The sequence below is a fragment of the Callorhinchus milii genome, unplaced genomic scaffold, assembly GCF_018977255.1.
Source record: "Callorhinchus milii isolate IMCB2004 unplaced genomic scaffold, IMCB_Cmil_1.0 Scaffold25, whole genome shotgun sequence".
Classification (NCBI taxonomy): Eukaryota; Metazoa; Chordata; class Chondrichthyes; order Chimaeriformes; family Callorhinchidae; genus Callorhinchus; species Callorhinchus milii.
In genome coordinates, this window is record NW_024704766.1 from 746,943 (window position 1) to 799,782 (window position 52,840).

A 52,840-nucleotide genomic window follows, 5' to 3' on the forward strand; every position below is an offset into this window, starting at 1 on the left:
GAAGGGTGCAAGTGATTTGGGAAATTGGATCAGGAGATTACAAGATAACAAGATTACAAGTTCTGGTGATGTCATCGCTCCATTCAAGTGCACTTAAAACAAACTAATTCTGATTTAAATTCATCCTGTCGCTCTTCAGAATTTGCACATCCCACCAGGGGAGCGAGTTTTAACTCGAACGGGACTTGGCTGGAGGGGGGAAAAGTCTCACTTGCTTTTATACTCTACTTAGGTGGAGGCTTGTAGTGTGGTTAGAGCACTCGCCTCGCAAGCGAGAGAACCTGGGTTTGATTCCTGGGCCGGGCGAAACCTTAGGCAAGTTTCCTTAGTCCCCAGGCCTCTGGTTACCAGCAGTAAGTCGGAACTTGGTTGTTAGTCGATTGGCAGATCGCTTTCCAGCGGTAATAATCATTCCAAAAAAAAAATTTGTTCACTCAAACCATGACTGTTTGTGTGACATTGCTGTACATAATTGGCTGCCAAGTTTGGCCCACAAAATAATAATAAAATACACAGTCACTCCACTTTACAGTATATTCTGTGAAGCGCTTTGAGACGTCTCAATGACATGACAAGGCTCTATATCAAATGCGAGCCCCACCATCAGCTTTTAGGATAGCCCTAAAACCTCTGGAGAAGAACGGAGGCCTAATGCTGAGCAGGTGAACAGAAAACAAGACATGAGTGAAATAACGTGTTATTTTATTATCAATCTCCCCTCCCCCCCACCCCCACCTATACACACACACAGCGCCAGCCCCCAGCTCCCATTAAATTAAAGTCCGTATTTACACACAGCTGCGTCCCTACACGACAGACAAGCTGTAGATTGCATTATGGCGTTTGTTCCGTTCTGTTCCCCACAGAGAAGCTGTGGTTATGTCCTGAGGTTCCAAGTGCATAGACTGAAATCTGGAAGAGTTTGTTTTGTTTTCTCTTCTTTCTTTCTCTCTCTCCATCTCCGTTTGTCCTGATCTCCACTCTCTCTCTCTCTCTCTCTCTCTCTATCTCAGGAAGGAGAGGATTCCTGCTCCTGGGCCAGTCTGGCTTCTTTTTCCTCCGCCTCGATCTCTTCCGTCGAGGGGATGGAGTTCTTTTTCGGCCTCCCTTTGGGCTTTGTTGGCGCTTCTTGTCCTCCTTTCAGCACCTGTGTTTACAAGCAATTCAGTTATATTACAGTGTACAGTTTGGGACACGACATGTCAAGTGACTGCCAGGATGGTGGAAGGTGAAATAGATGGACCTTAGTCTGCTTTCTCCAGCTAATTCTAATGTCCTTATGTTCTCATTTCATTCAGAGATTGGGCAATTAGGAGGAGGAGACCACTGGCATATTAGTTACACCACTCGCCTAATTTACAGCACAGGAGAAGACCCATTCAGCCCTCACCCCCCACCCACCCCCTGCATCCGTGTAGATTACTCCTTATTAGAGATTTGTCTAGCTTCCTCGTGAAGGTCAATTTCCGCACAGTGACGTCCCACAAAAAGCCGTGAAGTGAGGGACCAATTCTGTTTGGGGAGCGCGGGATGGATTCTCGGCCAGGATACCGGGAAAGAGAGAGCGAGAGAGGGAGAGAGAAACTCCCTTCTCTTTACAACTCGTGCTGTGGGATCTTTAACGTGCACCTGAACAGATCTTCAGACCTTTCTCACTGCAGTGCAGGGCAGGGTCAGGCTGATGGCTGGCAGGAGCTGTCACGGAGAAAACACAACTCACCATTTTCTTCCACTTCATCCGACGGTTCTGATACCACGTCTTCACCTGCAGCTGAGTGAGTCCCAGCGACTGGGCCAGGTCTAACCTGAGGGTAACCAGAACACAGTCATCAGAGGGCGCTGAGAGGGGCACAGATTAACAGGCAGCGGAGAGGGAGTTATTACAGAGACTAGAGAGCGAGTTATTAAGAGAGTGAGGCATCAGAGAGAGTGAGTTATTTCACGCGCAAAAAAAAATACACAGTCAATTCACTGCACAGTGTATCCTGTGAAGTGCTTTTAAACGTCTCGAAGATGCGATAAGGCGCTGTGTCAAATGCAAAGATTATTATTGTTATTGTATTTACGTTAGAGAGAAGAGAGTGAGTTATTAGAGGGAAGAGAGAGTGAGTTATTAGAGGGAAGAGAGAGTGAGTTATTAGAGGGAAGAGAGGGTGAGTTATTAGAGAGAAGAAAGAGTGAGTTATTAGAAGGAAGAGAGAGTAATTTATTAGAGGGAAGAGTGAGTGAGTTATTAGAGGGAAAAGAGAATGAGGTATTAGAGAAGAAAGAGTGAGTTATTAGAGAAGAGAGAGTGAGTGAGTTATTAGAAGAAAGAGTGAGTTCTTAGAGGAAACAGAGAGTGAGTTATTAGAGGGAAGAGACAGTGAGTTATTAGAGAGAGGACAGAGAGTGAGTTACTTAGATTGAGGAGAGGATGTAGGCAGAGGACTAGAGCTGGGGCAGGTGATGATGGTGGGGAGGAAGCTGTGAAGGAACGTGATGGTACGGTCGGGGTTCTCGTGGCTGTCGTATGTGTCGCTTTGCAAGGCTGACAAGGGTTGTATTGCAGGTGGGAAGGGAACCGATACAAACAGCCCCTGAACCTGTAGAAATTGGGCGCAAAAATCCAACAAAGCTGTCGGACTGGATTCCCTTCATTCAATCTAACGTGTCGCTCACTTGCCTGTGGAAAGCTAATGGCTTGAATGCTCCCATTGTATTACAATACCATTAGCTAAAGCCGCAAAAATGTTCTTAGCTGTTTATGTGACGGATTTGAATTACATCTCCTGTCTGTTGTATCACTTAAGCCATTATCACCAAGGAAACGACAGCAACAAATACACAGCTGATGCCACTTTCCTGAGTTCCAATCACTCAATCAGGGCTCGACACAGTTGCACACAGGTTCAGACGCAGCACACAATCAACCGCAACTCCTATGTTAGGGTAAAATATCAATGAGATGCACAAAAAAGATTTCTGTGATTTAATCGATTGAACACAAGGCCCGATGCCAACAGAATTCAGATCAGCCATGATCTTGCAGAATGGCGGAACGGGCTCGAGGGGCTAAGTATTTAAAAAAAAACACATCCATCCGTGGAGTTGGAGCGGGAGAGGATTTGGGTGTAATTACTCATCTGTCACCCAAGGGTTTTAAAGTATATGTGAGGAAGTTGTCAATGAAAATAACATATAACCGTAATATTAATTCTTGCGTTTGATATAGCGCCTTATCACTTCGCTTCACGTCTCAAAGCGCTTCACAGAGTGTATTGTAAAGTGAATTTACTGGGCAAAACGCAGCAGCTAATTGCGCACAGCAGCGTCCCACAAACAGTCGTGGATTGAGTGACCACGTTTCTTTTGGGTGGGGGAGGGTTTACAAAAACAGCTAAATACCAGCTTGTGACCGGGTCGGGATCAGGGTTGAAGAGAAGTCATAAGGAGACGCTTCTAACCTTGTCCGCAGCTCGGGCAAGGCCAAGCTTGGAATACCGGGGGCTTTCCCAGGAGGTTGGTCCAGTTACAGACCTTGACTGTCAGGAACAGCTCCCTCCCTCCCTAAGGATGTGCACGGAGTGAGATTACAATAGGATTCTCGCATCATTAAACTCACACCATCAAGCAGCACAGGAATGTACAGGACCAGAATAGACCATTGTGGTCCTTGTGGACAGGGTCTAAGTGCAGGAGAAACCCTACACGTCTCCAGCTCTCATACCCTTCAATCCATCTCTTCCTGAATTAGCTACAATTAATTCCCTCGTGGATTTGTGGACACAATCTGTCTCCACCGCAGGCCATCCTAGATTGTTCTTTAGACCCGGGGCCTGGGCAGGAATCATTATAGCACAGAAACAGGCCATTTGTCCCAATCAATCCCCTTGCTAGTGTTTATACTCTACAAGAACCACCATCCCTCCTCATCCCCTCTCATCCCTTCTATGAATATACGAACATAGGGACAGGAGTTGGCCATTCAGCCCCCTAGAGCCTGTTCTGCCATTCTATTAGAACATGGCTGATCTGTACCTCAACTCCAATTACCCGCAAAGTCACTGATACTATGGGTCGGGCTGTGATTGTTGAAACCCACTTACCATAGATGTTGTAAAAATACAGTAATTAGGAAAATGGCCTGATTTCTTGCCACCTGAACTGTGCCAAGCACAGAAACACAGTGCGTTTCTCATCAACCACACGGTGATGGACACCTCACAGCTTCCTCATCTACAGCCTGTTATTACACGTCACACCCGCAGGCAACGAATCAATGCCCAATATACGTAAGAGTGAGAGAGACAGAGAGAGAGAGAGAAAGGGGGAGGGGGGGAGGGAAGAGGGAGAAACGGGGAAAAATGCGATATGTGATGTGATAGCATCTCAGGTATGCTTAAACCTCTATCCTGACACATGTTTAGGATTGAACCCACTGACTGGGATTGAACCCCCCCCCTCCCACCCCCACCCCACACTTAGGCCTATCTCGCCGTCTATTGTCAATACTCTTTGCAAAATAAAGTCAGTTAGAAATGATATTGAATGTATCAAGCATGTGTGTGTGCGCATGTGTCACTCATTCATTCACTCGCTCGCTCGCTCGTTCACACACTTACTCACTCATTGACCCACCCACTCGCTCGCTCGCTACCTGACTGAGTGACTAATTGACCAACCCTCTGGCAGGACGGACCGCTCACTCACCTGTCTGGGGTGGAGAGATACTTCTGTTTCTGGAACTTTTTCTCCAGCCCCATGAGCTGTAACTCGGTGAAAATAGTGCGGCTCCGGCGGGGTTTCTTTAGCCGGGGGAGGGCCTGGTCGCTCTCCGACTCACTGCTGTCCAGGCCTGGGGTCTGTGTCCTCCCAGAGCTCGACGAGGGCGACAGGAGCTGAGGCAGACGGCCGATGGCCATTGGACACAGCTGGGTCACTCCAGCCGTCTGACGTCCGAGCAGGGAGAACATGGGATAGGACCTGAGAGACGCCGGGCCTGCGGACACGAGGGGAGATAAGATCATGAGAATCGTTGGACAAAAGAAGACCCAGATCCATCCGGTTCGCCTTCCATTTGGCTCGAGCTCCTGTCTGTGCCCTGTTCAGGTGGACGTTAAAGATCCCGGGCCCTATTCCAAAAGAGAAGGGCGTTTCCCTCTCTCCCTCTCTCTCCCTCCCTCCTGGTGTCCTGGCCAACAATCCCCCCAAATAAGATTGGTCACTCACTCCATGGCTGTTTGTGGACGTCGCTGTGTGCCATTCGCTGCTGCCTTGCGCTCAGAAAATACACAGTCACTGCACTTTACACTACATCCTGTGAAGCGCTTTGGACATCGACATTGTGAAAGGTGCTATATCAAGTGCAAGGATTATTATTAATATTATTATTCTAAGAGCATAGAATTGTTAGACTGGGGGGAGCCCAGAGTGTGTGTTGGGGTAACTGCTGGAGTCTAACCAGCTAACACCACATAGCGTTGCCATTGATATCACTGTCTGACAAGCTCCTCGTCCAGCTCGGCTCACCCGGCCCATTAGGGCTTTGCCTTGCAGGGTTAACAAGAGCAGAGTGAGATTACTCCCCGTCCCCAGTGACAGCTCTGCCCTTCCAGGTCCTGTCGATGAGGCTCTGCTGTGCTGTCATCAGTACACAGCCAATGATACCCCTCCCGACCTGGGCTGAATTATATAAAACTGACACTTAAACGTTCCTGGAAATGGTGGGAATCTGGAGCTGTTTTAATTGGTTTCCAGCAGAAACGAAGGAAATCACTGTCTCTATCACACCCGGCTCTGCCACAAGCAAAACTACTCACAGTCACCAGTTTCTTTACTTGGTCTCTGCTGGTGATTGAAGGCCACAACAAGATAGCTGGACACACACACACATACACACACACAAGGTACACAACAACGACGACAAATGACACTTACGTAGTGTCTTTCACGTCAGGAGGACATCCCAAGGCGCTGGACAGTCAAGGATTTGGACCCGAGCTGGAGGTTGGGATCAGGAGGGGTGGAGGGCGGGGAAGGTGGGGGTAGGAGAGTGACCGAAGGGGCAGTCGAAGAGCAGGGTCTTGAAGGATACACACGCACCACCACACACGTTATACATTACACACTAGACAAACACACACACTACACTAGACACATGAACTACACACACAACACATGAGACATGCACTATACACACACAAACACTGCACACACACACACACACACATACACTGCACGATAATAATAATAATCCTTGCAATTGATGCGTTGCCTTATCACGTCTTCGAGACATCTCAAAGCGCTTCACAGGATACACTGTAAAGCGCAGTGACTGCGTATTTTGTTGGCAAAAACGTGGCAGCCAATTGCTCACAGCAATGTCTCACACACAGTCATTGATTGAGTGAACAAATTATTATTATTATTTTTTCAGGGATTGTTACCCCCGGAAAGCGATCCGCCAATCGACTAACAACCAGATTCCTACCTACTGCTGGTTAAACAGAAGCGTGCGGAGTAAGGAAACTTGCCTAAAGCTTTGCCCTTCCCGGGAATCAAACCCGGGTCCTCTCGCTTGTGAGGCGAGGGCTCTAACCATTACACAACGGCACTAGAGCTCACTCACAGCACAGCACAGCCTGACTGACGCTCCTGCCCAGCCCTGGGATGTGCTGTGTCGCGAGAGGGGTCCTGTCTGACTGGATGTTAAAGATCCCGCAAACCTCTCCAATAACCTGATCAACACCATCCTCACCCACCCACCCACCCGCACACCCACCCACCCACCCACCCGCACACCCACCCACCCACATGCACACCCACCCACCCACACGCACACCCACCCACCCACCCACACGCACACCCACCCGCCCGCCCAGTTTGTGCAGAAATTATAAATCCGGCCGCTGTGTTCACCTACAAAACACACAGTCACTACACTACGTAAATCTTTAAGTAGACGGCCAGCGCTCCGAGACCTTCCAAGGATGCAATGATTATTACTGTTAATCTTATTTATTTAAATATAACATTAATACAACTAACAGTAAGTAGGAACCCGTCGGCTCGTCGATTGGTTCCCCCCCTTTTCCGGGGGTAATACTCCCCACAAAAAAAAATGTGGTCACTGTTTGCGGGCGACGCTGCTGCGCGCAACTGCCTGTCCCGCTTCGCCCACAAAACACACCGTCAATTCACTTTACAGTGTATCCCGTGAAGCGCTTTGAGACGCCTCGAAGAGCTGTGTCCAATGCGAGGATTGTTATTGTCATTATTACATCCGGGATGGGGTTGGGGGGGTGGACAACAGGAGGGGGGGAAAGGGGGTCAGAGGGACGGGGGGGGGGCACAGTGCGGATAACAGGACACCGATGGCAGCTGAGGCAGGAGATGAAACTGACCCATTGAGAAGCTCAGAAAGAAAGTTGCGAATGCGAATGCGAATGCGGGGTTAGTTTGCGGTGAGGGAGGGCTTACCCTGGAGGTGCACCGCCTGGGGTCTGACCAGGAAGGTCGGGCACACGGAATGATGGAGGGAAAGTTTCTGGAAGTAGCTGCAACTTTCCTTGTTGTTCGCCAAAATCTCATCGATCATAAAGGTTTTGTAGCGCCGACTCCCCGTCTTCTGTAGCCCCGGGGAGGAGCCCCTCAGCTCGGCCTGAGCCTGCATAGCCCCCCGGGGGGCTCAGGGCGCTCCTCACCGCTCCCCCTCACCCCTCAGCTCTCTGCGGGTCTCTGGGGCTCCAACTGACACACACTAACATTAACACTCACACTCACACTCTATCACACACTCACACACACACTATCACACACTCACACACACTATCACACACTCACACACTCACACACTCACACACTCACACACACTCTATCACACACTATCACACACTATCACACACTCACACACACTATCACACACTCACACACACTATCACACACTCACACACACTCTATCACACACTCACACTAACACACATACACTAACACACACACTCTATCACACACTCACACACACTCTATCACACACTCTATCACACACTCTCACACACTCTATCACACACTCACACACACTCTATCACACACTCTTCACACACTAACACACTCGCACACTAACACACTCACACACACACTCTAACACACACACACTCTATCACACTAACACACTAAAACACACTCTAACACACACTCTAACACACACACTCTCCAACACTCAACACACAGACACTGACACTCTCTAACACTGACAGACACACACAGACACCCAAACTCTTAACACTCACACACACTGACACTAACCCTCTCTAACACTAACAAATACACACCACACTAACACACACACTAACACACACTCTCCAACTAACACACACCAACACACACACACTATATAACACCAACACACTCTTCAACACACTTACACACTTACACAGACACACACACACTGACACAGAGATGATCCCACACAAAACCACAACGTCTGTCCCAAACTCCCTCCAGGAACGAGCAGAGGTGAGGCGTGTCTGCAGTGTCTGCATTTATATATAAAGGCAATAGATTAAAAAAAATGTTTTTGGCAAAGCCCTTTTTTGGGAGACATTCCGCCTGTCAATCACTCTGAATTGCCACTCACTTGGGATATGTTACTCCCCCTCTCTCTCTCTCTCTCTCTCAGTGAAACTGTTCCAACTTGTCATCCCATCTCATCTCATCTCATCCTCTCAAAATAGCATTAAAAACCCACACATTGTACTTCATTTTAATTAAAAATAAAATTATTTTAATTAAAAAATAAAAACCGGGAAGAAAAAAAAAGGAGAGGGATGGGTGGGTGGGGTGGGGGAGGAAAAAGCACCAATTAATAACGAAAATACCACACGTCACCCCACCCTACCTTAAGGAACAAATGTCAGTGACAGTGGGAACCCACAACAGGAGCTAAAAAATTTGGAAACTTTTTAATAACTTTTCGGACTGTGACTAAACTTTTCGGATGTGAACCGGGAGGGATCTGGGGGGAGAGAGGCTCTGGTTTGCACTGTAGAATTTGGATCAATTGCTCCCCAATATAGTGGGGAATAAATATATACAACAAGATCACATTTGTATAGCGCCTTTCACGTTGGGAGGATGTCCCAAGGCGCTGATAAATATATAGAGAGGTCCTTAAAAGTCATCTCCCCCTGATTTCAGTTTCATCTTAAAGATCTGGCTATCCTCCAACACCTTGGCTGCTATTCACACTCACTCACGCAGTCTCTCACACTCACTCACTCACTCACTCACTCACGTACATACCTTCACTCCTCTCGCACTCACTCTCACAGACTCTCACACTCGCTCACAATCACACGTTGACACTCCTTCACACATTCACACACATTCATTTACACTCATTCACACTCACACACTCACCCGCTTTCTCTCACTCATTCACACACACTCTCACACACACTCAGTGTGAACAGTGTGATTGCATTGAGTGCGAGAGACATAGTGCTGGAATGTAATTGCACTGTGACTAATTACAAGCTGTAAAACAGGAAACCTTTGTCTATTTAGTACAGTAGCAACTCAAATGTTTCTGACTTGTTTAAGGTGATAATTAATCTGACTCAGGGACAGTCTGCAAGAAAGTTTATGACGACATGACAACACTGATTAAAAAAACGGAGTCTGATCGGCAGCTGTGTGAGTAACTGTAATAATAATAATAATCCTGGCATTTGATACCCCTTATCACGTCTTCGAGACGTCTCAAAGCACTTCACAGAATATACTGTAAAGTGAATTTACTGTGTATTTTGTGGGTAAAAGATTATTTTTAATAAACGAGTTTATAAACATTCAGCAATGATTTGCATTGCCTCAAACACCTCACAGAGAAACAGAGAGTTTCTCTCTCTCTCTCTCTCCCTCCCGGTGTCCTGGCCGACAATCCCCCAGATAAAATTGGTCTCTCACTTCACGGCTGTTTGTGGGAAGTTGCTGTGTGCAAATTGGCTGCCGTGTTTCACCTACACATGGACACTGATCTCAGGCATAAGTCAGACAATAACAGGACATTACAAAGAGAATGTTTTTAAATATTCTTTAATATTGAACATAGACACCTAGTACAGAGGTGGAGTGTCAATCAAACCCACAAGTTCAAGTCCAAACCCCCAACTCAAAAACAATAGCAGCAACAACTTTTGTTCCTACAGCGATCTTTAGGCAGAACAGCAGCTCAGAGCACTGCACAGTGATATGCAGAAGAAATAAGACTTAAGGAGAGACTGAAAGACAGATAAAGAGGGGACGAGGTATGGAGGGAGAGAGGCAGGGAGCTCCAGAGGCTTAGGGCGCAGTGACCACAGCCATGGCCACTGATGGGGAGATATCTTGAAACAATCCAACAAATAGAGACTGATCATAAAATGCTGAAATACAGAGAACCTTTTTTTTAAAACCAGAATTCGAAGCCCCGAGTACGTTTATTTCCCCCTTCCCTCCTTAATAATGATATAATAATCCCTCCAAAAATAATAATAATGCACGATTGTTTGTGGGGACGCTGCTTGTGGTCAATTGGCTGCCCTGTTCCACCCACAAAATACAGAATGAATTCACTTTACAGTGTATCCTGTGAAGTGATTTGAGACATGATAAGGCGCTATAATGCGAGGATTATTATTATTATTATTACTATTAACTTGGGTACCTGGAAGTTTCAGTTTGTAAGCTCAATAGTGTACCATGAAAGTCTCAGTTACCATTAAACCAACAAACATTAGATTAGATCATGGCTGATCTGTACCTCAACTTCAAATAAACAACAAATAGGAAATGAAGCATAGGGGGTTGGGATGGGGGTGGGGGTGGGGGCTGCGGAGGGTGAAGAGAGTAATAGTTAACGATAAGGTACATCCTCCTATTATTACTGAAACACTTTGACATATTAATTCTTCAAATGTTAAATAATTCACTGGGGGGTAAGGAAGCCTTCAACTCGGCTCCTGTTAACTCTGCAAACCGAAGCCCTAATGGATGGGGTGGTCCTCGCTGGACAAGCTGTGGGCAAGCTTACCACACAGTGATATCAGTGACAAGATGCACACGTTTAGCTGGTTAGGCTCCAGCAGTAACCCCAACGCACACTCTGGGCTCCCCCCCAATCCTCGGCTCTTGCCAACCTGCGCCTAATACTCTCCAGAATTAGGTAAGCAGGATTCTTCCCTCCAGGGTGAGAGAGAGAGAGTGCGCAGTACATTTACTTCCCGATAACAAGCAAAGCTCCCACTTGTGAGGGTCGCATTTGGTTCTCTCGGAGGCTTTAACTTTTATTCCACATAGGTTATGCCTCTGAAAGACGTTCCCAGATAGTTCCGGGCTTGCGAGCAATGTAACAGTGGGATTTAAAGGACAGTTCAGCGGAAAACTACTGCAATAACGCCACCTCCTGGCAAAGTGGATGTACATGTACAATAATGTATACAGTATTTACACAGCGCCTTACACCTTAAGTCTTAAATGGATAAATAATTCTTATCGCATCATTTTAAAGCGCTTCACAGAGTTTTTCTGGCAAGTGGAGTGACTGTATATTTTGTAGGTGAAGCACAGCTGCCGAGTTGCACACAGCAAAGTGACACAAACAGCCACGGAGTGAGTGAACAATCTTAACCGGGTGATTGTTGGCCAGGACGCTGGGAGGGAGAGAGAGAGAGAAACTCCCTTTCTCTTTTCGAATAGTGTTATGGGGTCTTTAACATCCACCTGAACAGGCACAGACAGGACCTTAGTGTAATGTCTTGGGCGTCAGCCTGGACTGTGAGCTTTAAGACCCCAACACGGGGCTCGAACCCACAACCTTCTGATTCCGAGGTGAGGGCGATACCGTCTGAGCCACGCTGACGCACTGACATTTATACCCCCCTTTAAAGGGAAATCTATATTACTTATTATACACGTATAGATTATACTCTCAAATACAAGATATATGTTAAAGTAACATGAAATGTTTCACAATATTACTATTAATATATAATAATATATATATATATAAACTGTTCCTCACAGTAAATCTTTATAGCACTAGCTGTTCATTAATCCATTCCTCAGTCACTCTCACACTCCCCGCAGCAGCAGATCAACTCGTGTCTGTTTAAACACTCACACACACTCTGACTCTTACATACACACTCACTCGCACACTCTCTCTCTCATTTACACACACACAAACACTCTCCCTCACACACACACACAAATACCCAGAATTACACCGACACTCACACATACTCACCAACTCCTACACCCAGACACATTCACTCAAGTAATTTCACCCCCACACACAGAGACATCTTCTCACACTCACCACTCTCACTTTCGAACACATTCACTCACATTTTCTCCCCTCAACACACAACATACTCACTTGCTCTCTCTCTCTCTCTCACAGACTCTCTCTCTAACAGTCTGTCTCTCACACAGACTCTCTCTCACACACACACTTTTTCTCACTCTCTCACACACACACACAGTCTACCCCTGATCTAAGCTTTAATTCCACACTCACTCCATCATTGTTAATAATAATCCTTGCATTTGAGACAGCGCTTTTCACGTCTTTTCGACGTCTCAAAACGCTTCACAGAATAGACTGTAAAGTGAATTGACTGTATATTTGTGGGCGAAACGCGGCAGCCAATTGCGCACAGCAATGTCCCACACAAACAGCCGTGAATTGAAAATGACCGATTTATTATTGTTTTTGGTTTTGGAGGGATTATTATTAAGCTCTGTGTGGAGTAAGGAAACTTGCCCAAGGTTTCGCCCTCTGCCTGGAATTGAACTCAGGTCTCTCTCTTGCAAAGCGAGTGCTCTAACCACTGAGCTACAGGACTCCACAAATGCATTTCTAGGTCCACTCCTCTCCTCTCCCCCCACCGCTGTGGCCACACAGCACTCCCAGCCTCCACGTGGCACAAACCCACAAGGTCCCCCAGACCTGCACGGTCTTGGAACTCTCGCAACAACTAACAAACGAGCCGACAACATTAAAACTTCCAGCCCCGGTGAGACTGATCCATCCCTGGATCTGCCGAGGATCTGAGTGAAGAATGACCTTGACCTGTTCACCGTTCTGTCTCTCACATGTTCCAGGTGTCAAGAATGATTATGTTTGCCTCACAGTGGCAGATCTCACATACACCTTCCTCCCCGATCACACCCTCACTCTCTCTCTCTCTCACACACACACACACAAACACACCCACACAAACACACAGACGTCCTTTCACACTCACACATACTTATTCTCAGTGGTTTCACCATCCTGATCCCCTTGCCCGTTACCCCCCATTCCAGCTCTAAATTCCCCTCTGTGCAAATAAATACTTCCTGGTGTCTGTCCTGAAGTTGCCCCTCGCTCTCCCTCTCCCCAGGGGAGCAACCGAAAGGGAAGGATTATTCCCATTGACATATCCACCTCAGCTTCACTCTTCCAAATGGTTAATCACTGCGGGAGTGGTGGGGGCAATGGAGGGTAAATTAACCCCTAAAAGTGAGCGAGGGGGCGGCACAGGAAACCGGCTTTGTGGGGAAACTGCTGTGTGCAATTGACTACTGCGTCTGGCCCACAAAAAACACAGTCACTACACTTTTCAGTATATTGTGTGAAGCGCTTTGAGACGTCTCAACAACGTGATAAGGCGCTGTATCAAATGCAAGGATTATTATTATTATTGGGATGTGGAAAACCCAGTCAAGTGAGGACCCAGAGGCAGAATCTATTATAAATAAATCCATTGTGTGTTTCGAGAGGGAAGGACACAGGTATATGAAGGATAGAAGCTTGGAGGATGTTTGGGGATAGGGCAGGGAAGTGGGATTGGATGGACAGCTTGCTCTGACAGCCTTGTGGACTCGATGGGCCTCTCGATGGGCCTCTTGATGGCCTCTTTCTTGCGGGGGGCATTAGACCGGTGTCTTGACACATATGGAAACCCATCACCAAAGGGAAAAGGGTGAAAGAGTTCTCTTGGGATGAATGGCCTCCTTCTACGACGTAATGTCTACGACTCTAACAGTGATGGACCTGGCTCCTAACTTTACTGCATGTAAAATGTATGTGCCAGGTATACCATGGGGTGGGGGCCGGAAATCTATCGGATCCTTTCGATACAGGTGCAAGGCAACATTGGATGTGATAGCTATTAACCACGTTAAGACGGGATTCCACACCCCGGCTGGCCTCCATCATCATCATCCACTGGGCAAAATTCAGCATGAAAATTCACATCCCATGTTTCATTTTCGCCCCTTGCACCACCGTCAGGGCCTAGGGGGAGGCAGATTTGTCGTTGACGTCCTTGCCTTTGTACTTTGGCTCAGACCTAGAGAGAGAGAGAGAGAGACAGAGAGAGAGAGAGAGAGGTGGGGAGGGTGGGGTTAATCATTGGGTTCAGAGCATGTGGTGTTTAGAAGCCCTCATTTGCAAACAGACGGCATCTCAATACGCTTCATAGGGAATTGTTACCAAGTGGAGTGGGACTGTATGTTTTGTGGGTGAATGTGGCAGCCAATTTACGCACAGCGACGTCCCACAAACAGCCGTGAAGTGAGCGCGCGAATATTATTTGGGGAATTGTCGGTCAGGACACTGGGGAGAGAGAAATCTTTAACGTCCCCCTGACCAGGCCGGGCAAATGTCTGACAGTAACATCTGTGTACGTACCAGACTCTTCGCCTCCGCTCCACTTCAAACCTGAGCGAGAAAATTGAAAATCAAAACCGTTTCAGAGGAGCCTCTGTCTTTACCGCCTGTCGCTCGCTCACTCACTGAGAAACATATTATAACCCTTCAGCTTCTCTGCCCCCAGCCTCTGGAAACACTCCATCCCTGAATACCTCCACCTTGCCCCCGCCCTCCCTCCCTCGCCTCCTTCAAGGCACATCCCAAGACCTTCCTCTTTGAACATTGCCTTGGTCACCCTCCTACCCCCAGACCCTCCATGCCCATCACCCCTCCTGATCCCAACCCCAGCTTGAGAGCAAACCCTTCACTGTCCAGCGCTTTGGGATGTCCTCCGGAACGTGAAAGGTGCTGCGCGTGATTGCCTGAGTGTGTGAGTGTGCGAGTGTTTGATTGCCTGAGTGTGCGAGTGTGTGATTGCCTGAGTGTGCGAGCGTGTGATTGCCTGAGTGTGCGAGTGTGTGATTGCCTGAGTGTGCGAGTGTGTGATTGCCTGAGTGTGCGAGTGTGTGATTGCCTGAGTGTGCGCGTGTGCGAGTGTGTGATTGCCTGAGTGTGTGATTGCCTGAGTGTGCGCGTGTGCGAGTGTGTGATTGCCTGAGTGTGTGAGTGTGAGAGCGTGTGAGGTGTATTACAGCAGACACTCACCGCTGCTGAAGCCGGAGGTTCTCTGTGACAGAATGAATCATAGCACAAATCCTGTGACAAACACAGCTCAGTGAGATCAGTGTAAAACACGCCCATCCATCTCTTCCTCCCCGTCCCCCCCTCTCTAACCACCTCCCCCCCCTTCTCTCTCTTTCTCACACGCACACACTCTCTGAACGGTAATTCTCTTTTATACCAATTGAATGCCCTGTGATTTGGAAAGCTCGTCATGAGGCAACTCTGTTAGACTGAGCAATAAACAGCCCACCATCATTACACACATACACACTACCCCCTACCTCTCCCCTCACCCACCCACCCACACACAGAACACATATTAAACCCTCACAGACGCATCACGCCCACAAAATACACAGTCATGCCGCGTTACAGTATAATAACAATCCTTGCATTTGATATAGCGCCTTATCATGTCATTGAGATGTCTCAAAGCGCTTCACGGGATCTATCGTAGTGTAGTGACTGTATAGTTTGTGGGTGAAACGGGGCAGCCAACTGCACATGGCAGTGACCCACAAACAATCGTGGATTGAGTGAATCAAACCCAGGTCCTCTCGCTTGTGAGGCGAGTGCGCTAACCACTACGCTACCGCTACGAGACTCCACAGTATGTTTTGTGAAGCACTTCAAGATGTCTCAAACAAAGTGATCAGAAAATATAACAAATGTGCTTATTATTACACATACTCAGAAAAACATATACACCACTTCACACATGACTTCACACTTGCTTACACACACCCACAGCTTATCTACTCACATCAAAATTCTCGGTAGAAACTCTGCAAACCATATATAGTTGAAACTGAAAAAGGGAAGAGGCAACAGGTCTTGTTGAGTCCTGTAAAAAAATTGTTAATAATTCGATAGGCAGCGGTAAGAGTATAGTGTTTATTTTACAAAACAAACAGTAAAGCTCACTATCTTTAATTAACTTTATGGCATACAACAACACAATAATAATACGACAAAAATATACGAAACAAACCAGACACTGTTCCGTACTCCAGACCAAACAGTAGACCTGGGCTCACACCTTGACATACACTGGAGAGATCAGCCCCTGGAAATACCCCTCAGAGACAACTGACTCTCGTAATACCAACACTGAACAGGGATTGGCGTCTCGTAAACCCTCGGACCCAACCAGTCATACACAACAATATTCCATCGACAATAGTAACACCAAATCACAGAGAGTGGCTACGGTAAACCAGCTATTAGCCCAGCACCTCACTCGACATCTGGTTTTCCCCAGACCAACCGCTACTGCTGTTATTACTTCTCTGCCTCTTTCACTTTCACACTGGAAGTAAATTCCCTCACCCCCCCCAGTACATAGACATAGATACAGTAGAATCGATATGGATTCCACTGGGGACGTGCGCTGACCTTCTGCACAACTCCAACTCTTTCAAAGTTACATCACACAGAGCCTAATAATAATCCCTCCAAAACCAAAAACAATAATAAATTGGTCATTTTCAATCCATGACTGTTTGTGGGACATTGCTGTGCGCAATTGGCTGCCGCGTTCGCCCACAAATATACAGTCAATTCACTTTACAGTGTGTTCTGTGAAGCGCTTTGGGACGTCCTCCCGACGTGAAAAGCGCTATATCAAATGCAAGGATTATTATTATTATTATTATTATCTTTCTCTTATTTGTTTCTGACACCACCTCCCCTTGTCGCAGAGAGTTTTGTGGGCAGCAACAACAACAACTTACATTTACATAGCGCCCCCTCACACAGGAGAGAGTCCCAGAGCGCTGAAGGCTCGATTGCACACAGCAACCTCCACCAACAGCCATGAAGCGAACGATTAATCTTATACGGGAGGATTGTTGGCCAGGACACCGGGAGAGAGAGAGAGAAACTCCTTTCTCCACAGGATGTTTAACTTCCTCCTGAACGGGAACAGACGGACTCTCGGTTTAGGGTCTTATCCGAAGGACTTCGTCTCTGACAATGCGATGCTCTTGCCCCCCCAGCGCTGCACTGGAGTGTCAGTTTAGACTTAATCCCTGACGTGGGGCTTGAACTCCACAACCTTCTGACTCAGAGGTGAGAGCGTTGCCAACTGATTAACTATTTGGAGTTGAGGTACAGATCAGCCATGATCTCATAGAATGGTGGAACACGCTCGAGTGGCTGTGAATGGCCTATTCCTGCTCCTATGTTCCTGTGTTTCTGTGACCCTATGACTGAGCTAGGCTGCCTTACACAGAATCAGATTTGTTCTAAAGGAAGCGCTCTAGAGTAACGTGAAATATGTCATCCCGACCTGCGGGAACTTAGCTCCAATTTCCTATAAAGAAACACCGCAAATTAGCGTTCGAGTTTCAGTGTAGCCGAAACGCCAAGGTTTAATGTCAGGTTACCTTGATGGAGGCTGCTCTTCATCACAGGAGCTGTCCTACAAAATAAAATTAATATAAATAATAAATAATCATAATATTCCTTGCCTGTCACGCTGCGCCTGTAACTGCAAAACATCTCAACGCACTTCACAGGGAATTGTTGCCAAATTTAATGACTGTCAACACGGCAGTCAATTTACGCAAGGCGATGGCCCACAAACAGCTGTGAAGTGTTTAAGGGAATATTATTTGGGGGATTGGCGGCCAGGACGATGGGGGAGAGAGAGGAACTCCCTGCTCTCTCTCTATCTCAAAATCTTTAATGTCCACCTGACCAGGCAGACATCTGGTATTAACATCTAATCTGATTGATGGCACCTCTCATGATGGAATGCTTCCCCCCCAGATCCGACTCTGAAGACTCAGCGCTGATCTTGAGCTTGAAGCTCAAACCTTCTGAGTGAACAGAAACCTCAGCCTTACCTCCAGCATTTCGATCTTCTCCTCCTCCAACTCTCTCACACTGTTCTCATTGTCCTGAGAGCAAGGAGCACAGAAGAGAGGTCAACATCCCAAACCTACAGTTTCTGTTCCCCAACCACCACCCAACCAATCAATCAATCAATTGATCAATCAATCAACCAACCACCCGACCACACAACCACCCAACCAACCAACGAGCCCACCCTTCCAACCAACCACCCATCTACCCATCCAATGAACCAACCAACCACCCAAAAACCCCAAAAACCAACGAACTAACCAGCCAACCAACCAACCAACCAATTAACCAATTAACCAACCAAATGGCTTGTTACTGTGATCGCCATGGGGTATCCCAATTCCTGCGGCTCTGCTTCCTGCTCCGGGATCACGGGAATCTCCATCGCTCTCCCCTGGGAAAAGGAGTCACACAGAGAATCACAAACACAAACACATAGTCACAAAAAAAAATAATAATATGGTCAGTGCTGTGCTTAATTGGATGCCGCGTTTTGCCCATGAAATACAGTCAATTCACTTTACAGTATGAAGCGCTTTGAGACGTCTCAAAGGTGTGATAAGGCGGTTTATCAAATGCAAGGATTATTATTATTGCTGCGCATCATATAACTGTGTGTTTGCAGGCGAAAGCAACTATTTTCACATATCGATGTGCCGCACACTCTAAGAGAAGCGCACAGCTTGGCTTCCTGTGTGGTTTCTGACCCTTTGATGCGTGAAGGTACAAGTGCAATTAAAGTGCAAAATAGGAATTGAATTCACCAGTTTCCACATCTCGAGAAAGTTATAACGTCGTCAGTGAAACTGAGGGAGGGGTAGAGAGGCAGGCAAACCAGATGGATTGTAACCTGACCGTCCACCGTTTCAGTAAAAACACGCCCAGATTTTCACGTCTCTCCGCATAACTCTAACCTCTAATGCCCTCTCCATAGCTGTCGTATCCTGACACTCATGGGAATGTGCCTGAAATTGGAGGAAACTATATGTATCCGCAGGCTAAACAATGTCCTGTCAAAATTTAACACTACTTACGCTTGAGCCGTTTTCGAATAACATTCAGAAACCGCTAGACTCCAAAACAATTTCTGGATGATGCAATTTGCCATCAACATTTACTGCAGAAGCTGCTGACTGTTCACCCAAGTAACTGCAAACTTACCACGGCAGCGGGAATCATTGCAATCCTTTGCAATCCACATGACATTCACACACAGCGGCTTTGAGTTCTGGAACGTGTTTTACACCGCTCACCAGGCATCTGAGCTGGTGGGGGGTGATGGGGTGTGGGGGTGGGGGGGGCGCGGGGGGGCGCGGGAGAAAGATGATCGAAAGAGCAGTCACAGAGATACGTCGGCTGATCAACATCTGTATTAGGATTGATACTGACCCTGCAGGCTTCTTTCTCATTGCTCAGGAATGTCCCACAAAGAGCGAGGGTGACCACTTTTATCTCGGGGATTGTCAACCAGGATAATAATAATAATAATAATAACTCTTGCATTTGATACAGTACCTTATTATGCCATTGAGACGTCTCAAAGTGCTTAATAATAATAATAATCATAATAATCCTTGCATTTGATATAGCGCTTTTTACATCCTCTAGACATCTCAAAGCGCTTCACAGAATATACGGTAAAGTGGAGTGACTCTATATTTTGTAGGGGAAATACCGCAGCCAACTGCGCACAGCAGGGTCCCACAATCAGTCGTAAAGTGAGTGTCTATGTCAAATGCAAGGATTATTATTAATATTATTATTAACATTTCATCCGGGGACTGTCCAGGACATGGGGGATGTGTAGTCAGCGTAGCTGAACCCGAAAGGTTGTTGTGATCTTAGACAAAATGGTCTCACACACGAGAATTTCAAGCCTCGGATCAACACTGAACTCCCCAAATGGCTTCGCTTGGTTTTTGTCGCTCTCAATATTTCTACGTGATGACTGATGAGTCAACTCTACAGAAATTTCTTCCTGCCCCGCTCTCTGGTAACTGTTTTGGCCAAAGATCAACTATTGCTTCACGCCTAACCACATGCAAAGCACAATCATTGAAAGAAAGAGAGCTGCAGTGTAAACCGCTCTGATCTAGTTGGTGTGATAATGGTCACACCTACTCACTCAGGGAGATCAAAAGCACGGTTGAAGAAGAGGGTCTTGAAGGTGGTGAGGGAGGGGGTGAGGCAGAGGAACTGCGGGGTGGAGTTCCAGAGGGTTGGGGCAGAGTGGCAGAAGGCCCACCCGCCAATAGTGGGGCGAGAGAGGTGAGGGATGTGAAGCAGCCCGGAGCCCGCTGAGTGGAGGGAGCGAGCAGGATGGTAGGGGATTAGGAGGTGGCAGAGATCGGGGGGAGCGAGGCCATGGAGGGCTTTGAATGTGAGGACCAGGATCTTGAACTGTATCCTCTGTGTGATGGGAAGTCAGTGGAGTTGGGCGAGGATGGGGGTGATAGGGTCTCGGAGCCTTGTGCTTGAGAGGACATGGGCTGCAGACTTCTGGATGATCTGCAGCCTATGGAGGGAGGAGTTGGGGAGGCCGACAAGGAGGGAGTTTGTATAGTCGAGCCGCGATGTATGTAAGTGTGTATGAGGGTTTCAGCGGTCTGCAGTGTGAGACAATTTGTGGTTTGTTGGCCAGGACACCAAGAGAGAGAAACTCCCTAAATCCGGTGGCATCTCACAATCGTAAATGCTCCCCTCCATCCCTCCCCAGTATCTGGCCCCAAGCAATGTTTGTGCGTGGGCTGTGGGGTGGGAAGAGGCGACAGAGTGGGACTCGGAGAGAGGTGAAATTTGAAATATTTAACAATGGCATTCCTTACTCCGTCTGGGTAATGGAAGAGACTTCCTCCACCCCCATTATCTCCACCCATCTCCATCTGGAGCGCAGTAATTCTAACATAACAAATACCATTACGAAATCATGCAGTTTAGACTTGCCTCATTCACAAGAAACACACAGTCCCTACACTTTTACAGTGAGGTGTTTGATGATACCTCGAGGACCAGAAAGTTCGTAAACGAGTTGAGAGCAACTGGCCCTGAATTGTCAATGTGTTTTGTGATTATTTCTTCCCACCATTGTTCAACGCTTATCTGATTCTGTTTAATGAGCAATAAAGTTGTGGGATCCTGTGGTGTAGTGGTTGACTCGCAAGCGCGAGGGCCTGGTTTCTCGGGTGGGGCAAAACCGTAATTTCCTTTCTCCGCATTTCCGTTCTCCACACGCTTCTGTTTATGTAACAATAAGTAGGCACGTGGTTGTTAGTTACTTTTCCAGTTCTAATAACCCCTTAAATAATAATAATAATAATAATTTGTTTCACCCGCAAGATACACAGTCACTACACTTTACGGTATATCCTGTGAAGCACTTTGAGACGTGGTAAGCGGCTATATCAAATGCAAGGGTTATTATTACAATTAAAACAACCGATCGTACATTAAAAATCACTAACTTTATTTTAACCAGTGAGAGCGATAGTGAGAGAAAAGGAAGGAAGGGCAGGACAGGAAAACGAGAGGGTCCTGCGGGGCTGTTGTGATTGAATGAATGTTTGTGGAGTGAGTGGACGGCCGCTGAGGTGGTGGGAGGAGAGGGAGGAAAGGAAACAGGAGGAGAATGATGGGGGAGACAAACAGACAGACAGACAGACAGACAGACAGACAGACAGACAGACAGACAGACAGACAGACAGACAGAGAGACAGACAGACAGACAGACAGACAGACAGACAGACAGACAGACAGACAGACAGACAGACAGACCAACCGACAGACCGACAGACCGACAGACAGACAGACAGACAGACAGACAGAGAGGGGAGAAAGAGAGAGAGAGAAAGAGAGGAAGGATGAGCACTGCTATGTGATTAACGTAAACAGGTAAAGACCTTAAAGTTCGCTCAGAGGTTTGTCGGTACACACAGAATCTTCAGCGAACACAGAGACGTGCACGTCTGCATCTCAAACAAAGGAAACACACTAAAAAAAATAGTTGTCGATTGCGTTACCCACTTCTGTTGTAGCTAATTCTCTCTGGCGCTGTCTCGCTCTCGCTCTCTCTTGCTCGCTCTGTTGGTCTCGCTGTCTCTCTCAGAAAATATAAACCTTCGGTGGGAGGAACTACGAAAACGTCTTCAATTGCGTCACAGAGGGTGGGGCGAAGAGCTCAAAAACTTAACCCTTAACCTCTTTCAATCCAGAAGTGAATCCATCTTATAAGATCATGGAATCAGGAAGGGTGGAGGGCAATGAGGGTGGGGACAGGAGGGTGACTGAAGAAGAGGGCCTTGAAGGAGGTAAGGGAGGTTGTGAGGCAAAGGGACTGTGGAATGGAGCTCCAAAGAGTGGGGGCAGAGAGTCTGAAGGTCCGACCACCGATAGTGGGGCAGGCAGGGCACGGGACATGGAGCAGTCCGGAGTCTGCTGAGCAGAGAGCGCAGACAACATAGGACACTGTGGGAAAAACCCACTTGCGGTCAAAACAGGCCATGCCCCTTAAATCCAGCCCGAGTAAGATAGGAAGTGGGTTCAACCGCCAAGTTGTGGCACGTCCCTTTGAGCAGAAGCTGCCTTTAACAATGTGTAATGCAAGCTGGAAAGGAAGGAACTCGAGCAGAAATATCTAAACTAAACCAGACACGGTGAAGTTTCCCCACCCAACCTCAAATTTCTTTGAGGTTAGAACACTTTGCGTACTTGTCTGCACAAAGAATGCACACGCCAACCACCTCGCCCCACCAAATACAATTGTACACTGCTCTGGGACGTATCGAAAGTGTCAATCTGCATGGAGTCCTGTTAGAGCACTCGCCTCGCAGGCGAGAGATCGTGGGTTCGATTTCCGAGCAGGGCAAAATGTTAGGCAAGTTTCCTTACTCCACACGCCTCTGTTTATTTAGCAGGAAATAGGAACCTGATTGTTGGTCGCTTTTCCGGGGGAGAAATAAACCCTTCAAAATAATAATAATAATTTGCTCACTCAATCCACGACTGTTTGTGGGACACTGCTGTGCGCAATTGGCTGCCGCGTTCAGACGTCTCAAAGCGCTTCACAGGATATACTGTAAGTGGAGTGACTGTGTGTTTCGTGGGCGAAATGCGGCAGCGGTGGGGGAGCGAGCACCAACACAGACACGATGGGGAGAGAGCAGGGAATGGGATTAGAGTAGAGAACTCCAGGAGGGGAGAGAGAGGGAGAACCAGGACCTATTTGTTGACCAAAGTGTGAAAGCCGCAATCAGTTAAGTCCTCATAAATGGGGAAGTCTGTTCGGGTCACGTGCAGAGAAAGAAGAAATAGAGTCTTGATGTGCATTGATCACTTTATTCAGTGTAACAATTAGTATTCCACGAACATGTCACCGCCTTTTTGTGAGCGGTCATTAAGCTCCGGGGGGGGGAAAAAAATGGGACGTCTTCTTCTATGGCTGAGCAATACCGATCCCTTGGTTAAAATCACAAAAGAGGACATTTTAGTTTAAAGTTAAATCATTTGACTTTCCTTCCCTGATCTTGACTTCTCTCTCTCTCTCTCTGTCTCTCCCTCTCTCATCACTCTCTTGTTGTAGGTTCAATTCCCACTGTTGGGGAGTCCAGGCTGACACTCCAGCCCTGCGCTGGGGTGGGGTGGGGCTGGGGGGGGAATTACGGGATTGCGGAATGTGGGACGAGCGAAAAGCAAGGGATAGGGAGGGTGGGGGTGGGGTGGGGTGTGGCAGGATGACATCAGAGTCAAATGTAGCTCAGTGGTTTTATTCCCGGGTGGGATGAAACCTTACGCAAATTTCTTTACTCTACACATGGGGGTTGGGGAGGGGGTGGGTGTTGCGTCTTGGAGCGCTTACACAGGTGGTTGCTGCTCATGCTTACCTGCTTCCCTCTCTCACGGATTTGCCCGACATTTTTTCCTCGAGCTCCTTCTGACGCAATCGATGTCTTGAAGGAGCAGAAAATAGGATTAGTCCGCACAGTAACTATCACTTTGAGGGGTTTAAGTGTTCAAGTGTTTGTGGATCCTGGGGGTGAAGAGCATCAAGTGAATTTCTATGTTTTTTGGGAGTTTCCTTTTGGAAGCCGAGTTGTTTGGATCTGGAACGCGTCGCCTGAAAGGCTGGTGGAAGCCGATTCAATAACAACTTTTAAGGGAGAAGTAGATAATTATTTGGGGAGGACAAGTTTGCAGGGCGATGGGGAGAGCGCGGGGGAGTGGGATTCAATTGGAAAAGCTCTTTTCAAAGAGTCGCATAGACCCGATGGGCCAAATGGCCTCCTTCTGTGCTGCAAAATTCTATGATTCTATGATTCTAAGCCTGAAAATGGCAATGGCAGCAATACCTAATGATTGTTTTTTCACAATCCTGTTTCGTTCAAGGAAAAAGCCCTTTAATACTTAAAATTTACCAACTGGATCCAGAATTGAGAATTCTGAGGCCTGTGTGATCTGTGCTAATATTCATGTTGTGATCGTGTTGTACAAAGAGGATAAACAACCTGGTGATTAATTAATTACATAACCATCCCATACCACTGTCCTTTTGTTGGAAATGCAAGGATTATTATTATTATTATTTACACTAATGCAACTGGCTGCCGCATTTCACCTACAATATACAATTACTACACTTCACAGTATATCCTGTGAAGCGCTTTGAGAAGTTTCAAAGATGTGATAAGACGCTATATCAAATACAAGGATTAGTATTATTTCGATGCAGCGCTGACCAGGGAGGGATTCCCAACCTCCCCCACTCCAGCGCGTAATTCAGGGACAACAGGTTTATTATCACAGAGCGGGAAGCATTTAACAAGCACAAGTAGGGAATTTTCCGTGGTGTGCGTCTGTGCCTGTACTCACCTCGGATAGTTCTCTCGTTAGATTTGGACATTATTGGCCACCGCACATACTCGTGCAAAAATTCACCAAAGAGAAATATGATCCATGTTGTAATTATCATTGTCCTGTTGCCTTGAGTTGGGACTGAAATGACCGGCCACTCGAAGCCTCGCAGCTTTCTGACCACAATCTGAGGTCACCTCTGATGCCTGGCCCTGTCTCTGTGAGGTGACCCATGAGATGCAACAATCGTTGATCATCATCACGTCCAAGTCACCAGCGATCGGCTGGTCATCAATCTTAATATCTATAATAATAATAATCCTTGCACTTGCTATCGCAGCTCAGCAGTGTCCCACAACCAGTCACGGATTGAGAGGCCACATTTTTTGTTTAGGGATCACCCTCGGAAAGCGATTTGCCAATCAACTAACAACCGTGTTACTACTTACTGCTGGGGAAACAGAGGCGTGTGGAGTTAGGAAACTTGCCTAAGGTTTCGCCCCGTATGGGAATCAAACCCAGCTCCGATTTTTTTTGGGGGGAGGGGGTGCATTATTACCCCCGGAGAGCAATCCGCCAATCGACAAACAACCAATGGTATAATTTGTTTTAAATACAACGATTTTACAATGTGGTATTAGATGCGTGGTTTTATAAGTCTCCAAAGCAACGTATTAATTTTCTATTTACATTACATTACGAACAAACCAAAAACAACAGGAAAAATGTCATTCAAGAGGGACGTCGCTAAACCCGTCCTCCGCCTTGTATTCCTTGTTGGTTTCTTTACGGTCGTTGAGCCGGATGTTGGACGGTTCTGGGGACCACAGCCGGCATCTCACCCTTCGCTTCAGTTGATGCATTTGGCTTCTGATCTTGCCCTTTACTAGAGAGCTCCAGGTGTCTAACCTGCTCCTCAGCCCCAGCTCAGAGAGCAACCCTTCACTGCTCTGCTCTCTCTGCAGGGAGTCGGGGCTGATGTTTGTCTGTCCCGAGCAGCCTGACTGTGGACGAGGGTCCCACACGGTGAACCAGAGAGATAGGTTCTGATCCTCGGAGAAGACCGGGCTATCACTGTCCTCGGACAAGGTGTCATCACTGTTGTCTGAACTGCTGTAGTCACTGAAATCCGGGGACATCTGATGAATCAGAATTGGCTCCAAAGTGTTGGGAACGTGCTCCCGAACCTTTCTGATGGTTTCTGTCCAGCTCTTTCCATTGGGCATTGAGACACCCTCAGACTTCTTGTCACTCGATTCCAATCCTACCCGTCCAGCGCTGACCACATCTCCAGCCTTCGTCAGAGTGACCTCCCTTTGCTGCCCAAACCTGCCGCCTTGCGACTCGACCACCCACTCTCCATTGGCCACCGAGCTGAGGATGCCATGGACCGAGGTCCCAGGGCTCTCCGAGATGGGGGGCACAGGCAAGTCTTCTGTGGCCTTTGTGGCCCGGGTCCTATTTCGGAGCATGGTAGTCACCTCCCCCTCCACCTGACAAAACAGGCGCTCTGCATCCGAGAGCTTTTCACCTTCCCTGAAACACTCCACCATTTCACGGCTGGAATCTCAGGGCTCTCAGAGCTCTGGGTCTTGCGTTGCTCTGAAATGGGAATGGGAGAGACAGAGAAGGCTAGGCCTCCTCATTGCCCAACGCTTTTCCCTTGTTATTGGCTGAAGTGATGGAATGCTCCCCTTTGACACACACCTACACAGAGGACATGGTGGTGTGGGGATGCTGATACCTGCCCCAACGCTGGTTTCCTAAACTGCAAACCAGCTTTTGGGCTTTGTGATGTTAGAGCTGAAGATGTTGATGATTTGGACATTGATGTAACAGTAGATTAACATCACCAAGGTTAGCTAGGCTGGTGTAATGGGAGCCGGTGCTGGGGTTAACAGTGTGGAAAGATGCTGGCTATGGCAACAACAACAACAACAAACTACATTTGCATTTACACAGCGCCTTTCACATTGGGAGGACGTCCCAAGGCGCAGGACGGTCAGGGATTTGGATCAGGAGGGGTGGAAGGCAGGGAGGGGGTGATCGAAGGCGCGGTTCAAGAGGTAGGTTTTCAGTTGCGATGTGAAGAGGGGGCGAGGTGGAGGGACTGAGGCTGGACAAGGTTCACCTTCCAACCAATGACTGATGCAGTCAAGTGAGGGATAAACACCCTCCTCTCACTCACTCACACACGCAGACACACATCCAGACACAAAGACAAAGACATACACGCACACAGATACACACACACGAATAACCCTAACACTGATACACTAACACACACACAGCGCAGTCTGCTCCTGCGCTTCACATTGGGCCGAGTATACGATGTTTATAACAGTTTTTCAGGAATGACTGGAAACTCCCCTGAGTATAAAACAGCAACAGGTTTATTAGCAACCTGAAGTCACTCGTCATTGTTATCCTATTTCTGTAATAATGAGACACAGATTAGTCGCGGGTGGGGGGGGGGCAGTCAGAGAGCATCACGGGGCAGAACCAGAACCGTGGCCCTTCTCCAGTCAAACCTCGGAGACGTCAGAAAGGATTTGGTAACGTCAGCGGAGACTAGTGAGGGCGTCCCACCGTCTCCGGGGATTCCGAAGCAGCTTCCTCCGAAGCAGAATTCCTGCAGAGTTCCTCTTGTGTGTGTGTCTCCGTGTGTCTGTGCATGTCTGTACGTGTTTATGTCGGTGTGTGTGTGTGTGTGTGCGTGTGTCTCTGTGTCTGTGTCTATGTGTCTGTGTGTGTGTGTGGGGTGTGGTAGAACTCAGTTGTTGACAAGGGCATAAAAGACAACAACCCACGTACACACTGGGTGGATGGCAGGTACCAGGAACTCCCTGCGAGTTACAACAGGAATGCCACGAGGCACAAAAACAACCGCGCAAAAAAGTGCGCGTGAACATTACCGCACAGTTCGCCCCAACCAGTTAGTTGTTTAGTTACAGACATTTCACACCGAATAGCTCATTTACTCCCCACACCAACGCAATAGAATTTTCACGACTCGCACTTTTTAAAATCCCGATCACAAAGCTCGCTGTCCACACAAATTTCCAACAATAAGAATAACAATAATCCTGGCATTCGATATAGTGCCTTATTAGGTTTTCGAGACAAGTCACAGCGCCTCACAGAATATATTGTAAAGTGGACTGACTGTGCATTGTGTGGGTAAAACGCCAATTGCGCACAGCAGAGTCCCTACAAACAGTCGTAGATTCAGTGACCAAATTATTACTTTTTTAACAAAGAATACTTATTATAATAATACTACTACTACTAATAATAATCCTGGCATTCAATACAGCGCCTTATCACGTCTTCGAGACGTCTCAAAAGCACGTCACAGAATATACCGTGAAGTGAATTGACTGTATATTTTGTGGGCTAAACTTGTCGGCTTCTTAATATTTTTTTACAGGCATTAATTACATGTTTTTTTAATATATAAAAGCACTAAAATACGCTTGGCATTTCATCTCACACACGTATTGCACTTTGACTGTGGTAAAAAGTGATGTAATGCCACCACAGGGGAGCGCTATTGTTACAGCGAGAAGGTGTTGTCCCGGGCAAGTGGCAGCTCAGGATATAACCCATGTTTTTTTTGGGGTCAGCCTGGGGGGGGGGGGGGGTCTGACACATGCGGAAACCCATCACCATGCTTAAGGGCCTCCAAACCAAACTGGGAATTCCATGCATCCCACCCACGCATGGAAATTCCAGAGAAAGCAGAGCAGGAAGGTCTGAGCCCGGGGGAGGGACACAGGTACAGGGGGAGGCCATTCAGCCCCTCAAGCCCGTTCCACCATTCTATTAGATCACGGCTGATCTGTATCGCGACTCCAATTACCCGCCTTTGCCCCATATCCCTTACATGGGTGGTTTGCTACATTGAACAAACCGCAACTGGAATCTGATTTGCTTTATCCTTAATCTCTACCAGTGTTATTTGGAAAAGGGGGTGAAGAGATGCGAGGGGAGGAGGGGGCAAGCGAGGTAGGGGTTGGGGGGGGAGGAGAGAATTATCTGGAGGAATTATTCACAGAGAGGGAGGGAGGGAAGGATTCTCGCTCTAAGGGTGAAATTGGAGCCTGTTGGTTTCTGGGCAGGATGCCATCTGAGACTCCTACTGAGAGTTCACACCTTCCTGCAAACCAATCAGGTGTGGGGAAAAAAAAATGATTAAAACCTGTCATGTGAGCATTCCTGGCATCTTTGAGTAACCAAACACAGAAGCAGGTGATTTCTCATCACACGATTCTCTGGCAATAACATATGGGCAACGACATGCGAGAGGCCTTACCATGCCCCCACCCGCCCCGGGCTACCAGAATACTTGAGCGAATTTGTGCCCTTCGTATCAGCGCAGAGTTTAAAAGGAGAGACCCTACTGATATCCTCTGATATTTAGCTTTTCATTCTCCGTGTGTGAGGGGAATAATCACATGGTGCAAATTTACCGTCCACCATTCTCAGTGGTGTGTCCCCACTCCCATCTGTTCCCCCGGCTTCAGCACAGTGGTTGAGTCTGAAGCCATCTGGAGTCTGCGGGCTTTGAGCCCTACCCCATTATGCCAAATATATGGGATGGAGGGGGGGGAATCACACCACAATTGACCACAATATTTCCACCATGTGATAATTATCACATCACACTCCGCACTATTCACCCCCTGGTTTCTTTAGCTCTGACACAAACATTGAATGCTGAGGGAAATCTCACAATAAAATTAGTTTTTATGCCATTTGAAAATTGGACAGATGTGTTTTTTATCCCTGGATAACTTGCTGCCCCGCCCAGCCTGTGTTTCCAACCCTAACCCTAACCCCAGCAAATCAACCTGACTTGTTTAACCCATTGTTTGTGGCAAATACTTGTAACAGTCACTTCAAGCGCCCCCGCACTGACATTTAATCTTTGACCCTGGCTCGTGAACCCAAATGACCCCAAATTAACTTGGCTATTGTCAAAGACAATACTTTTAGAAAGGAGAACCTTATAGAGTGGACATCCTATAGAACGAGCACTGTACAGAAGGGGTATCCTAAAGGATCACCTTACAGAGGGTTGAATATAGAGGTGGGGGGGACAGGGTGGGACTCTCACCAAGTTGAGTTTAGATTGGCTGGGTTGTTCATTGGGATTTTGATGATGTTATCCGGCCTCTCCCTTGCCCCCCCACCCAGACCAAGTGGTCACTGGTCTTTGGCAGCTTACAATCAGGGGCCCGAGTATTAAAGGGGCAGATCCTGGCATTCAGGATCGAGGGTGGACCCAATGGATTGGACTAAGCAACGGGAACCAAATCATCCCCTCCCTCTTATCCCCCCGCCCCCGCCCCCCCCCCCCCGCCCCCCCCCCCCCCGCCCCCCAACCTCCAACAAAAACAACAGAAGAGGCAGCAGATTTTTACCCATTCCTGAAATTCCGCAATCCTAAACACGGACAAACCCAGCGGAAAACCTTGGGAGTTGATCCCGAGATGTGAAGGAAACTCTGTACGGCAAGATTGATCCCAACACCTCCCTCCCTCCCCACTCCCAAGGGACCCCCTGCCCTGCCCCAACTTCCTAACCCAAACCCCCCCCCCCCCTACCCACCAATCCCAATTTAACCCTTAAAAAAAACTGTTTGCAAATTGGGAATGTGGCCCCGGTCGGGCGGCAAGGAGTTGTGTTCCGTGGTTTGGCTTCAGGACGTTCCCTTCAGATGATGGCAAGTTGGGTATGGTTGCTTGGTGAACATGCTGCAGTTACTGTGGCTTTGAGATGCAGTCTGTAAGCAGGAGTCTGGCAGCCAAGCCAAGCCTGTCCTTGCCCTCCCCCAGGGCACGGCCCGAGCTAAGTCGGGCACAAAACTGGAGAAAGAGAACAAAAATAATAATAATCCTTGCATCTGATACAGCGCCTTATCGCGTCGTCGAGACGTCTCTCGAAGCTCTTCACAGCATCTATCGTGAAACGGATTGACTGTGTATTTTGTGGGCAAAACGTGGCAGCCACTTAGTTCCCAGTTTCCGCCCTTCCTAATGGGATCAGCCTGTCAGTCGGGAATCCGTTCCTGCGTTACCGTGCTTGGGAAGGTCCTGGTCTGAACCCAAGGTCGGCAAGTTGAGGCTGAGGGGAATTGTTCCCTCTGGCTCCCTTCAGTGCAGTCCAGGCCTGAGCGAGTGCGTCAACAAATCGATTCCCATTCACTGAGCTTTCCTCGCACACACTGCAGAGAAGCCTCTCACCTCTCCCGATCTCATTGGGCACAACATTTAAACGCGACAGCTGTGATCCGCTCGATCCCATCACTGGAGTATATCGACCTCTTAAAGCAATCATTATTCTACGTATCATTACCATGTGGAGTCAGTCCTGTAGCTCAGTGGTTACAGCACTCACCTCGCAAGCGAGAGGACCCGGGTTTGATTCCCGGGCGGGACAAAATGTTAGGCAAGTTTCCTTGCTCCACATGTCTCTGTTTACCCAGCCGTAAGTAGGAACCTGGTTGTTAATTGATTGGTGGATTGCTTTTCGGGAGCAATAAACCCTCCAAAAAAAAACAATAATAACGTGGTCACTCAATCCGTGACTGTGCATGGGACACTGCTGCAATTAGCTGCTGCTTTTCACCCACAAAATATACAGTCACTTCAATTTACAGTATATTCTGTGAAGCACTTAGGATCCTGGCCACACACACAGGTCTGGGCAAAGCCCTGGAGTGGCCCACATGTGCCCCCTACCAGTGGTCACGGCCAGAACAGCGTCAGCAGCAGAGGGAAGGGAAACAGATGGGAATTGGGGAACTCTCTTCAATAAACACAGAAGTCTTTCTTTACCCTTTAAAATGTAGTCAGTCAGTAACACCGGCACCTTCTCACTCTCCTCCTTCATCGCCAGAAGAACTGAGGAAGAAGAAGAATTTGATGAAGATAACCAGAGACGTCTTCCCTGCCTCGAAGGCCTGAAATTCCAGCTAGTCTTAGCCTGTTACGCCATTTCGTCCCAAAATCTAAAGTGACGCAGATTATGAGGACAATTCTCGTCTCGGAAACCGTGAAGTGAGTGACCAGTTTTATCTGGGGGTTGTTGGCCAGGACACCGGGAGAGAGAAACTCCTTTCTCTTTTCGAATAGCGCTGCGGGATCTTTAGGGTCCACCTGAACAGGCAGATGGGAAAACTCTATGTTTGGAAGAACCAGGCACCTTTAGATCTAAGGTTCCCAAAGCTCCCCACTGTGCTGTAGACGAAGCCATACAGAATTAACTGCTATCAACATCTCCATTATTGTAGCAAGCGACTGCTAGGGATGGTAGAAGGTGAACTGGAGCGATCTGGGTCTAACTTCGTCTAGCAATTCTTATGTTCCTCCCAAATCCCCAGCATAGATTCCCACTTACTTGTCGTGAGTATCTGAAGATCCTCAACAGTTGGAGGAACTCCCTTCTTTTCATAAGGAATCACCGTGGTGAGATACTGGGGTTAAGAAACAGCAGCTATGAGTCAGCTCAGGGGACAATATGATTTTATAGCACTCATTACCCGAGCTCTTAGAGAGAGATAATGATAATAATCTCTGCATTTGATACAGCGCCTTAGCACGTCGTTGAGACATCTCTAAGCGCCTCACAGGGTACACTGCAAAGTGAATTGACTGTATATTTTGTGGGCGAAACGCGGCATCCAATGGCGGACAGCAGTGTCCCCACAAACAGTCGTGGATTAAGTGTCCAAATTATTAACCGGGTTCCTGCTTACTGTTAGGTAAACAGATGCATGATCGGGAAAGATATTTTAATTAGAATAATTCTCGCATTTGATATGTCGCTGTATCATGCCGAGTTGTCTCAAAGCGCTTTGTGGTTTTCGAGGAAGTGTAGTGACTGTGTATTAATTGTGTAGGCCATGCGGCAGCCAGTTTGCCCAAACAGACAGATGGGATCTCGGATGGCACCTCTGGCAATGCAGCACTCCCCTGGTAATGCGCTGGTCAGAAGGGAAAGGGATAAGATTGAGAGAAAGGGAGAGAAAGGAGAGGGGAGGAGAGGGCAGTAGTACCTGTCTGTCGCTGCCCGAGTTGCCGAAGGTTTGACGAATGCCGCTCTGAATAACACTGGAGATCCCTTCCATGCTGAATCGCTGGGAAAAGAGGGAAAGTCAACATACTCATCACACTCTTTATACCAGACTGCAATATACAGCAACATACAGCAACAACAACTTGCATATATATGTAGGATCTCACTTTGATGGGCATGTGGTTGCCCCTCTCAGGCCGGCTGCTCTGGGGGCTCCCTCCCTTCTCCTTCTTTTTCCTCTTCAATGATTCCCGCTGCTCCTTCTGTTTGTTCTGCACCTCAATCAGGACGGAGATGAAGCTGTTTTTCACCTCCTTCTCGAACTCCAACTCGTCGCGGAGAGCCAGCTGCTGGATCAGCTCCTCCGAGTACCCCCTGGTCTCCCCCTCGATCTCCTCCAGCAGCCCCCTCAGCCCCGCCTCGGGCATCTGCCTCACATCTGTAACATCCAGAGAGAGAGAGAGAGAGAGAGAGAATGTGAGAGAGAGAGAGTTTCCTTACTCCACACACCTCTGTTAACGTACACAGTTTTGGACACGCACCAGACTCCGTGACCCTATCACCCCATCTTTGCCGGCTCCACTGCTCCCCGTTTCCCAGAAGAAAGAATTCAAAATACTGGTCCTTGGCTTCAAAGCCCTCCACCGCCTTGCTCCTCTCTACATTTGTAACCTCCTTCTCGTCGTGTCCGTTCCCTCCGCTCAGCGGGCTCTGCCTTGCCCCACATGCCCTGCCCAGTCTGCCCCACCATCGGTGACTTGGCCTTCAGCCTGTCTGCCCCCACCCTTTGGAACTCCGTCCTACAGTAGCTTCGCTTCGCCCCCTCAATGCCTACTTCAAGGCCCATCTCAAGACACTCTTCTTCGACCGCATCTCCCCCTCGTGCTGAGGACCTGTTGGCAGGACGTTAAAGCTCTGGGGCTCTGTCTTACCGTCTGCCGGGCTGCTGCTTTGGGTCATCTTGACCTCGGTCTCCTCCTGTGAGCAGACAGACAGCTTGTCAGACTGAGACGTCACCTCCTCCTCTTCCTCCTCTTCCTCATCTGGGTCGGGAGAATTCTGCATCATTTCCTCGATCTCCTCAATCACCTGCAACAGTGGCTGACACGATCACTGCAAGGCCGGACATCCGGCTTATAATAATAATAATAATAATCCTTACATTTGATGGAACGCCTTATCGTGTGGTTTGGACGTCTCAAAGCGTTTCACAGGATATACTGTAAAGTGGATTGACTGTAATTAAGGGGAAGAGTAGGAGGGGATTGGGGAAAAGGTGACCGAAAGGAGAGTCAAAGAGTTAGGTCTCAGCACAGCTGGTGCAGGCGGGTGGGTGAGGGATTGGGAGGTGTGTGTGGGTGTGGGTGAGTGTGTGTGGGTGTGGGTGAGTGTGTGTGTGGGTGAGTGTGTGTGTGGGTGAGTGTGTATGAGGTTTGTTGACGTTACCTGATCGGCTGTGAACAGAGGCTCGTCACTGGTTGAGGACACGATGAAGTCTATCTTCTCGATCAGCTCCCCCTCCTCAGTGATTGCCTCCTTGTCGATGCTCTACAGTGAGAACGCGCAGCCAGAGGTAAAGTCATGGCGCTGGTGCTAACGTGGCATCCAACACAGCCCAAGATAACACCGTCCAGGGACCAATCCATCAATCCCTCCCTAACTCACTCCGTCCCTCCCTCCCGAGATCCCTCACACCCATCCTTCCCTCACTGTCTCACTCCCTCACTCATTCCCTATTTCTCTCCTTCCATCCCTGCCTCTCCCTCCATCACCAACTCACTCACAGTGCCACCCTCTCTCCCTCCCTCCTTCTCTCACTCATTCACTCCAAGTACCCAAACCAGACTGAGAGTTCCACGTACATCCCCTCTAACTGAGATTCCCACGTACAGTATTGGGATGGAATAGACACTCTCCCTCCGGAAACGCACTCTGCTTCCCCACACCACCCCAAATCAATCACAGTGTAAGCCCCGCCTTGGTGCCGATCCCACCCCTCACCGGCCCCTCCCCTCACTCACCTCCATGTTGGTCAGGTTCATGTTCAGCTCCTGTAACCTGGCCACCCTCCAGTCCTCACAGCCACTTGTCACATAGTTATCGGTCAGAGCGTCCCAGATCCTGCAACACAATCACCCTGTGTGAGCCACTGGCGCGAACCAAACCCTGGCACAGAGCACGGTGATCCCCGAAGCGCCGGTCAGACTCCAGCAGTTACCCCAATGTGTGCCGTGTGTTAGGGTAACTGCTGGAGTCTAACCGGCCAAAGCCACATCACCCACCATTGAGAGCGCTGTCTGGTGAACTCTGCCGCTGCTTCTGTCCAGCTAGGACCACCCACCCCATTAGGGCTTTGGCTTGCAGGGTATCTTGTGACTGGCAGACAGACAGCCAGACAGATACCTGCTCTCATTCCACCAGAGGAGGAGAGAACAGGGAGAAAGGTGCTGGGACAGAGTGTGACAACGCCATGGAAATCCTTAACATCCGCCTGAACAGGGCACAGATGGCGAGCTTGCTTTAAGGTCTCATCCAAACGACGGCGTCTCCATAGGAACAGGAGCAGGCCATTCAGGCCCTCGAGCCTGTTCATGGCTGATCTGTACCTCAACTCCAAATACCTGCCTTTGCCCCATGTCCCTGACCTAACAAACACCTGTCCACCTCAGTCTTGAAAAGGTGAATGGATCCAATCACAATCCACAGCCGTTCGGGGGAGGAAGAGAGTTCCAGATTCCCAATGCCCCTTTGCCTGAAAAAATGCTTTCTGTTGTCATTCCTAAATGGCCTATTTCATTCATTTATTTTTATTTATTTATTTATTTTATTTTGTTTACCTGACAATGAGGCGCTCCTGAATATTTTTCAAAACACTGCGGGGGGGGGGGGGGGGGGGCTTCTGTGAGAATATGGACATCACAATATGGGTGATGGAGTGAGGGAGACAGAGTGATGAGAGGAGGAGGGAGGAGAAGGGAGGTGGATGGGCGGATTAACAAGTACAAGGCAAAGACTGCAGGAAACCAGCTACTGACTGTATCCCAGTCATAATCGTGAGGTTTAACGTTTTAGTTGCAAATAATGTTAATTTTCTCTACATATTTCCCAGTTGCAGTAGCACTATTTCTCTCGACCCGCCGCAGGCATCAGAGACAGGAGACCCTGGAAACCTGGTATTTTTAAAATACAAGATGACAATAAAAAAAAGGATTGATCCACACCCCCCCCCCCCCCCCCCACCCCCTCTCTCTCTCTCTGTCTCTCACCACACGCCATCAATGTGTGTGTGTGTGTGTTAGCAATATGCGCTGTATCATCAGCACCAGGGAGAGAGGGAGAGATGGAGAGAAGGAGAGAGGGAGAGATGGAGAGATGGAGAGATGGAGAGATGGAGAGAGGGAGAGAGGGAGAGATGGAGAGAGGGAGAGAGGGAGAGAGGGAGAGATGGAGAGAGGGAGAGATGGAGAGATGGAGAGATGGAGAGAGGGAGAGAGGGAGAGGGTGAGATGGAGAGAGGGAGAGATGGAGAGATGGAGAGGGATAGAGATTCACACACACACACAGACCAAAGGGGTTGGGTGGAAAATTAATATATGCACCGATTCATTTGCAGGAAATATTTAACAATCCTCTAAATAAAATCAGAAAGCCATCGCATTTACCGGTCTGTGCTGTTTAGAACCGATTATAAAACTGCACATTATTTTTTTTTTTGGGGGGGGGAAGGGATCAGATGTGAAATTGCCATGAAATTCACATGAAATGGACAGGAGAGCGGGGTATGATATATATATATATACACATATATATATAAAAACATGTCAATTTCTCTCGTTTCTCCCTCTCTCTTTGTGTTTCTTTTTAGTTATCAATCAAATCGTTTAAGATTTAAAAAATTTTTTTTAAAAAAAACAAAGGAATCGAATGACAATGGGTACGAAAACGCGAGACCCCCCACTCATCCTCTCTCCAATCAAAGCAATTTTTTTTCACGGCGGTGTCCACGTTGAAAACAATTTAAAAATGAAAGGATAAACGGGAGAGCGCAGAGAAAGCAAAGGAAAAGGGGAGGAAAAAAAATGCGACTCGACTCATCCTCTCGAATCCAAATCAATATTTTGATGACCTTCTTAATAAAATACATATTTTTTTTGGGTGGTGGTGGGGGTGGGGGGGGTGGGGGGGTGTGGGGGGGTTGGGGGATGGGGATAAAAAGGGGAATAACGTGGGGAAAAAAATGAAACGAAAAAAAAATGCAATTCAAATCAATGCTTAATGATGAAGAACATTGACATGTCCCCCCCCCACCCCCCTCCACCATCACCCTCCCCCTCCCCAAAAAGAGGGGAATAAAACGAAAAATATATATTTTTTAATGAAATTGTAACTCAACTCATCATCTCGAATGAGGTCCTCCTGGGGGTCCCTGTCCCTGTCCTCCTGCTGTTTGGTGACGGACATCTGCTGCTTCACCGGTGCCAACACCTCGGTCTTCTGGTTGTAATTGTGGAAACACACGTTCAGTTTCTCGTCGAAATCGTGGACCAAGTCCTCCATGGACTTGAAACTCATCATCTCACTGGTGAAGTTGTCCATCTCTCCGAGTTCCTCACCGAACCCGACCCTCCCCGAACCCAGGTTCAACTCGTTCAGGTTCTCGCTGTCCACTCCCTGACCAGGTCCACATCCACATCCATACCCCTGGCCCTGGCCCTGTCCAGGGCTCCACTCTTTCACCTCGTAAAAGTCCTGCCATTCCTCATCTAAGGTGACCAAAGGCGCTGCCATGTCTCCCCGTTGTGTTGTGTTGTGTTGAATGTTCTTCACTCTCTCCTTCTCCCCCAACACTCACTCACACACCGCCTGCGCACTCTCACAGCAACGCTATATGTCAGCCTGGCGCAGTGGAGCTCTCTCTCTCTCTTTCTCTCTCTCTCTCTCTCTCTTTCTCCTCCTTGTCTCCTTCTCCTGCCTCTGATTTCACGAGCTTCAAAGTTTATTTGCCCTTTTGGGGAGGACCAGCCCGAAAACCGCGAGTTCCTACTTTTAATAGTAACAGCAATCCTGGCATTTGACGCGGCGCCTTATCGGGTCATTGAGACGTCTCAAAGCGCTTCACAGGATATACTGTAAAGTGAATCGACTGTGTACATTTTGTGGGCGAAACGCGGCAGCCAATTGCGCGCGGCAGCGTCCCCCACAAACAGCCGTGGATTGAGGTATTGAGTGACCGTGTTAGTTTTTTTAAAAAATGGTTTATTACCCCCGGAAAAGGGATCCGGCAATCGACTAACAACCGGGTTCCTACTTACTGCTGGTAAACAGAGATGTGCGGAGTGAGGAAACTTGCCCAACGTTTCGCCCTGCTGGGAATCGAACCCGGGTCCTCTCGCTTGCCAGGCGAGTGCTCTAACCACTGAGCTACAGGACTCCGCAATATCCCGAGAGACCCCTGAAGGGCAACAGGAACAGTGCCCCCCCCCCCCCCCCCCCCCCAGCCCCGCTCGTGCCGAGCAATGTTGATGATGAGACAATGGACAATGGAGCACTTGGAGCCTCTCACACTGGAGCAACACTAACTAACACAATGGAGCCAGAGAGAAACGAGGCTTTGGCTCCATCAAACCTCCCCTTGTTCACTCCTGGGTCGGAAGAGGTTTGAGGCGGAGTTTCACCGGACACTTCCATTATGGTAATAATCCTTACTTTGGTTATAGCCCCTTTCACGTCAGGAGGACGTCTCAAAGCACTTTGCAGGTTTATCACTCGGGGTGTACGGTTTATCACAAGAACAACAAATGACATTTGTGCAGCGGCTTCCACGTCAGGAAGATGTCCCAAGGTGTTTATTATTGAGTGTATATGTGTGTGGTTTGTCACTGTGTGTGGTTTGTCACTGTGTGTGTGTGTGTGTGTGTGTGTGTGAGCGAGAGAGGAAGGGGGTTTCTATCACACACAAACACACACAGTGACAAACCGATCACCGCACAAACCACAGGAGATTCCCGTAAAGCTGATCCAGCCAGACTGCTCTCAGTTGTCCTCAGAGAACCGGGAAATGACCCGGATTCAGATGTTCCAACTCTCATGTTTTTCACTTTCAGTTTGAAGGTGGAGACATCAGTGAGAGTGTCAGCCAGGCTTCCGGTCACCTCTGAGTCCGAAGGTTGTGGGTTCAATCCCCTTGTTGGGTCTTGGAATTCACCGTCTAAGCTGACACTGCAATGCAGCACTAGTTGTGCTGCTCTACCGGCGATGCCGTCCAAATTACAGTCACTACACTTTACAGCAACTCCCCAGTCTGGCTCAGTTGGTAGCATCTCTCACCTCTGAGTTAGACTGTGGGTTCAAGCCCCCAACACATCAAGTCAAGTCAAGGCTGACACTGCATTGTCGGAGGTGCCGTCGTCCTTCAGATGCGATGTTGAACCCAGGCCCTGTCTGCCTGTAACAGGTGGACATCAAAGATCCTATGGCGCTATTGGAAAAGAGAAGAGACTTTCTCTCTCTCGGTGTCCTGCCCAACAAAGCAGCCATTCTGTCCCCACTCACGTAACCCCCCCGTCTCCCTTGCCTTCAAAACCCATCTTGAGACCCGTCTTTTCAACTGCGCTTTTGAAGCACTCTGAGACAACAACAACAACAACAAATTGCGTTGCTACAGCGCCCCTCACACAGGGTAGCATCCCAGAGATGCCCTCCTGATGTGAAAGGTAACTGTGAATCGTTGTATTAGCTACAACACTGACTCTGGGCAATAATTAACCCGTTAAACCGTCAATAAATTATTGGGTCGTTAAAAGACGGAATGTCAGACTGGGGGTTGGGGGGGGAGGGGGATGGGTGATTTTAACGTCACTCCCAGGGGATTGCAGTGAGTTAGCTGCTTTCGTTATCTGCCTGAGGCTGCCATAGAGAACAGTCGCTGAGTGTGTGAGGCGCTTCCTCACTGTTCAGGCTTCCCCAGTGAGTGTCTCTACCCTGTTCGCTCTTCACCGATCGACCCAGTTAATTAATCCCCCAATGATTTGCTTTTCTCTTGCATTTAGGTTACACTTCTCTCTCTCTCTCTCTCTCTGAGGTTTCAGTATGTTTTTCCCTGCCCAAGAAACAAACCCAGGTCCTCTCGCTTGTGAGGCGAGTGCTCTCACCGCCACAGGCCTCCACAAGGTCGCTGGGGAGTCACTGGAATTGTTATAGCTGGTGTTTTCGTGGGAATCTTGGCGGGGTGGAAATTTTTGCTCGTCACAGTGCAAACTAACAGCAAGCTCCAGGTGATGGCTGGCCTCTCTATTGTTGCTAAGCAACAGTCTAGAAGATGTTCGCAAACCTCGCTTGTTTTTTTTCCCCCCCCTTAGAACGAATTTTTTCTTTCTGTTGCAGATGTCAAGTGCAACACCAGTAACTTGCTCCTCTGAACTCCATCTGTTTCAGTTGTTGGTCAGTGAACTGTAGTAGAACACCACCACCAACAAATGACATTTGCCCGTCAGTGCCAACAGTCAGGGATTTGGGGGTTGGGATCAGGAGGGGTGGTGGGCGGTGAGGGGAAGGGTAGGAGGGTGACTGAAGGGGCAGTCGAAGAGGAAGGTCTTGAGAAGGGTCTTAAAGGAGGTGAGGGAGGAGGCGAAGGGACCGTGAGATAGAAAAAAAAGCAGGACTTTGTGAACACTCTGTAGATGGAGGGCGTGTGGGCATTGTTGATTTACTCGGCGAGTGTTTGTTCAGCCTCTCTCTGCCTCGTGCTGTGTGTTTGCTCAGTCAGTGACCGGTGGTTAATGTCTCAGTGACTGGCACCTCGTGCTCTCTTCACAGAAAACCCTGTGGCACTGTCTAACCCATGCCTTAGGCAAGTTTCTTTACTCCGCTCGCCTCTGTTTACCAAGCAGTAAGTAGGAGCCTGGGTTGTTTGTCGATTGGTGGATCGCTTTCCCTCCACCAACGAAGAGTTCGGTCACTCAATCCACGACTGTTTGTGGGACAGACACTGCTGTGCACAATTGGCTGCTGCATTTCTCCCACAAAATAACTTACAATATATTCTGTGAAGCGTTTTGAGATATTTCGAAAACATCATAAGGTGCTCCATAAAATGCAAAGGATTATTATTGTTATTATATTGCCGGGTTTATGCTTGGGGTATCGGCTGCTCATTACACTGATTCCTGTTTGATTACAGAATAATAATAATAATGATAAGCCTTGCATTTGATATAGCGCTTTTCACGTCTTCTCGACGTATCAAAGCGCTTCACAGAATACGCTGTAAAGTGAATTGACCGGATATTTTGTGGGCGAAACGCGGCAGCCAATTGCGCACAGCAGCGTCCCCCACAAACAGCCGTGGGTTGAAAATGACCGATTTATTACTGTCTTGTTTTTTTTTGGAGGAATTATTATCAGGCGTGCATCGGAGAAGGTGGCTGGAAATGCAGTAAAACTGGTAAAGTCACAATTGGATGCAGACAGAAAGTGAAACACACACACACAGACACACACACAGACAGACAGCTGAGGTCAGGACATTGAGTCAATGGAATAAACCAGCTGTGACATAACATGGAGTGAGGGCTAATGGGTTAATGTGTACGAGGAAGTGACGCCTCAGCCGAGCCCAGCTCGACGCTGAGCATTCAGCAAGGAGGCCATCCCTTGAGTTCCGCGACTTAGAGAGAAAAAAAATCTTAAGTTTGCAGAAATTCCTGAGATTGGGGCTTTCATTAGGGTTTCTGGCACTGGGGATAATTGACTGCCGTGTTTTTCGCCCACAACCCACAGTCAAATCACTTCCCACTATGTCCCGTGAAGCACTCGGGGACGTCTCAACGACGTGATAAGGTGCAATATCAAATGCAAGGATTATTATTAAGTTGTTATTTTTATGGTTGTTAGTTTCCATGACAACCTCATAGCTGGTCCTCACCCGACGGCTACCTGTTGGGTTTCAAGGCCGGGACCTGATCCTGAAATTGCACCTGCTCTTAGCCTTGAGGCCATTTTCTCCCAAAACTTCAAATCGTAATCCTAATTAAAAAAAAAGTTGCGGCCACTCAATCCACGACTGTTCGTGGGACTCTGCTGCGCTCAATTGGCCGCCACCTTTTGCCCACAAAATATACGGTCACTACACTTTACAGTCTATTCTGTGAAGCGCTTTGAGACGTCTCTCTATCCGACTTTAAATCCCAACTTCAAACCCGTGGGCACCAGCTCCGCGGTCTGACCCCGTGTCACAGAGCGCTACCCAGGATTTGCTTTAAATTGTAGTGACTGTTGTGTTTCGCAGGGACGATCAAAGTGGCAAAACATCTTCTTTTTAAGAAGCGGAGTTGGGGGGCGGTGGTGGTCGTGGGGGGTGGGAAGAGGGGGATGGGGGGACGTGGCTGGAAGCTCAGCTGGTCAGGGAGGGCGAAGAAATTGGGGCTGCAGGAGATCTAAGAGGAGACGAGGGGCGTGGGGGGGTGAGGGAGAGGGGGGGGAGGGAGAGAGAGAGAGAGAGAGAGAGCAAACCCAGGTGGGGAGGGGAGGGTGAGAGGTGGGCAAGGTGAGGGGGGGCAGGGTGGGGAGTGGGGGAGGGGGGGAGGGTGGGGGTAGGGGAGAGGCAGGGTTGGGGGGGTAGGGCGTGGAGGGGCAGGGTGAGGGGGGGCAGAGTGGGGAGGGTGGCAGTGTTGGGGGGGGCAGGGTGAGGGGGGGGGGGGGGGGGGGGGGGGGGGGGGGGGGGGGGGGGGGGGGGGGGGGGGGGGGGGGGGGGGGGGGGGGGGGGGGGGGGGGGGGGGCAGGGGGGGAGGGAGGGGGGGGGGGAGGGGGGGGGGGGGGGGAGGGGAGGGGGGGGTGAGGGGGGAGGGGTGAGGGGGGGGAGGGGGGAGGGGAGGGGGGGGAGGGGGGAGGGGGGAGGGGGGGGGGAGGGGGGGGGGGGGGGGGGAGGGGAGGGTGAGGGGAGGGAGGAGGGAGGGTGAGGGGGGGGTGAGGGGGGGGAGGTGAGGGGAGGGGGGGCAGGGTGAGGGGAGGGAGGGAGGGGGGGGGGGCAGGGGGGAGGGAGGGAGGGGAAGGGGGGGGCAGGTGAGGGAGGGCAGGGTGAGGGGGGGCAGGGTGAGGGGGGGAGGGAGAGGGGGGGAGGGAGGGGGGGAGGGTGAGGGGGCAGGGGGGAGGGTGAGGGGGGGGAGGATGAGGGGAGGGGGGAGGGGAGGGGGGAGGGGGAGGGTGAGGGGGGCAGGGTGAGGGGGGCAGGGTGAGGGGGGGAGGGTGAGGGGAGGGAGGCAGGGTGAGGGGGGGCAGGGGCAGGGGGGAGGGGGGAGGGGAGGGGGGGCAGTTTGCAGGGTTTTGCAGAGTTTAAAGGGAGGAGACTGGGCGGATGAGGAAGTGGCTGTGGAGCTGAGTGAGTATCCGGCGCTGCGGGAGAGGGGAGAGAGGCTGAGAGGAGACCCAGGGATCGCCCCCCACCCCCACCCAGACCCCCCCCCCCCCCAGCCTGATGGGGGCGAGCGGCCCCGGCAACAGCCCTCCCCTGGAGGCGTGGAGCTGCGGATACTGCGGGAAGAGCGACTCGTTCTGCGCTCAGGGTGAGTGAGACCCGGAGAGAGGGACCGCGTATCCGCACTCACTCACTCACTCATTCACTCACTGTGGAACAAAAGTTTCTCAAAAGTTTTTGAGAGAGAGACAGAGAGAAACACAGACAGACACACAGACAGACAGAGACAGAGACCTCATATCCGCACTCTCTCTCCCTCTCTCTTTCAACGCTAACAAAAGTTTTTCCAAAGTTTTAAAAGAATGAAAACTTTTCGGGGGCTTCATTCTCGTGTGTATGTGTGTGGGGGGTGTGTGTGTGTCTGTGGGTGTGTGTGTGGGTATCTGTGTGTGGGTGTGTGTGTGGGTGTGTGTCTGTGTGTGTGTCTGTGTGTGTGTGTGTGCCTGTGTGTGTGTGTCTGTGTCTGTGTGTGGATGTGTGTGTCTGTGTCTGTGTGTCTGGGTGTGTGTGTCTGTGTGTGTGGGTGTGTGTCTGTGTCTGTGTGTCTGGGTGTGTGTGTCTGTGTGTGTGTGTGTGTGTGTGTCTGTGTGTCTGTGTCTGGGTGTGTGTGTGTCTGTGTCTGTGTCTGTGTGTCTGTGTCTGGGTGTGTGTGTCTGTGTCTGTCTGTGTCTGTGTCTGGGTGTGTGTGTCTGGGTGTGTGTGTGTCTGTGTGTCTGTGTCTGGGTGTGTCTGTGTCTGGGTGTGTGTGTGTCTGTGTGTCTGTGTCTGTGTGTCTGTGTGTCTGTGTCTGTGTGTGTGTGTGTCTGGGTGTGTGTGTGTGAGTGTGTATGTGGGGGTCAGGCTGTGTCTTTTGGTCTTTTATGTATTTGACGAACAAAATAGGATTTGGTTTCCTGCAGCGTTTGGTTTAACCCTTTAAAGGGAAGGAGGGGGTGGGGGTGGGGGGGGAGAGAGGGATTTTATTTTGGTTTCCAAATAAAGTCCAAGGTTTTTGTTTTGTCAATTTCGCCTTTTTTTAAGGTCAGTTTTGTGGGTCCGGTTTTGTACTTCACTTTTAAGAAGTTAAGGACAGAGTCAGTTAACAGTCAAGTCCCTCTCTCTCTCTGTGTGTGTCAATGTCCGCGTGAGTGTGTGTGTGTGTGTACGCGTGTGTTTGTGGCTAAAATTACTGCAGTCACAGCACAAAATTGCTCGCAATCTTAAGGTTGGATCGCGCTGCGGTATCTGGAGCTGTTCTTTTTTTTATTTTCTGTGCTCGTTGCCGTGTTAAGCGAGGCTTTGCGTAATACACAAGGTGGGCAACCTACTATGTGAGGACTGACACAGCACCAGACAGCACAACCCCGGGACACTGCGAAGGGTGTGCGAACGTGTGCGCGTTGGTGCGTGTCATTGGTGTGTCTGGGCTAACACGTGCCTTATCGAGTCGATGAAATATCTCAAAGAGACGGGAACAGTCTACATTTACATGGCACCTTTCGTGTCAGGAGGACGTCCCAAGGCGCTGGACGGTCCGGGATTTGGACCTAAGGTGGGGGTTGGGATCAGGAGGGCAGGGTGGGAGGGTGACCAAAAAGGAGGGTCTTGAAGGAGGCGAGGGAGGAAGCCAAGTGGAGGGACTGTGGGGATGGAGTTCCAAAGGATGGGTGCAGAGAGGCTGAAGGCCCGGCCACCAATGGTGGACAGGGCGAGGGACGTGGAGCAGATCAGAGTCTGACGAGCAGACGGGTCACTATGGAACCTCATGGATTTTACTCTTATGAAGTGCGGTGACTGTGTTTTTGGAGACAAACGCAGCAGCTGACGTTCCACAGACAGAAGTGCAACAGACCAGAAATGAATGACCAACTTTATAATAATAATAACCATTGCATTTGATACAGCGCCTTTCATTCATGCCGGGAGGACGTCTCAATGCACTTCTCAGGATTTACTGTGAAGTGTAGTGACTGTGTATTTTGCAGGCGAATGCCTTTTATCTGGGGGCTTGCTGGCCAGCACATGGTGAGAGAGAAACTCCCTTTTCTTTTCCAATAGTGCCTCTGGATCTTTGACATCCCCACTGAACAGGCAGAGCAGATCTCAGCTTCACTCAGTTTGGTCACTCAATCCACAGCTGTTTGTGGGACACTGCTGTGCGGAATTGTTCCCCCCACAAAATACACAGTCACTGCACTTCACAATCTATTCTGTGAAGCACTTTGAGACATCTCAATGACATGATAAGACACTATATCAAACGCAATGATTATTATTAGTAGTATTAATGTCTCACCCGAAGGACGGCACCTCTGACAATGCAGTGCTATGCTGGAGTCTCAGTGGTTGGGGTGGGGGGTAGTGATGGCGGTTGTTGTAACTGAGAGAGGTAGAGGGACAGAGTGTGGTGTCCACACACTGGAGGAGTTTAATTCTGAATAGTTTCTCACTTGTTTCCCAGGTACAGTATGTAATGCAGGTAAATTGCGTGACCCACATTCAGTGATCTCAGCGTCTCGCTGACGGCTCTCTATTTATATCGTTCCTTTCATCCCAAACCCACTTGCTTTGCTTCTTGTTCTGAAGGAGGTGACACACACGAGTTTTGCGGTGGGGAGGAAACAGATCCACGGATATCAGCCGGCTGTCACTGTGATCAGCCAGGTGTCTGACACCCGCGGGAACCTATCACTGTGTGGGATGGAGCCGGGATGTTTTTCCAGACCCTTTGCCGATCTCACTCAGGGTTTCAATGACCATGTGTGATCGAGCGATGACCACGGCAGTTTGCTCACTGTCTCCCCTCTCTCTCTCTCTCTCTCTCTCTCTCGTGTCCACAGGGCTCACGACTCACAGTTTGACGGTCCACGACTACCAGCTGATGTTAAACAGAGGGTGGGTCAGGTGAGTAGTGTTGTGGTCTGCGTGACTGACGGATGCCGAGACTCTGGTAATAATAATAGTGATCATTATCTTGGCATTTGATATAGTGACTTATCCTGTTGTTCAGGCATCTCAAAGCGCTTCACATAATACACTGTGAAGTGACTATTTTGTGGGCGAAACGCGGTGTCCAGTTGCGCACAGCAGTGTCCCACGAACAGTTGTGGACTCGACAAAATTATTTATTATTATTATTTATTTTTGGGAGGGATTATTACCCCCAGAAAGCGAACTGCCAATTGACTGACAACTGGGTTCCTTCTTACTGTTAGGTTATCAGGAGAGTAAGGAAACTCGCTGAAGGTTTCACCCCGTCCTGCTAGGGAATCGAACCCGGGTCCTCTCGCTTGCGAGGCGAGCGTGCTAACCACTGAGCTACACGACTCCACAGTGTGGATCCTGTAACCCGAACCCCAGCTCGTGTGCTATCCGTGCCCTGTGGGTTACAGACTGCTAACGTCCAGTCTCTCTCGCCTTACAGGAGTGGGAAGTATCTGTATAAAGCCACCATGCCTGTCACCTGCTGCCCCACCTACCCAATGAGGTAAGACTTACCTTGTTGTTGAGCTGTTAGACAGGGTTTATAATAATAATAATAACCCTCGCATTTGATACAGCGCCTTATCACATCTTCGAGACGTCTCAAAGTGCTTCACAGAATAGACTGGAAAGTGAATTGACTGTATAGTTTGTGGGCGAAACGCGGCAGCCAATTGCGCACAGCAGCGTCCCCGCAACAGCCGTGGCCTTGTCTGCATTGTCCGAGTGAGTGGAGCTGAGAGACACATAGAATGGAGACCCGTTTGTGGCCATTTATCAATCATCAAATGCGGGAAATGTTGGCGTTTCCAATATTTTTACTGTCGGGCCGGGCATTGTCCAACATAATAATAACCGTAAGAATAATAATTAGAATTATAACTAATAGGAATTCTGTCTAAATTATTTGAATAGACAGCAGTGTCTCACAAACCCTCATGAGTTTTAAATATAAAGTCAAGACATGAAGGCACCGTCCTCCGACCGAGAGATGAGAGTGCGAGTGACGGAGCCACAACAGCAGAACAGAGATTTTTCCATTAATGAGGGCAGAATCTTGATTGCCCTAATTCCCCCCCCCCCTCCCACACAGACTCCGCACACCTCACCCCTGAGCTTCTTGCTGAGATTCTTTGACTTTGTTTCACCCTTTTCCCGTCTCCCACTGGTCCAGGTGCCACGTCCTGGATTTTCAAGCCTCCCGGTCACAGCGTCAGGTATTGAAGAGGATGCGGAAGTATCTAACCATGGAAGGGACTTCGGGAAAGCCGGCAGCTGGTAAATGTTTGTGTGTGACCACCTAACTTTCATCGAGGGTCGCTGGCTCAGTCTGACTTGTTTCCAATCAGAATGTCAGCTTTCTCCCCTTCCTTCCTTTCTCTCTTTTTCTCTCCTCCTCCCCCCCACCCCCTCACCGGAGAGGTGAGCTCGGAGCCCCAGACCCTCAGCCGGTGTGAGGAGGGAGCCGGCGAGGGACGAGGGGAACTGGAACTGAACCAAACTGGGAACCATTTCCCCCTGGACCCCACCCAGCCGTGGCCCGGTGAGTGTGAGAGCTATGGTAATGTGTTGGAAAGGAGGTTGATTGTCGGGGTGTTGCTGGGGTGGGAGCGAGGAGGGGGTGGGAGGGGGGGCTTGGCTCAGTTTGGAGGCGGGTTGGTGGGGAGGTGTGGCTAGGAGACAGGACTGGGAGGTGTGATGGGGTGGGCGAGGAGGCAGGGCCGGGGGAGAGCTCCTGTGCTCGTGCTGGGACCTGGTGACAGAGCTGCTCTCTGTTCTAGGTGACGACACTGACTCCTCAATCCAAGCTCGTCATAAAACCCGGGCGGCTCAGCCAACGTCGCCTGCCCGCGTTTCACCAGCCCCCGCCAGAGCCTGCCCTCCCCCTCGCGCCCCCAGGCCCCGCCCCAGCCACACCGAGAGCTTCGAGCAGCTGATGTCGGGGAGCACAGAGCCAGCACAGCAGCGTCTGGAGGTGAGACTCGCATCTAGCGCTTGACTCGCAAAGCGAGAGGACCTGGGTTTGATTCCTGGGCAGGAGAAACCTGAGGCAAGTCTCCTTATTCCACACACCGCTGTTTACCAGCAGTTAACCCGGTTGTCAGTCGATTGGCGGATTGCTTTCTCGGGGTAATAATCCCTTCAAAATAATAAAAATAATTTGGTCGCTCAAACCATGACTGTTTGTGGGACACTGCTGTGCGCAATTGGCTGCTACGTTTTGCCCATAAAATACTCATTCAATCCACTTTACAGTATATCCTGTGAAGCGCTTTGAGACGTCTCAACAACATGATAAGCGCTGTGTCAAATGCAAAGATTGTTTATAAATGTAACGAAGTCTGAAAGCCTCCTGTGCGGTTTGCTGACTCTCTGTAGCTCCAACCTCAAACACTTTGTCCTTCTCCGCCTTCAGGTGAAGCTGTTGAAACTATGCCCGCCCAGCCCCGAGCTACAGACCAGCTTCAGGGAGTCATACAATGTGTACAAGCGATACCAGATGCACGTGCACAAGGACACAGAGGAGATGGCCTCCGAGGCTGAGGTACCAAAGACCATCCCAACCCTGTTACTGACGTAGACATTGACGTTTACAAGCCTGTCAGAACCTGACTTGCCAGGACCTATGTACATTAGGAACTGCTGGACAAAAAACAGGTGTCAAACTTGGGGACACTCTGAAAATCGACTTCCAAAGCGAATTACCTGGTCGGAGTGATGTCCAGTTGTCAGCAGAATCCGTCTCTCCCCACCAACCCCCCAACCCACCGTGATTCTCACTACAATTTCGTTGGCATGTCAGAAACTGAGAGAAACCGAAAGCTGAGGCTCCGATGGACCAAACAGCCTCTTCCTCCCCCATCTCCCACCCGCTACGCAACTGGTTAAAGAGAAAAATACTCTCATAAACTGTCAGGAATTCGTGCACATCCCAAAATAAATCCCAGCTGGTTTGGGATGAGTTCCAGATGTGCAAGGCGTTAAGTGGTTGGTTTGAGGTTTTCATGTCTTGACAGCAGAGTGAGTGTCTGCCTCAATATTGGCTCAAGTCTCGACGTGGGACTTGAACCAATAACCTTCTGTATTTGTTTTCCCACAAAATATGCAGTCATTCACTTTACAGTATATTCTGTGAAGCGCTTTGAGATGTCTCGAAGACATGATAAGGCACTATACCAAATGCAAGGATTATTATTATTATTATTCTCTGGGTACACAGTGGGAAACAGACCGTGTGTTGCTGTGCCTGATGAGCTCTTTCACCTCTTTCTTTCAGTATAGAAGATTCTTCTGCAGCACGCCTCTCTTGGTGAGTACCTCGCACGATTTCTGTCTCAACCAAACTTAATCTTTTGGCTTCGCGTGACGACGCAGAGTCTTTTAAGAGAGATCCGTGGGCTCGCTGAAACCTTCCTCATTCTTCATGTGTGAGCTAAGACAGCAAGTACTGGCAAGATGTCAAGTTATTTATTCTTCTTGCCTATGAGTCAGTGCCTGGCCTGCAGTTAGCTATCTGCCCCCATGAAGTCACAACCACAGTCCACTGACACAAGGTCCTGGAACATGAGAGAACTGCTGGCGTCCTGGCCGGCAATCCTCCAGATATTCTCCTCGTCCAGCTCCCGCACGGGTGTTTGTGGGACATCACTGGGCACAAAATTACTGCTGTGCTTTGCCAAGAAACACAGTTCCAAGTGAGCTTGATTATAGCAAAGTATTCTGGGACATTGCAATGTGATGAATGTTCACTGAATGCAGTTTAGTTTTGCTCTTGTTTTCTTGCTGAAAGTCAGATTCCCTAAAAGGTGCCTTCAGGGACTGTAGCTAACACTAGGGAGTCGCCGCTAGAGAGGAGTTGTCTCCCCGCCCCACCATTCCCCTCCCGGCCTGCCCCACCATCGGCAGTTGGGCCTTCAACCTCTCTGCCTCCATTCTTTGGAACTCCATCCCACTGTTCCTTCACCTCGCTCCCTCCTTCAAGGCCCGTCTCAAGACACTCCTCTTTGACCGAAACTTTGGTCACCCTCCAACCCCCACCCTCCCTGCCCTCCACCCCTCCTGATCCCAACTCTCAGCTCGGGTCCAAATCCATGACTGTCCAGGGCCTTGGGTCATCCTCCCGACATGAAAGGCGCTGTGTAAACGGCAGTTGTGGTTGAGTTTGCTGGGTTCCATGTGACCAGAGCGTGTGTTTGACTTCGTTAACAGGGCGAGGAGCCTGTGGACGGGCCCGACACTGGCTACGGCTCTTTCATCGAGCAGTTCCTGCTGGACGGGAAGATCATCGCTCTTGGCCTCTTGGACATCTTACCCGAAGGCATCAACTCCCAATACCTGTGCTACGATCCCGCCTACTCGTTCCTCTCGTTGGGGGTTTACTCTGCACTCAGGTACTATTAAGAGTCTCTTGGGAGTGTGGACGGACAGAGAAGAGGGAGCTTTACTGTGTCTCTAACCCTGGCCTGGGAGTGTGGACGCACAGTGTAGAGGGACCTTGGCTGTGTCTCTAACCTGTGCTGTATCTGACCTGGAAGTGCTTGACAGTAAATCCAGCTGCCCTATGAATTGTCTTTCCTGTTTCATGTGACGTTATTCCTTGTATCTTTTAGGGAAATAGCATTAACACAAAGGCTCCATAAGAAGGCTCCGAGAATGAAATATTATTACTTAGGCCCATACGTGCATTCCTGCATCAAAGTTAAATACAAGGTAAGCAGTGACTATTGCTTTGGAACAGGGGAATGGGATTTGAGTAAAGAGCTCTAGGATGGCAAGCTATCTGTGCTGCTGCTTGTTTTCCCACTAAAGCTCTTTACTCGGCAAGCTATGCTGTTTTAGTTAGTTAAATAGATTCTAGCAGTTACCCCAACCTCACACTCTGTGCTCCCCCTAAGCCTTCGCACTCGCCAACCTGCGCCTGATACTCTCCAGAATTAGGTAAGCTGGATGTGTCCCTAGAGAGAGTGAAAGAGCGCGTTGCATTCCAACAATCTATCTGGGATTTCCACGTGTAGATGATACTGAGATGGACAGTGGTGCCAAATGGCCTGTTTCGGTGCTATAGGGTCTGTATAATTCCATCAGGAAAGTCCCGCAATGAGCTGAGGAGTTAATCCCTTTTGCGCCATTTTCTGATCCAGCTGCAGTACCAGCCGGCAGAGCTGCTTTGCCCAGTGACTGGGCGCTGGGTGTTTGCGGAGAAATGTCTGTCTAAGTTGGAGGAGAGTAAATACACCAGGCTGTACGAGAGAGAGGATGCAGGTAGGCACTGACCGATCACCGATGGGATGAAACCTCGTGTCCTGCTCAGCGAGGGCAGCTGTGGAGGAGGATCTAATTGAGGAGTTTAAAATGATAAAGGGATTCGATCGGCTAGCTACAGAGAAACTATTCCCTCAGGTGGGTGGGTGGGGGAATCTAGAACAAGGGGGCATCATCTTAAAATTAGAGCTAGGCCATTTAGGAGTGGGATGGGGAAGTACGTTTTCACACAAAGGATAGTAAATGTGGCACTCTCTCCCAATCCCCCAATTCTACCGTGTTTCACCCACAAAACACACAGTCGTTATACACTTTGCAATATATCCCGTGAAGCGTTCGGAGACATCTCAACGATGTGATAAGGCTCTGTATCTTATGGATGAGCTGAATGATAAGAAAATTCATTAACGTTTGTTCTTTTGCTTTAGATGTGGTCTCCGGCCTGTCGGACGAAGACCTGTGGTTTTTCCGGAACTTTCTAGACGCCCTGAGCCCTTCGCCCTCGGCCTCGCTGCAGACGGAGGAGGCTATGCTGGTGGTGTCTCAGGAGGACCTGGTGTCCACACACTCCTCCCAGGGCTGGTGGCGTCAGCATTCCTGCCTCGCCCGCTTCCTGAGCTGCTGCTGTGTGACGTGCCGCAGGAGGGAGACCCAGAGCTGACACCCCCCCCCACCATCTCACTCCCCCCTTGTACGCCCCTCCCCACATCACCCCCCTCGTTCCCCCTCTCATCCGCGCCCCGCTGTGCTGCCCACTGATTGTGCAATACAATACGAAACAATGCATTCAGAAATCAGGTGCCTTGTGTTAGGGGCTGTTTCGCCTACAAAATAGTCATTTCACTTTACGGTGTATCCTGTGAAGCACTTTGAGACGTCTCGAAGACGTGATAAGGTGCTGTATCAAATGCAAGGATTATTGTTGTTATTATTATTGGTGGGCCAGGGAGAAAGGACTGAGACAGAGGAGG

The 52,840-nt window shown here is 49.2% G+C and overlaps 3 protein-coding genes, 1 long non-coding RNA gene and 1 other non-coding gene across 5 annotated transcripts; 1 reads left to right on the forward strand and 4 right to left on the reverse strand.

The window, feature by feature from the left end:
• Nucleotides 1-961: 961 nt before the first annotated feature.
• On the reverse strand, nt 962-7,783 carry barx2 (BARX homeobox 2). Its single transcript, XM_007896023.2, has 4 exons — nt 7,462-7,783; nt 4,693-4,981; nt 1,721-1,805; nt 962-1,147 (listed from the first exon to the last, which is right to left on the reverse strand). The coding sequence occupies exons 1-4, from the start codon at nt 7,652-7,654 to the stop codon at nt 1,010-1,012; spliced, it is 705 nt and encodes a 234-aa protein (XP_007894214.1). The 5' UTR covers nt 7,655-7,783; the 3' UTR covers nt 962-1,009.
• Nucleotides 7,784-18,062: 10,279 nt separating this feature from the next.
• Nucleotides 18,063-22,315, reverse strand: LOC103180264. Its single transcript, XR_488077.2, has 3 exons — nt 22,271-22,315; nt 18,552-18,644; nt 18,063-18,285 (listed from the first exon to the last, which is right to left on the reverse strand). It is a non-coding gene; the product is annotated as an uncharacterized LOC103180264 (long non-coding RNA).
• An 8,409-nt stretch (nt 22,316-30,724) lies between these two features.
• On the reverse strand, nt 30,725-37,992 carry fez1 (fasciculation and elongation protein zeta 1 (zygin I)). Its single transcript, XM_007896025.1, has 9 exons — nt 37,569-37,992; nt 35,197-35,296; nt 34,622-34,723; nt 34,108-34,264; nt 33,343-33,614; nt 33,156-33,236; nt 32,498-32,573; nt 31,936-32,001; nt 30,725-30,963 (listed from the first exon to the last, which is right to left on the reverse strand). The coding sequence occupies exons 1-9, from the start codon at nt 37,961-37,963 to the stop codon at nt 30,947-30,949; spliced, it is 1,266 nt and encodes a 421-aa protein (XP_007894216.1). The 5' UTR covers nt 37,964-37,992; the 3' UTR covers nt 30,725-30,946.
• A 541-nt stretch (nt 37,993-38,533) lies between these two features.
• trnaa-ggc lies at nt 38,534-38,606 on the reverse strand. The gene has a single exon. It is a non-coding gene; the product is annotated as a tRNA-Ala (tRNA).
• A 5,039-nt stretch (nt 38,607-43,645) lies between these two features.
• LOC103180266 (arginyl-tRNA--protein transferase 1) lies at nt 43,646-52,563 on the forward strand. The gene is made up of 12 exons (XM_042343820.1): nt 43,646-43,734; nt 46,466-46,529; nt 47,050-47,112; nt 47,782-47,885; nt 48,028-48,228; nt 48,389-48,582; nt 49,024-49,152; nt 49,885-49,917; nt 50,817-50,998; nt 51,218-51,317; nt 51,749-51,869; nt 52,298-52,563. The coding sequence occupies exons 1-12, from the start codon at nt 43,647-43,649 to the stop codon at nt 52,528-52,530; spliced, it is 1,512 nt and encodes a 503-aa protein (XP_042199754.1). The 5' UTR covers nt 43,646; the 3' UTR covers nt 52,531-52,563.
• The last annotated feature ends 277 nt before the right edge of the window (nt 52,564-52,840 follow it).

What these genes read in the sequence shown, in the direction of transcription:
- LOC103180266 (XM_042343820.1), top strand. Translation starts at nt 43,647, where the DNA reads ATGGGGGCGAGCGGCCCCGGCAACAGCCCTCCCCTGGAGGCGTGGAGC. An exon ending in GGGGTTTACTCTGCACTCAG is followed by an intron (nt 50,999 to 51,217) that starts GTACTATTAAGA and finishes TGTATCTTTTAG; the next exon opens with GGAAATAGCATTAACACAAA. An exon ending in GCATCAAAGTTAAATACAAG is followed by an intron (nt 51,318 to 51,748) that starts GTAAGCAGTGAC and finishes TTTCTGATCCAG; the next exon opens with CTGCAGTACCAGCCGGCAGA.
- barx2 (XM_007896023.2), bottom strand. Translation starts at nt 7,654, where the DNA reads ATGCAGGCTCAGGCCGAGCTGAGGGGCTCCTCCCCGGGGCTACAGAAG. An exon ending in CCAGGCGGTGCACCTCCAGG is followed by an intron (nt 4,982 to 7,461) that starts GTAAGCCCTCCC and finishes TCGTGTCCGCAG; the next exon opens with GCCCGGCGTCTCTCAGGTCC. An exon ending in TATCTCTCCACCCCAGACAG is followed by an intron (nt 1,806 to 4,692) that starts GTGAGTGAGCGG and finishes GGTTACCCTCAG; the next exon opens with GTTAGACCTGGCCCAGTCGC.
- fez1 (XM_007896025.1), bottom strand. Translation starts at nt 37,963, where the DNA reads ATGGCAGCGCCTTTGGTCACCTTAGATGAGGAATGGCAGGACTTTTAC. An exon ending in AAGCAGCAGCCCGGCAGACG is followed by an intron (nt 33,615 to 34,107) that starts GTAAGACAGAGC and finishes TGGATGTTACAG; the next exon opens with ATGTGAGGCAGATGCCCGAG. An exon ending in ACTCGGGCAGCGACAGACAG is followed by an intron (nt 32,574 to 33,155) that starts GTACTACTGCCC and finishes TCTTAACCCCAG; the next exon opens with TATCTCACCACGGTGATTCC.